This window comes from Myotis daubentonii, chromosome 4 (genome assembly GCF_963259705.1).
Source record: "Myotis daubentonii chromosome 4, mMyoDau2.1, whole genome shotgun sequence".
Taxonomy (NCBI): Eukaryota; Metazoa; Chordata; class Mammalia; order Chiroptera; family Vespertilionidae; genus Myotis; species Myotis daubentonii.
The window spans coordinates 34,474,180-34,530,276 of NC_081843.1; the positions used below are offsets into that span (position 1 = coordinate 34,474,180).

The 56,097-nt window shown below is 56.8% G+C and overlaps 2 protein-coding genes and 1 pseudogene across 4 annotated transcripts; all 3 read left to right on the top strand.

Annotated features, from left to right (window-relative positions):
• The first annotated feature begins 307 nt into the window (after window positions 1-307).
• Window positions 308-1,872, top strand: LOC132232596 (small nuclear ribonucleoprotein Sm D2-like; annotated as a pseudogene).
• A 3,375-nt stretch (window positions 1,873-5,247) lies between these two features.
• LOC132232366 (uroplakin-3b-like protein 1) lies at window positions 5,248-10,916 on the top strand. Its single transcript, XM_059691837.1, has 6 exons — window positions 5,248-6,084; window positions 7,556-7,708; window positions 8,001-8,220; window positions 8,728-8,804; window positions 9,047-9,167; window positions 10,683-10,916. Exons 1-6 carry the CDS (start codon window positions 5,811-5,813, stop codon window positions 10,789-10,791), a joined length of 954 nt encoding a protein of 317 aa, XP_059547820.1. The 5' UTR covers window positions 5,248-5,810; the 3' UTR covers window positions 10,792-10,916.
• A 16,492-nt stretch (window positions 10,917-27,408) lies between these two features.
• RASA4B (RAS p21 protein activator 4B) lies at window positions 27,409-52,023 on the top strand. Of its 3 annotated transcripts, none has more exons than XM_059693530.1 (21): window positions 27,409-27,579; window positions 32,409-32,465; window positions 34,078-34,191; window positions 34,656-34,717; window positions 35,567-35,696; window positions 37,507-37,588; window positions 38,172-38,303; window positions 38,538-38,629; window positions 39,844-39,961; window positions 40,214-40,364; window positions 40,671-40,735; window positions 41,062-41,174; window positions 41,428-41,620; window positions 41,857-41,994; window positions 42,547-42,691; window positions 42,925-43,094; window positions 45,246-45,383; window positions 46,477-46,612; window positions 47,564-47,684; window positions 51,145-51,209; window positions 51,362-52,023. In XM_059693530.1, the coding sequence occupies exons 1-21, from the start codon at window positions 27,515-27,517 to the stop codon at window positions 51,481-51,483; spliced, it is 2,409 nt and encodes an 802-aa protein (XP_059549513.1). In that variant the 5' UTR covers window positions 27,409-27,514; the 3' UTR covers window positions 51,484-52,023. The 3 variants fall into 3 exon arrangements, with proteins under 3 accessions (XP_059549513.1, XP_059549511.1, XP_059549512.1); XM_059693528.1 differs by having other exon boundaries at window positions 27,439-27,579; window positions 34,083-34,191; XM_059693529.1 differs by lacking the exons at window positions 27,409-27,579; window positions 32,409-32,465 and adding an exon at window positions 33,469-33,853.
• Window positions 52,024-56,097: the final 4,074 nt, after the last annotated feature.

Here is a 56,097-nt window from a genome sequence, read left to right on the forward strand (position 1 = left end):
AGCTGCCCAGCATCCAGAGGGGGAGATGCAGGCCCAGAACAGGAAGGATCCGGCTCCAGGCCCGGTGGATCAGGAACCAGCCAGGGTTGCCTGTTTCATGGCCCTGAAGTTGTGAGATTTCACCTATTAAGAGATTTTCTGATTCCATGTGTATGAGGCCTTAACTCGACTGGGAGGTGGTGAGCTGCCCGTCGAGAGGAGTGTACAAACACACTGGGAAGGGGCCAGACCACCAGGCAGGAGAAAGAGTCAGGCCCAGGGCAGAGTGGATGAACTGTGAGGTCTTTCCCCCTTGATATTAGCACAGATGGGTCTCTGTCAGGGTCTGGTGAGGGGCCCCAAGGCCAAGCTAGTGGAGGAGGAAGGGACTGGGTCACTGCAGTTCCCCTCTCCACCCAAAGTCCGAGGCCACTGGTCTGGGGCCTCTCTGTGCTGGGGAAGGGTGAGGAAGAGCCCGGCTCCGCCTCCCTGGGCGCCTCCTGAGGACAGGGCGTGACGGCTGTCAGGAGTCTGGGCCTTGTTTGGTGACACAGGGCCGGGTGGGCCTTCGGGAGCCTTTTGCCGGCTGCTCTATGTGAGGGGGTGAGTGGGAGCCCCACCCTGTCCCATGAGTCACCCTAAGTTACACAGCAAGGAAGGTCCTTAGAAATAGACTATATTCCCAGGGCTCGGCATGCTCCCACCACCTTGGCCTCTTTGAGCATCTGGGCCCACCCCCGGCACACTGGGACCCACTGGGCTGGGGACGTCAGGAGCAGGAAGAGGGGGCACGGCAGGGAATATGTATTAATATTATTACATACAAATATGTACTATAGCTCTGGCTGGTTTTCTCAGCGGTTAAGCAGCGGTTCTCAACCCGTGAGTCGCGACCCCTTTGGCGGTCGAACGACCCTTTCACAGGGGTCGCCTAAGACCATCCTGCATATCAGATATTTACATGACGATTCGTAACAGTAGCAACATTACAGTTATGAAGTAGCAACGAAAATAATTTTATGGCTGGGGGTCACAACATGAGGAACTGTATTTAAAGGGCCAGAAGGTTGAGAACCACTGGGTTAGAGCGTCAGCCCTTGGACCAAAGGATCACGGGTTCAATTTCTGGTCAAGGGCACATATCTCGGTTGCAGGTTCAATCCTTGGCAACCAATTGATGTGTCTCTCTCACGTCACATCGATGGTCCTCTCTCTCTCTCTCTCTCTCTCTCTCTCTCTCTCTCTCTCTCTCTCTCTCTCTCTCCTCTCTCTCTCTTCTGCTCCCCCCTCCCTTCCACTCTCTAAAAATCAATGGAAAAAATATCCTCACTCCGAGGTTGAGGATTTTTTAAAAAAAAGTAATATATAAAAACCTATTGTAGCTCTTCAGAGGCCGATGCAATGCGGAGGACAAGCCCAAGAGTGAGGTGACCCCGGAGGAGCTGCAGAGCAGGAGGAGGAAGAGTTTGCCACGGGCCCACTCTCCGTGCCCACGCAGGCAGTCAAAAACAGCACCAGCTGCTCATCAGCTGTCGCAACAAGAAGCAGCTCCGGCCAGGTGAAGGCCTTGGCAGGCACTGCAGCATGGCGCTGGGGAACGTGATGGGGACGTGGACCGAGGTCCCCAAGCGTGGCAAGGGCAAGAAGTCCCAGCCAGTCAGCAAGGACCGCTACATCCCAAGACGTCCCTGTGGGGATTCGGCCACTGGTCCTGCGGAACCCACTCGTCGCTGGCAAGTAGGGGCTGCTCCCGGCTGTCAAAACTCACTCCCCCGTCCTGCAAAGACCTGCCTTTGACATGGGAACAATACAATCCGGTGTTTTTTCTAAAACAAAACAACCAAAAAGCTATTCTGTAAGCATACAGACTACATGTAATGTTAACGTAAGAAACATTCAACCCTGTAAAGAATTTTTGTGAGTTTATTTGAGCCAAACTGTCGACAATGTCCGGGAAGCAGAATCTCAACAAATTAAGATACTGCTCCGGAGAATGGTGGTTTTTCACCTTGTTTTATACATTACAATCAAAAGAGGAGACGCTAGTGGGTTACATGAACTCCATTGGTGATAGATTAGGGAGGCGGGAGAAAGCAAAGTGGAGAAACCTCCGGGATTGGATAAAAGTAAAATGATAGACACGGACTTCTTTTACTCAGGTGGGTGCGGGATAGTTAACAGTCCACAATTAACTCGATAACAATGAGCGGATTTGTGGTCTCTGAAGAGCGGTGCCTGTGCTCTGAGGGGTCTGGAAAAAGGAAAATTACTGTGAAATTCCAACTGAAAGGTTCCGGGTTGGGCCAGGGTCACACAGGACGGACTCAAGGCTCCGTGTAATCAAAATGATAATTATTCCTGTCACCTGGGCGCAGGTGGCCTGGCTCAGAAAGAGCCATCGGCGAACTGGGGAGGGAGCAGGCTCTTCATGCTCAGGGAGAGCTGCAGACGGGGCTTCGGCTTGACACGCGTATCAGGACCTTAGTCGCCCTTTGTCCTGCTGGCGCCAGACGTCCTTTCTCCGGGGGCTGTGCAGGGGTTATGGTCTTCAGGGATTTCTGTAAAATAACCACCTAAGGGGAGCATGTTGTGCAAGGCTTAGGCCAGAATGAGCTTTCTTTTATTAGCCCCTGCTAAAGTAGAGCCCTGTATCTTGATTCACCCTTTCACCAACAGTATTGATGTTGTAGATGCAAAAAGACAATAGGCTCAGTTAAGGTAAAGACTGACCTTTGCCCTAGCCGGTTTTGCTCAGTGGATAGGCCGTCGGCCTGTGGACTGAAAGGTCCTGGGTTCGATTCCAGTCAAGGGCACCTGCCCAGGTTACCAGCTCAGTTCCCAGTTGGGGGCATGCAGGAGGCAGCCAATCAATAATTTTCTCTCATCATGGATGTTTCTATCTTTTTCTCCCTCTCCTTTCCTCTCTGAAATATATATACCAAAACAAAACAAAAACTGAAAAAAATAAAAATAAAGAAGATTAACCTTTGTCAGGGAAGATACTGGCCTAGGACATGACTACCCACCATAATTGCTTTTAGTTAAAGTTTAATTTCAGACCATCCTTTGTGGTTACTTTAGGTCTCTGAGTTTGCAAGACCGCCATGCAGGCCTTCCCTGAGTTAGTCAGGTAGCATGTGGCCTCTTTCCATACACAATACACGCCCGTGTGTATACAGACTGGTAGATGTTAGCAGCGAAACACAGGTGTTGCCTCTGTCCTTGAGAATTCAGAGCCAAGTCTCAAGTACAAGTGAAAATTGATTTAGATACAGGGGTCCTCAAACTACGGCCCGCGGGCCACATGCAAATACAAATATTATATTTGTTCCTGTTTTGGTTTTTTACTTCAAAATAAGATATGTGCAGTGTGCATAGGAATTTGTTCATAGTTCTTTTTTAAACTATAGTCCGGCCCTCCAACGGTCTGAGGGACAGTGAACTGGCCCCCTGCTTAAAAAGTTTGAGGACCCCTGATTTAGAAAGTCACAGAGGTATGCCCAGCTGGTGTGGCTCAGTGATTGAGCATCAACCATGAACCAGGAGCTCCCGGTTTGATTCCAGGTCAGGGCACATGCCCAGGTTTCGTGCTCCATCCCCAGTAGAGGGCGTGCAGGGGGCAGCTGATCAATGATTCTCTCTCATCATGGATGTTTCTATCTATCTCTCCCTCTGCCTTCCTGAAATCAATAAAAACATATTTAAGAAAAGAAAGTCCGGCAGAAGGAGCGAGCCATGAAAGAAGTGAGAGCTACGCTGTGTGAGCTCCGGATGCAAGTTACAGCGGCCAAAGGAGGGCTCTTGGAACTTAGGAGAAAGAAAAGCAGAGAAAGCACACCTGGAGAGAGGAGAAGGCGCGTGTGTGTGTGTGTGGGGGGGCAGCGGAGTCCTTCATCTTGCGGGCTCTTATCTGGAGGTCTCGGGGAGGACCACGATAGAATAGGGTCATCTCTCCAGGGTCGTGGTCTCCACTGATTGGCCGGCACCAGCGCACGGGGCTTTTCTGGGCCTGGAGCTGAAACACAACTGAGGCCTAGATGTTATCTCCAGTTTGCCCAAAACTCTGTCTCTGTGGTCAACAGACCCCAGGCTCTGCTTCCAAAACCTTTAGGTGGGGGTCAGAACCTCATTGTCCTGAGGGCTTAATGCTCACGGGCCTGGCTGCGCAAGGGACCGTGGAGGCCGTTCCCACCCCATGACTAGGACAGGCCGAGGGAGGAAAGGCCGGGGAGGGTCCCAACCGCAGGACCAGCAAAATGCCGGGGAGGAAACGTCCCCTGGGGCTTTCTCCCTGGTGACCTTCCGAACCTGGCTTATGGTTCCGACTCTGCTCACGCCTGTCTAACTGCCTCCCACACATGTACAGAGAGTAACACAGCATATATATATATATAATATCTGTCTGTCTGGGAGGGAGGGATCCAGAGCAAAGATAGCAAAACGTTAACACTCGTTGGATCTGGGTAGAGGTTATCTATTCCGGCATTGATTGTACGATGTGCTTCTGTACGACAGAGCTGTGGCCATTTCTACAGTGAAAAGCTGGGGGGTAAAGAAAGCCTTTGCAGGGCTGGGTCTGGCTGGGACTTGCTGGCTGGGCCCCAGTCGGACCCACTCGTGTCCCCCTCTCTTCTGCGTCTGGACAGAGCAGCTCTGGTCATGCTCTCTCTCCAAGGCCAACATGTTTGCTTACAATTCTGCCTGTGCCACCTCCGTGCCCTCTAAGCGCTGATTGCAGGACCACCTGCATCTGAAAGCCAGCAGTGTCACCGCCATTGTGCTGAGACGGCTGCTCTCGGGGGGGTGGGGGGGGGGCGTGTAAGACGCTGGGAGCCCACCCCACTCTGCTGCCCTCCGCCCTCCCGAGTGAGGGCCAGGTTCCGCCTTCGGGGAGCTTTCAGCAGGAGGAGGCACAGGCGGGCAAAGGGGTGTGCTTGATATAACAATGCAATGGTACACGGTTAGACAGTGCAGCCCAGCCCGCCTGGCTGAGTGGTTGAGCATCAGCCTAATGAACCAGGGGGTCACGGTTTAACTCCCAGTCAGGGCACATGTCTGGGTTGTGGGGGACATGCAGGAGGCAGCTGATCAATGATTCTCATCATTGATGTTTTTATCTCTCTTCCCCTCTCCCTTTCTCTCTGAAAACAATAAAAATAGAGTTAAAGAGAGTGTAAATGCATGATAATAGCTAGAAAATATTTATAATGGTTATTTTATTTATTTATTTATTTTACTATTCCTAAAAGGAGATTGCGTTTGGGGAGGGTACCTCTGGCCAGAAGCAGACACCCGGCTGAGAGGGGCTGGTGCCCGAGGCAGGAAACCCATGTGGGGCGGCCGCTCCTGTCCAGGTGAGATGGGGTCAGTCCATGCCCTTCCCACCCGCCCTGGGCCCTATTCAGTAATCTTCTGTGTTGTCCGGCCTGGGCAGTGGCCACAGCTGGAGAGAGGGCAGGTCATCGGGATGAGGAGGGAGCGAGGGTGATGTCAGGGAGCCCCCTGTGAGCTTGCCTCTGGGTGTGATCCTCCAGTTCGGGCTCTGCCTGGCTGGCTGGGTGATCTTGGCCACACCTCCTTCCCCTCTCTATGCTTCATGTAGAAAATGAGGGGACCCCTTTCTGCACAGGAGGCTGTGAGAGCTCTCGCTGCCGGTTGGGGGCTGTTAGGATGAGAAGACTTCACAGGGTGTGGCAGGACTGTCACGGCTGATGGACCCGGCTGCTCCTCACTCCACCGCCCCTCCCGGGCCCTCCTGGATTTGGGGTGAGGGTGTCCAGGCTTGTCTTGGCAGCAGCAGCTGATTGTTCTCTTCGGACCCCTCCCTGGCAATGCCAAGTCCATGGGGCCGGCAGATTCTGCCCCAAAACCTGTCCAACCAGTTGTTTGGGAGGAGGGGGCACCTGGGAGGGGCAGAGGAGGTGCCAGAAGCAGCCTCCCCAAGCCCAGCCCAGGAGCCCAGGAGCTCGGAGCTCTGGACGCTGCAGACAGACCCTCTGACAAACAGTTGGACTTGGCGGGCCATGGGGCTCAGCCGGGGACAGTCTGGGCTGCTGATGCCACCGTTGCTGCTGCTGATCTGCCTGCCGCTGGGGACAGGCCTGGGTGAGTGAGAGGGGAGGTGGGGCAGGGGTGCCCACTGTGCCTCAGGCTTCAGCACAGACCTCAGCTCCCATGCCTCACGGCTGGGGACTGGTCTTGGGTGGGTCAGGAGAGACAACCCACCAAAGAGGTCACAAGGCAGACCCTGTCCCCCACACCAACCTAGGGGAGTGAGCATGCTTCCTCTCTCTCTGGGTTTCACCTCTGTGCACCCTGAGCCTGCACCCCAATTCTCACCGAATGGTCCCCCTTCTCCCCTCCTCGCCCCCCTTCCTGTCCTGACCAAAGTTAAAAGAGGCCTCCAAGGACAGCCCCCAAGGAAGCTCTCGGAGGGGGGCTGCAGGCATTGGTCACTGTGAGCTCTTAAGCCAGAGGGGCTTAGAGACGCAGCCTCCCCGCCGCCGCTGTCCCCCGTTCCCTCATTAAAGGGAGCATGAGGTCCTTGCTGTGTGCACTGCGCACTGGCCTGAGACAGAGCTGGGCGCTCAGAGGAAGGAGGGTGCTAGCTCTGAACCCTGGGAGTGGACTGGAATGGAATGGAAATGAACTTAACTGACCTGCATTGAACCCAAAGCGGGCGAGAGGGCCCTGGAGACGTGCACAGAAGCTCACTCATTTCTCTGCGGCTCCCCGGGATTTGGGGCTGAAGAGGAGGAGCACTGCTCTCAGGGGGCCCGGGGAGAAGTTAGGGGCCCTGAGCTCCCCCAGCAGCAGGGCTGGGCATGGGCATGGAGCCCAGGCTTCTCGTCCTTCTCAGCCATCCCTGCTTTTCCCGGATGAGCTGTGAGGGGCCGAGAGGGGTCCAGTTCCAGAGGGGAGGTGCCTGAGGGCGAGGTGGGCGTGGCAGAGCACTGGGTGGGAGGAGAGGGTGTGCTAGGCTCTGAGCCAGGACACAGCCCCCTTCTTGGTGGCTCACATCCAGGCCTGAGGCCTTGGCGTGGAATTTCCTCTGTCACTGTCCCCTCCCCCTCCCCCCGCACCCCAGCCATTCATTTCTCTCATCAAGCAAAGCAATCTGGACCATGTGGGTGGAGCTGGAGGGAACTCGAGGTCACTGGGCAGCAGAGGGTTCAGGCTCCCTCCGATCTGAGTGTAACCCTAACAGAGCCTACGATCCCTTCCCCAGAAGAACTTCCTGTAGCCAGGAGCAGGGGCCTCCTGTCCCCTTCCCTGGACTCTGTCCGGCACACAGAGACCCGAGGTAGGGCAGGGCCAGACGGGCCTCCCCTGGCCGCCCAGAGCCCGTCCCTCCTAGGCTCCCAGGCAGGGCCAGGGCTGGACTTGTGGGCACAGACGAAAGCCTGAACAAAGCTCCCAGGGAAAGCCCTCAGTCTCCCTCGGACTAGGACCCCCAGGGCGGGGCCGTGCCTCTCCCCTCAGATCTGGGCTCCCTGGCTCCTGTCCTCCCCCTCAGTCTGGGCTGTGGGAGCCTGGTTTCCCGGCTGAGCCTCTTCTCTGACCCCACCGGCCCCAGAGCGCATCAGCTATGTGCCCCAGCTCTCAAGTGCCACTCTCGCGGGGACACGCACGCAGTCCACCTTCACGCTGGAGCAGCCGCGAGGCCAGTTCAGTCGCCTCAACATCTCCGACTTTGACCCCATCTGGCTGGTGGTGGCCCAGAGCAATGGTGGGTGCCGCTGGGGCGGGCCTGGCTTTCCCTCTGAGAGATGGACAGGGGCGTTGGAAGAGCAGCAGGGGTGGAAGGGGTGGAGGAGGTGCTGCCGGGGATGTGGCAGGGGCTGTCTGGCCTGGTGGGATGTGCTGCAGCCCTGCCCATGTGGCCCCCATGCCATATGGGGCCAGATGAGCAGGTCAAGCACGAGGCCTGGGGACCTGCAGGCTCCTGAGGCCTGGGGGTGGGCCAGCCCCTCCCGCCAGAGCCATCATTACCCACCGTCTGACCTGAATGCCAACCTCAGCCTCCCAGAGCTTCATCGCCCCGCAGAGGGTGGAGGACAGCCCAGTCCCTGCCGCCTTCCCCCAGAAGGGCTACTACCTCACGCTGATGGCCAACCGGGCGCTCTATCCGGGTAGCCAGCCTGGCAACCAGCTCCGGGTCCTCCGTGTGGGCAATGACACTGGCTGCTCCCCAACCACAAGGGGCTGCAACCACCCCCTGCCAGGCCCAGGGCCCTACCGGTGAGCAGCTCTGCCTGTGCCCAAACCTGAGCCGGGGCAGCTCCCAGCTGGTGCCTGGGTTCCCTGCCCTAGTTCTGCAGATGGGAGGAGGCCTGGGTGACTTCTGTCTTTCTTGAGCAGAGGACCCCTGACTTGAGCCCCTGTCCCTACCGGCAATTTGGATCCCACAGGTGGAGTCTCCCCATCCAGGAGGGACTGGTCCCTCAAGCCATCTCCCCTCACTCAGGGCTTGATTCACGGCTGCTCCGTGCTGGGGGATCTAGTCTACTCCACACACATTTCCCAAGTGTGGACACTGAGGCCCAGAGAGGGTGAGGGGGGCACACAAGGCCACACAGCTGGGAAATGTCACAGCTGGCACTGGAGTCCAAGGCTGTGCTTTAAGCCTTAGTCCCCCTCCCCCACCCACCAGGCCCTGGGAGTCAAGGGGGCAGACTGAGAGGCACCAAGGGCCCAAAAGCTCAGGACCCAGGGACCCTCACCCCCAATGCTGGGTCTTCCGTTCAGAGTGAAGTTCCTGGTGATGAGTGACAGAGGACCCGTGGCTGAGACAGACTGGTCCAGCGACACCCGTCTGCAGCAAGGTATGGGCCAGATGAGCAGCTCACACACCAGGGCGATCCCGTCCCGAGGACTGGGTGTGGGCCAGCCCGTCGGTCAGAGCCGCCTTTACCATTACGCTGTCGGCAGGCGGCCCTCCCCCAACCTGGGTGTGGGTGGTTGGTCTGGAGGCTGTTCCAGGCCCCCCTTCTCAGGTCAGATCATATCTCTTCCCTCCCTGCACGGCCTGCCCTGCCTGCCTGTGTGGTCCCCTCATGCCCCTCAGCCGAGGCACTCCAGGCTACCCCAGGGCTCCGGAGCGCGGGCACAGTGGTCATCATTGCCGTCCTGTCAGTGCTGCTGGCGGTCCTCCTCACGGCCCTCCTTGGCCTGCTCATCTACACCTGGTAAGTGGGCAGGGCCCCCGGGAGGGGTGAGGTCCCTGACCTGGACCACCCTCATCCCCTTCCCCTCCCTCGATTCTTCCGTAAAAGCCCCTGGCCCAGGCCCGCAGCCCAGCTCCCCCTCGCTAGGCTTGCTGGAGTGGCTTTCCCTGAAGGCCAGACATGGGTAGCAATCATTGAGCAAGGAATCCCCAAGATTCCAGAACCCCTTAACCTCTCCCTGCTACCTGCCCAAGGGGCTCACAATTTCCAAGTGGGCACCACTGCCCCCTGGTGGCAATAACTGGGATTGTGAATGGGGGCAGGCAGCAGACTCCAGCTGGGAGTCGCCCAGGTGAATTGCTTATAGGCCACATGCTGATCTTTGCCTCAAGCCTTCCATTCAGAGTTCAGGTGGGGGCCTGGTGGAGAGGGGGTGGCCACATGGCCCTAGAGCAGTGGTTCTCAGCCTCGCCTGCACATTAGAATCACCTGGGAATCTTTTTAAAATCCTGATTTCTGGGCCTCATCCTCCGGAAATTGTTTCTTTGTTACTAACGTTGTGGCCCCACCCCATAACAAAGAAACAGAATTTCCGGAGGATGAGGCCCAGAAATCAGGATTTTAAAAAGATTCCCGCCGAAACCGGTTTGGCTCAGTGGATAGAGCGTCGACTTGCGGACTGAAGGGTCCCAGGTTCGATTCCGGTCAAGGGCATGTACCTGAGTTGCGGGCACATCCCCAGTAGGAGATGTGCAGGAGGCAGCTGATCGATGTTTCTCTCTCATCGATGTTTCTAACTCTCTATCTCTCTCCCTTCCTCTCTGTAAAAAATCAATAAAATATATTAAAAAAAAAAAGAAAACACATAAAAAGATTCCCAGGTGATTCTAATGTGCAGCCGAGGTTGAGAACCACTGCCCTAGAGCCGTGGTCGGCAAACTGCGGCTCGCGAGCCACATGCGGCTCTTCGGCCCCTTGAGTGTGGCTCTTCCACAAAATACCACGTGTGGGCGCACGTACATTGCGATTGAAACTTCGTGGCCCGTGCACAGAAGTCGGTTTTCGGCTGGGGCGAGTCTATTTTGAAGAAGTATTGTTGATATTTGGCTCTGTTGACTAATGAGTTTGCCGACCACTGCCCTAGAGGAAAGGGGAAACCTATCCCTGAGTAGGCTTTGGGGAGGAGAGAGAGGGGGCAGTGCTGGGGCCAGGCAAGGGAATGGCTGTGTCCTGAAGGCCAGAGGAAGCCAGTGGTGGGTTTATATTAGGGGAGACAGGCATCCTGGGGCGTGGGGAGTGGAAGAGGAGGGCGTGGGGGCTGGGTGATGACAAAGGCCAGGGAGGGAGAGCTGGCTCTGTGACGTGTAGGGGAAGAGCCTGCTTTCCTTTGGTTAATCCAGCCTGGCCGGTGGAGCCTCGGTTTCTCCAGGGCTCCTATGCCTAGCACTCCAAGCTCTAGTCCAGGCAATGGTCAGGGGACCTCAGGCCCTGTGTCCATCATTCTCTCTCCTTCTCTCCTCTCTGCCCCCACCCAAGCTATGACACCTGTGGGAGCACCCCCATTTCGGGACCAGGGGAGTTGGCGTTCATGAGAAGATATAACCCCCACCACATGTTCAGCCGTCCAGCTGTGGGGGGCTCCTGAGCGGCTCCAGGGGGTTCCCATCTATCCCTCAACCTCCTCCCTGGTCCAGGCTGCAGAGCCCGGGCTGGGAGCATGCCCTGCAGCTTCTAGACCTCAGAAATAAATGTCCCTGGCACCCCCCTGTACAGCTGTGACATTGTGTACCTGGATGTTTCCCAACCCGCCGCCCCCAGATCCTTGGTGCTGGGGGTCTTAGGAGGATATAGTGCCAGGGCTGAGGCCCAGGGTCCTAGGCCAGCTAAGCCATCTAGGGCAGAGCAAGCCCCTCTTCCGGCCTCAGTGTCCCGATAGGGATCTGTAAAATGGGGATGATCACACTGCCCACTGGGCCGAGGTGAGTCCAAACCACGGAGGGGAACGGGCTGCCCCTGCTCTGCATGTTTGACACTTGCTCCCCTCGCGCCCAGCATCCTCTTGTGGCCCCTCTCTCCCACTGGTCTCGCCTCCTGGCTGGAGGACTGAGGGCCCTTCACCTCCCCTTTCTCCAATTCCTGTACAAGAGCTGCAGCGTCTAAGCATCGCCCAGCCCTGTGCATACTCTGGGCCTGGGGGCAGGAAGTACCTGTGAAACTCAGCTCCTAGAGAAGCCTGGGCTCAGCCCACAGCAGGCTCCAGCCCTGAACCCAATCCAGGCGCCCGGCGTTTCCATGGTCAGCTCCCCATGGATGGCCCTGAGGGCTGGGGGTGACTCGAGCAAGGTTCTGCCCTCCTTGCGAAGCAGGAGAGAGGGTTATTGCCGCGCACGAGGACGGAGGGAGCACAGGCACGGAGGCTCCCTAAGCAGGTGTGGCCTTGGGGAAGGGGCAGCACTGTCCCAGGTGGGCACGGTGCCCAGGCGAGAGCAACAGCATGTGCCAAGGCCTGGGAGCAGCTGGGGACTGCCGGGTGGGCAGGTTGGGGGCAGCTAGAGGGTGGGGTGGGGTGGGGAACATCAGGAGGCACCCATGCCAGGTGGAGGGCCTCACCCGTTGGGGCAGGGGATCGGGAAGAGGGCACTGGCTGGCTGGCAGCGGCCTATCTCTGGGAGGCGCACATGGCCCTAATTGGTTTATTAGCCGGTGCAGACACATCCTGCTCCTGCTGGGCAGGAAACGCTCACTTGGCCCTGGGGGCGCCAGGCTGGGAGAGGCAGGCAGGGGAGGAAGCAAACCGACTTCCAGCTTGTCCTGTCTTTCCACAGCCTTTCCAGAGCAACCATGAGCCCCACCCCGGGGGCTGGTGACCCTGGACAGATCACTCACCCTCTCTGGGCCTCAGTGCCCCTTGCTGCTAAAAGTGAAGGTTGAACTAGGTGACCCTAAGGCCTTGCATGCCACAAACCTGCCTTGTGTGGGTTGGCCCTGGCAGGAAACAGATGGCATGCCTCTAGCAGGGCAATTGAGAGAGTTTACAAAGGTGTGGGCAGCGTTGGGGAACCAACAGGAGAGGGTGGCCTCAGGCGCTGATGGGGCCCTAAGCCTGAACCCGAAGGCTGATGTGAGGGGAGGGGTGGTGTTTGCCAGCCCGTGACTAGGAGCCATGGGCAGGGTCCACCTGGCAGCAGCTGGGGCTGTAGGGTGGGGGCGCAGCCACTGGAGGAGCTGGTGCGTAAATAGCCTGCCTCTCTCCTGCCTTCTGATCACAAGCTGGTGCCTCCACTGACCGCACCTGACCAGAAGCAAGAGGGCAGAGGGGCCTGGGCGGTGGGGCCCATGGCCCAGCCTCCTGGGCCCATAGCAGGACAGAGAAGGGCCAACAGGAACTTAGAGGGCCCTGCAACCTGTTTTTACTCACAGCACTTGCGGCACCAAATGTGTGGGGTCTTTCACACCAACCAGTTCTCCAACTCTCCGGACACCAACCGAGTGTCCCACAATTAAACTCACTTCTGACACTAACTGCCTGGAGTTAGTGCAGACCCTGCAGTTAAAGGGCTCAGCCCCACGCGACCGCCCCCTCTTCAGACACCAGTGGCAAGCAGCGCGTGCCCGGGGAACGCCCACTTCCGTCCAAGTTGGTTGGAAATTGGGGATTCCCATGGCCACCTCCTCAGTTTTGGTAATTTGCTGGACCGCTCGCAGAACTCAGGAAAAACAGTTTACTGAGCATTACCGTTTATGACAGAGGATACAGCTTGGAATAGCATCATAGGAGAGATGCACGTGGCTGGGTGTGAAGGGGGTGAGCAGAGCTTCGTGCCCTCTTGGAGGGTGCCACCCTCCCAGCACCTCCCTGTTCTCCGGCCTAGAAGCTCGCTGAACCCCATTGTCTGTTTTTCTTATGGAGGTTCCGCTACCAGGCACGATTGATTAAAGCATTGGCCATTGGTGACTGAACTCATTCTCCAACCCCTCTCCCCTCCCTGGACATTATTGGGGTGAGGGCGAGGCTGAAAGTTCCAACCCCCTAATCCCATGGTTGGTTCCTCTGGTGACCAGCCTGCATCCTAAAGCCACCTAGGGCTCCCCCATTAACCTCAGGCAGGGCTCATTATCAACAACAGAAGGTGCTCCTCTCACCCCTACGGCTCAGCACTCCCCGGGCTGTAGGAGCTCTGTGCCAGGACCCAGCGACAAAGGCCAAATACATGGGTAGCCCCCCCCTTATCCACAGGGGATATGCTCCAAGACTCCTACCGGATGCCTGAAAACTCAGGTAGTACCGAATCCTAGGCACACTATGCTCCCTATACATACTTACTTATGATAAAATTTAATTTATAACCAGGCACAGTAAAAGATTAACAATGATGACTAATAACCAAATAGGACAGTCGCTCTGATAAGTGAGATGGCGAAGTGGTGAAGGAGTGAGGAGCAGAAGCAGGGAGGACACGCTGGACAAAGGATGAGTCATGTCCCAAGCAGGGACTTAATAATGCTACTCAGAACGAGGCACAATTTAAAACGTATAAGTTGTTTATTTCTGGAATTTTCCAATTCATACATTTGGGCCACGGTTGACTGCGGGTAATGAACCTGTGAATAAGGGGGGACTACGGTGTTTCTTATTGTATCACAGGGACCTGGGCTGTCTTTGTGCCGTTCCTGTGGCATCAGACCCTACCCCCCCAGACTGGAGAGGGGTAGACAGATGACCACACAGGCCTGTCCCGGACAGAGGGCTGCCCGAGGCCGGGGAGGGGACTCTGCAGGAGCTGATCCCAGAGTGTTAGAGGACAGGGATCCTGGCTGCCTCTGACCGGATATCCCAGAGACCCCTCAGGCCACCATCCTCCCACAGTCAAACCTAGAGCTGCCCCGGCCGGCACCTCCTGGTTCTGTGGTCCTCCAGCCCCCGGGCTGAGTGCTGGAGAAGACCTCCATGAACCTGTCTCCCTGACCACACGCTCCCACTGGGGACATGTGATAGACACAGCCTGCCCACAAAGACTTAAACCACTTTCTTGGGACCTGCCCGTGCTGAGTCCAGAACCCAACCTCAGGGGCTGAGGGAGGCCAGCATGGAATGGATGGGATTCTCCCCACCGCCGAATTCCCACAGGGACTCCAGCCACGCCTGGGCTTGCTTCTCTGGGCTCTGCTGGGGGCCTGGAGCATGAGCTGGTGAGTGACACTGACCACAAGGTGTGGCTGCAACAACCCACTCAGCCCTCCGGCTCTCAGGGGCACACACCCGGGAAAACAGGCTCAGTGACAATGATCTTGAGTCATGAAGGGACGTCCAGTGGGCACATGTCACCTGATATCTGCCTGATACATGGACACGTGCATGGGGGGCGGGGACCTGCTGCAACCCCCGCTGCCTCTTTCTGCCCCTCTCTGTCTTCCTGGCTGTGTCTCTCTGTGTCCCCTTCTCTTACGTTTCTTTGCCTGTTTCTCACTGTCTCCTGCCTCTATTTTTAACTTGGACAAGCCATGAGAACTCACTTCCGGGGGGGAAGCTGTCTGAGCTGGCCCAGAGCTGGGCACAGCCGTTTTCCAATAAACACAAAATGAAATCAGAAGGCTGGTTCCAGGTTTGGGCTCAGTAGGGAAAAGGGGCAAAAATAGAGCAGAAAGAAGAAGAAAGGAAGAGAATGTATGTCAGGGGCGGGACCATTCACAACCCATCACCCCAAACTGGTAGATACAGAGGGGGTCACCCCAGGCCCCTCTCTGGCTGGCCCGGCCCCCCAGTGCCCTTTGCAGCCTCCAGTCCTGCTGTGCTGTCTCCATGCCCTGGCCCCTTCCCCAGACACCCTGTGCCCCTACAGCAGGAGCCTACGTGGCCAAGGGAACTGTTGCAGGAAATTAGGCAGCTCTGCTCCCCACACATGTGTATTTGCACCCCTTCTTTGGCATGGGACCTGGGGCTCTCCTGGGAATGCTGGCTCACAGAGAGGGAGCCAGGCAGGCAGGAGGGGCTCTGAGGCCCCAGAGAGGAAGGAATCAGCTGGCCCTGGAGTCTGGGGGGTGGGCTGCTTCTGGGTCTGACCCCATCAGCTCCCTGGGAGATGTTGCTACCTCAGGGCACAAAGATGCAAGGGGCCTGACCCGAGAGAGCCACCCCGTTGGGAGGCACCTCCCTGGGGGACATTTCAGGCCAACATGCGGGATATTTCTGGGGCCCCCTAGGGACCTGCAGGATGCTGGGGACATGGTGTTACGGCGTCTGGAATTCCTGCTCGCTGGGAGGTTTGAGCTGCCCAGAGCCAGGCCCCGTGTCACTGGGGTGATGGCCCAAGGGCTCACACGTGTTCTTTTTGCCCCACATTCCATCCCTTTTCTGGAGCCCAAATCCTCCTGGTCCTTCACGCCCGGCTCATATGTCACCTCCTGCGGCCACCTGGGACCCCTTGCACTGCAACTTGTCCCCTGGGCGTCTCAAGGACCCCAAGACTATCTCCCATGCCATCCGCTCCTGGGGGCGGGGGTGTGTGTGAAGGAACTGAGAGAGACAGGCGGAGGAGAGCAGCAGAAACAGAGGCAGAGGACTCAGACCCCCTTGTCAGCCTCCCTGGTCACTCTCAACCCAACCCAGAGAAGGCCACACACAGAAGGACATGGCGACTCAGAGGAGGGGCTGACCCCTGTACATCGCTTACTGGACACCAGGCCCTGGCCTGGACAATTCATATGTGCGAACCCCCAAATCCGTGGGCAATCCCATGATTAGCCTCATTTACAGATGAAAAAATAGAGGCTTGATACATGCCAACAGGGCAGAAAACACGGGGTGGGAACCCAGCTTGGGGGTCAGGGAGGGGCCTCAGAGCTTGGCTGGAGGGGCAGGGCTGGAGGAGAGCGGGCTGCAGGGGTGCCCAGTTCTCTGACCCCTGCCCCTGATCTGGGCAGAAGCCAGGGTGGCCCCCTCACCATCCCCCACTCCCACCCCCAGCTTCCTCTGTGGGAGGATGAGGCAGGGCGTTTCCACTCCTTTCGGGAAGGTTCAGAAGGTTAATGAGGGCAACGCACGGAGCCCCATTCAGGGGGATGAACTTCTGGGAAGAGCGGAACCTGGGCCTGGGCTGAGGGCCAAGGGCGCGGTGGGCGAGAGCCCGATGGTCCCGGAGCTGACTGCCCACTGCCCCAGGGCCACAGACCCCACCCAGGTACGTGTCTGAGGATGCCCCCGACATTGAGAGGAGGGAGGCCTTCTCTGTATGATAGGGCAGGAGACCCCTTTCCTTCCCACGTGGACCGCGCCAGCCTGGGCTGTTTGGGGCGGTGTGGCCGAGGTGGCCTTGGTTGTCCCCAGGTGGCCTGCTTTGAGCGTAAGGCTCCGTTGGCCAGAGTGAGGGGAAGGACAGGTTCTGAGTCCCACATGGACCCTGAAGGGACACCAGGCCCGAGCTGAGGCCCTAAGAAGTCAAAAGCTGCCCCCGTGCTCAGAGACGACCTTGAGCAGACACCTCCAGGCTCAGTCCCCAGAGGGGGGCCTTTGTCTATGGGCCATTCCCCCCCTTTCTGTGGGTCCTGGCTGCTGTTGTCTTCCTGGGCTTTGAGCTGTCCCTGTCCCATGAGGGAAGGTGGCTAGGACAGTGGTCAGCAAACGCTTTAGTCAACAGAGCCAAATATCAACAGTACAACGATTGAAATTTCTTTTGAGAGCCAAATTTTTTAAACTTAAACTATACAGGTAGGAACATTGTTATTAACCTACCTATATAGTTTAAGCACTGTTGATATTTGGCGCCTCCCCCGCGCTGTGTCTCCTGGCGCCCGACCGACACCCCCCACTTCTTCTAACGCCACTTCTTCAAAATAGACTCGCCCAGGCCGAAAACCGGCTTCTGCGCATGGGCCCCGAAGTTTCAATCGCACTGTACGTGCGCCCGCACGTGGTATTTTGTGGAAGAGCCACACTCAAGGGGCCAAAGAGCCGCATGTGGCTGGTGAGCCACGGTTTGCCGACCACTGGGCTAGGACACCGGGACATACCCCAGGTGACAGTCCTGAAGGCCAGGAGAGCAGACCTCAGCCTCCAGGAAGAGAGTGCTGCGTCTCCTTGTCGACCACCCAGTTGGCCCTTCAGCTGGGAGAGGGGGCCTGGCCCACAGGAGCCGCAGGCGCGAGGTCAGGATGGCCGTCTTGCTCTGCCGAACGAGGCTGAGGAACCTGGAGTTTCCGCTCCTGGGCTCCTGGAGGGAAGTGGAGGCGACCTGGGGGGCCCACTGGTGAGACGGGGGCAGGTGTGAGACGCTGGGGGAGGGGGTAAGAATCGACCTGCTTAGGACTCAGCCACGGGCCCAGCAGTTCTGCTCATGGTTCCCCTGAGAGTGTCCCCCAGGCGACTCACACTCGAGAACGTCAGCAGCCTTATTCCCAACCTCCCCAAACTGGACACAGCGCAGATGCCCACTCAGGATGAAGGGACCAGCAAACGGGGGAGGGAACTGCATCCACACTGTGGAACACACTCAGCAATGAAGGCGGCTGGACCGTTGCTGCCTACAGTCACAGTCACGTGGGGATGTCCTGGCCGCCCTTATGCTGAGGAGAAGCCTGGCCCAGAGGAACACACGGGCCTAACCCGCTTTATTGCCCCTCAGCGACACTGCGTTGTTTACAACCTGAAGGTTTCTGGCCACCCTGCGCCAGGCAGGTCACCAGCACCATTTCCCCACAGGCTCGGAGGATGGTTGGCATCTTTCGCACCAGGAGCTGTGGGAGCCCTGCCAGGGGCGCTGTTGGATGTGAGGGGGGTACAGGAGCTGTCTGAGAGGAGTGAGGCTGGGGACCAGGAGCCACTTCCACCTCCTGTGCCCCCTCCCACCTCCTGTGGCTCCAACTTTCACCCCGAGGCTCTGGTTCCTGTCACCCCAGCCGGGTTCTGCCTGGAGCTGGAGCAGAGAGGCTGTGGCGCCAGAAGGCACGACAGGTTTATGTTCCAGCGGCAGCTGCCCTGGCCCCAGGCCCGGTCCCCTGTCTGGCACACGTACAGCCTCTCCCCTTCGAGCCGGAGAGGCTCGGCGTGTGCGTGCGCCTTCTGAGGTCTGGTGACGTCAGCATGCTCCATTCACAGCTCCTCGGGTCGGGGGTGATGCAGCCACCATCGCCCCACTTTACAGATGAAGCAAATGAGGCCCAGAGAGACTGAGTTACTTGCTTGCAGTCACACAGCAGGCTCTATTGTAATAGAGGAGTCAGGATTTGAACTCGGGGGGCTGGTTCAAGGGCTCCCCCTCTTCACTGTGGGCCTCGGTTTTAAAGCTGTATTCAATCCTATCTGTCTAAATGGGACAGGTAGGGGTGTCAGGATTGGCAGGGCGGGGGGCAGCTGGGCGCAGAATGCCTCTCAGCCTGCCCCCTCCAGGCGTCTCACAATTGCTGAGTCCAGACTTCTTGGCACACTGCTGTCACTCAGCCTGGAGCCTGCAGGGCTCCCTGTGGCATTGGGTTTAGTGCAGACTCCTGAGCCCAGCATTTGCAGGTCCATAGCTGGGCCCTCTGACCTTTGTGTGGGGGCTGCCATCGAGGCTTGGCACTGGCAGGACAGGCACGGGCAGCCACTGTCTGACAGGGAGGGGTGGGAGGATGGCATGAGGAGGCCTTTCCTCTGGGCAGGGACAGGTCCCCCCCGGAGGGCCCCTGGGCACGGGGCTTCCAGCTCAGTAAAATCCCTGAGGAGGGAAGCATTGGATCCAAAATATTAAAACCACAACATGTTTAAAAATAGTCGCTGTTTACTTAAATATCTCCTAAATGTAGCACCGTGTCGGCTTCCTCCACTGTGAGATTTAGTATTTTACAGCGTGTCACTGGGCATGAAAACAATTTGTAGGTCACATTTTCTCACTCGGTAAGAATCCCCAAGTTCCCAAGAATGCGTGATGTTTGCAGAGAAATCAAGGCCAGCAGTAAATCAAACTAGTTGCTTGTCCTCAACCAGCTTCAAAAGCTACGTTATAAAAATCTCTTCAAATATTTTTACAGCCAAAAAAAAAAACCCATATAAAGTTGGGATATATTTGTATTTTGGGGGATTAAAAAATACATAATATAAAATTTACCGTATTAACCATTTTCTTTTTTTAATATATTTTATTGATTTTTTACAGAGAGGAAGGGAGAGAGATAGAGAGTTAGAAACATCGATCAGCTGCCTCCTGCACATCTCCTACTGGGGATGTGCCCGCAACCAAGGTACATGCCCTTGACCGGAATCGAACCTGGGACCTTTCAGTCCGCAGGCCAACGCTCTATCCACTGAGCCAAACCGGCTTTGGCGTCTTAACCATTTTCAACTGTACAGTTGACACATGGTGCAATATACAGATCTTTTGTGCAACAGATCTCCAGAACTTTCTCATCTTGCAAAACCGAAACCCTCTGCCCATTAAATAACAATTCTCCATTCTCCCTCCCTCAGGCTAGAACCCTGGCAACCACCATTCTACTTCCTATTTCTCTGAGTTTTGTTACTCTAGGTATCACATAAGTGGAATCGGGCAGCATTTGTCTTTTTGTGAACAGCTTATTTCATCAGCATGATGTCCTCAAGGTTAATGTAGCGGGAACCGGATTTCCTTCTTTTTTAAAGCTGTAGCAGTCTATTATATATATGTGTGTTCTTTACCCATTCTACCTCTTGGCAACTGTGAAAAATGCAACAATGAACACGAGTGTGCAAATATCTCTTTGAGACCCTGTTTTGCATATATACTCAGAAATGGGATTTATAATTCTATTTTTAATCTGTTGAGGAACCTAATATGAGTGCATGTTTATTTATTTCTACTTCTATTGAGATATAATTAATACATAACATTGCATTAGTTTCAGGTGCACAACATAATTCAGTATATGCATATATTGTGAAATGATTACCGCAAGTTTAGTTAATGTCCATGACCTCATATTGTCACTTTCTTTTTCTTGTGATGAGAACTTTTAAGATCTACTCTCTTAGCAACTTTCAAATATACATTACAGTATTATTAACTATAGTCACCATGTTGTACATCACATCTCCAGGACTTAACTTATCTTTGAGCTGAAAGTTTATAACTTTTAAGCCTTTTTTAAAAAAAAAATTTTTTTAATTGATTTCAGAGAGGAAGGGAGAGGGAGAGAGAGAGGGAAACATCAATGATGACAGAGAATCATTGATTGGCCTCCTGCATGCTCCACACTGGGGATTGAGCCTGCAACCCAGGCATATGCCCCGACTGGGAATCAAACTGTGACCTCCTGGTTCATAGGTCAACGCTCAACCACTGAGCCAGCCAGGCTGGAAGTTTGTAACTTTTGACCCCCATCACCCATTTCACCCTCTCCCCACCACCCATGGTGCATCTTTAAATGTTTATTGGGGTGTGGAGTGGAGCTCAGGCTGATGGGCAAGGCCTACAGTGTACAAGTTAAGGAGTTCCCAGAGTAAAACTTTATTTTTCTATCATTCAATGTAATATTTATTTATTTATTTATTTATTTATTTATTTATTTAAAGTTATTGGTGTGACATTGATCAACATGAACATATAGGTTTCAGGTGCGGGTTCCTATGTTACAAGATCTGTATATTGCACCATGTGTCCACCATTCAAAGTCAAATCTTCTCCTGTCACCATATATGAGGGCCCCCTGCTTCCTCCACCCCCTTCCCTCTGGCAACCACCACACTGCTGTTTGTGTTCAGGAGTTTCAGTTTTACATCCCACATGAGTGAAATCATATGATTCTTAGCTTTTCCGGACTGACTTATTTCACTTAGCATAATGTTCTCAAGGTCCATCCATGTTGTTGCAAATGGGGCTATTTCAGCCTTTCTTATGGTGACTATAGTTAATCATACATACATTCCACTGTGTGTATGTACCACATCTTCTTTATCCAGTCCTCTATCGCAGGACACTTTGATTGTTTTCTGCACAGCCAGAGACGCTGACAGCAAAACAAAGAGACAGCCAACCAGATGGGAGATAATACTTGCAAGCAGTAGTTCTGACAAAGGTTTAATTTCCAAAAAATATAAAGAACTCATAGGTCCAGCCAAAGTGGCTCAGTGGTTCAGTGTTGACCTATGAACCAGGAGGTCACGATTCGATTCCCAGTTAGGGCATATGCCCGAGTTGAGGGCTCAATCCCCAGGGTGGGGCGTGCAGGAGGCAGCCAATCAATGATTCTCTCTCATCATTGATGTTTCTATCTCTCTCTCTCTGAAATCAATAAAAATATATATTTTTAAAAAGAATAGAGCTACCATATGACCCAGCAATTCCTCTCATGAGTATATACCAGAAAAACTAGAAACCATGTATTCCCAAAGACACATGCACCCCTATGTTCATTGCAGCATGATTCATGGTGGCCATGATTCATGGTGGGAACATTCAATGTAATCTTGATTGAATCTTCATTTCTCATCCCAGGCAATATGGCATCTGACCCCTTCCTGGGGTAGTACCTAGCGGACTCCCTCTTGTCTGAGGCTCTTCCCCGCCCCAGTGGAGGCTGGAGCGGTAGGTAACTGGTCCTTCCCAAGCTCCTTATGCTCAGAGACCCAGACTCTGCAACTCAAACACGACTTTCTTTCTGCGTCACTGACCTGCTGGGAAGTTCAGCACATGTTGCAACTCAAGACCTGCTCCTGTCCTGTGCCGGGAGCGTCACGATTTTCATGAGCCCCGGGCACTTTTGATTAGTGTGAATCAAAATACTAAATTTCTATTTTACAACTACTTCGATATAAAGATGAATACAATCCAGGATGGGCTCATTGTTACGTATTCATTACTATCATACTCATTTTTCTGTCTGATTCTAAAAGAAGTGAAAACATATTTGTGGGTCCCCAAAAATATCATACGGAAAGGGACATTCCATTCACCTGACCACATGGGTGAGGGGCACAGGATGTTCAGGGTGGGAAAGAGACCCATATGCTAACGCTTCAAAATGCCACGTCACTGCATTCCCAGCACCCACGTCCATCCATGTCACTCCGCTGTCCGAACCCTGTGCAGGAAAACATCCGAGCTCTTTCCTGGCAGTCAGGGTCCTTCATTGCGGCTTCCTGTCTGTTTTTACAGTCTCATGGTCCACAAGCTTCGACACCTCCCTCTTGGCGAGGGCCAAAGACACCTTCATCACACCTGCACACTTTGCCCAGGCTGCTCCCACCTCGACCACCTCGTGCACATGTGCCCCATCGTGCTCAAATGTCACTGGCTCTCTCTCTCCTTTACATTCCTCACTCTCTCCTCTATATTCCTCACTCATTTCTCTGCTCTGGCACTTAAACACCCTGCTACCTCCGTCTCTTCCCTTCAACTACGAACCCCTTGAGGGCAGGAACCATAGTGAGTTTTTCTCTGGATCCTCAGTGCCTGGCACACAGCAGGTACTCAATGAATGCAGAATACATAAGCAGATGACTGAATGAATGAGTGAGGAGATAGAAAAGTCTGCTGAGCAAAGGGATCCCTTCTGTTTACACTCCCCCTCCCGCCCCCAACAAATGGAGGGTCTAGGCCGATGGTGGAGCCAGGGCTGAGCTCCCCTCCAGGCCTGCCCTCTGACTCACCCCCTCCCCAGAGGCTGGTTTCTGGGAACGTGCTGGACGCTTGGCTCGCCTCCTGGCTGAATCCTCTGTGTTGACTATGTTCTGCCCCAGGAATCCCCGTGTTTAGAGGCTGTGCTTCCAGGCCACAGGGCCAGGGATGAGCAATGCGGAGGTAAGGACCTCAGGTGTCACGGGGATGAGGTGGGGCAGCAGCCTGAGACCCACCGGCAGCCTCCCTTCCTTCTAAAGTGGAGTTCGGTGCAGGACGCTGGGCACATCCCAGGACTCTCGGGGAAGTGGGGTGACAGCACCTGCCTCACAGGTTGTCATGAGAACCAACTGAGAAAACTATGTGGGCTCCTGGAGTCCAGGTGGCATCAGTGGGTGCTAAACAAATGTCAACAGGGGTGCAACGTGGTGAAATTCAAGACCCTGCAGTGAATACGGTCCCTTTGGAATGCCCAGCACCTGAACCCCTTTCCTCTGCAAGGTCTCCTCCCTTTCCTCCACCTGATCACCGAGGGAGACCCCCACAGAACTGGCAAGGCTGCCCCAGCCTCCCGTGATGAGGGTGTGCAGCAGCCAGCAGTTGTAGGCAGCACCTGGTGTCCAGTGCTGGTGTGAGGTGAGGGGTCTGTGGCCAGGGCTGGCACCGAGCCACTTCAGGCATATGATTTGGGGCATTGTTTGTGGCCGGGTGTGGCCTTTGGGCTGGCTCTTTGGCCTGACCAGAGAATCTCGATAGCCTTCTAATGAACCTCTTTCTGTTTAAATTAGTTGGAGCTGGTTTCTGTTTTTTAGAACCGGAAACAGGGAAGTGTGACCCAACAAAGCTAAGGGGATTGTGGGTATCACTGAAGGTCTAGTGCCCAGAAGAAGACAGGGTTTGATCTGTTCATATCTGCTCTGTACAGCACAGAGCACAGCAGGGAGGCCCAGCCCCCAACCACACTCTGGAAGCTACTACACTCCAGAAGGGAACATGACAAAATAGAGGCTCCCTAGGGGACGACGACCCGGTCAGTGTGGGGTCTAAACTCATGGCAAGGCAGGGGGAAGGGACATAGAGCTTGGAGCTGAGTAGGCTGGAGGCTTTGGAAGAACAGCCATGGTCCTTTGGTTTGGGCTCCAAGAGCCACTCTGGAAGTTCAGTGGGAGAGCGAACTTACCGGCAAAATGATGTGGGAGCCCAGGCCTTGGTCACAGCTGGGATAGTTAGGAGACAGAGTTGCCTTTGGAGGAGGTAAGCTCGCCAGCACAGGAGATAAGCAAGAACTGCATCCTGAAGCAGACAAAAGAAAGCCCGACTGGGCTTCCCTGGCTTGGCCGTGGCGGGCGTGTCTCCAGGCCAGGTGAAGGGATAAGCCTGCAGCAACACCTGAACACACTAGACTTTCGCAGGGGCCCTCCCTGCCCACCGCCAGCCTCATTATTAGTCCATAGTGGGCGGAGTGAGCTCTCAATCTACAGAAGCTAAAAAGTGTCTTAGTCCCCTGGCGGCCTGGCCCAAACCCAAAGGTGGGAGGTGAGAGAAGAACATACCTGAAGGACAACGAGGCAGAGAGGCAAATCTCAGTAACCCAGAATGACTGATAATGGCTCTGATGAAACACCTAAAAAATCACCCTAAGTCCCCTGAGCAGCCTTTATTTTCCCATTGCTTGGATGATGATCACAGATTGGTGAGGACATGGGGGGAGGGGGTGCTGGCACACGCCTGTATGTCGGTGGCTGTGTACAATCCTGCAGCAGGAAATTTGGCAAATTCTACAGAAGTCCCTCCCACACGTCTTCTGGCCCAGGGATTCCATTTCCTGGAATTTATCCTTCGCCTGCCCTCACTTACGTGCAAAATGTTGTGTGAGCTGTATTGTTTGGTGGAAGCAAATGATGACAACAACCTACTCATCCACTAACAGGGAACCCATCAAGAGATGATGGTACCGCTCTGGCTGGTGTGGCTCAGTTGGTTGGGTGTAGTCTCGTGCACTGAAAGGTTGCTGGCTGAATTCCCAGTCAGGGCACATGCCCAGGCTGCCATGATCCCTGGTAGGGGGTGTGCAGGAGGCAGCTGATCCATGTTTTGCTCTCACATCAATGTTTCTCTCTCACATCAATATTTCTCTCTCTCTCCCTCTCTCTCTAAAAATCAATTTAAAAATCTTAAAAAAAAAAAAAAAGAAAAGAAAGATGATGGTATGTCCACATGATGGAAAACTTGGCAAGTGGCAAAGAGCATGAAGGAATTATTTTAAATGTTTTTCTTTTTTTATTGATTTTTAGAGAGAGAAGAAGGGAGAATGAGAGAAAGATAGAAACATGGATGAAGGAGAAACCTCACCATTAATCAGCTGCCTCCTGCACACCCCCTGCTTGGGATTGAGCCCGCAACCTGGGCATGTGCCTTGACTGGGAATTGAACCAGTGACCTCTAGGTGCATGGGTCGATGCTCAATCACTGAGTCACACTGGATGGGAGAGGGTACTTTTTACGTATAGACATGCACCACTCTCTAAGATAAAATAAGTGAAACCGTAAGTGCAACCAGTAAGCTACTATCCTATACAGTAACCCTATATAATAAAAGGGTAATATGCAAATTGACCCTAATGGAGGAACTACCGGTCGCTATGACATGCACTGACTACCAGGGGGCAGACACTCAATGCAGGAGCTGTCCCCTGGTGGTCAGTGCACTTCCACAGTGGGAGTTCCGCTCAGCCACAAGCCGGGCTGAGGGCTGTGAGTGCAGCAGTGGTGGCGGGAGCCTCTCCAGCCTCCTTGGCAGCACTAAGGATGTCTGACTGCAGCTTAGGCCTGCTCCCCACTCCTAAGCTGGCTGGTGGACATCCCCCAAGGGGTCCCGGACTGCTAGAGGGCGCAGACTGGGCTGAGGGACCCCCCGAGTGCACGAATTTTCATGCATCGGGCCTCTAGTCCTATATAATAAAAGGCTGATATGCAAATCCACTGAATGGCTGAACGAATGGTTGATGACACACACTGACCACCAGGGGCAGATGCTCAATGCAGGAGCTGCCCCCTGGTGGTCAGTGCACTCCCATAGGGGGAGCGCCGCTCAGCCAGAAGCTGGCGAGTGCAGCAGTGGTGGCGGACATCCCTCGAGGGCTCCCAGACTGCAATAGGGTGCAAGAGGGGCTGAGGGACCCCCGTGAGTGCACGAATTTTGTGCACCGGGTCTCTAGTTTGTGTATAAAAGAAAAATATATATGTCTACTGAGGCCTTTGTAGACAGTCTGTCTCCGGAAGGCACAGGAACCAGGAATAGGGAATTTGTGTGGCTGGGAGAGAAGAAAAACTTGACTTCATTTTTCATTGTAAACCATTGAATTTGGTAAAGTGTGTAGAGTATAAATAACAAAATAGGAAGAGAAAGCTAAATGTAACAGAAAACAGGACTGTGCCAGCCATCAGCACCCCACCTCAGTGTCCCCTGGTACCTACCTTTACAGGTGCCAGTGCTCCCTCTCTGCAGGGGATGAGATGGAACCAGCTCCCTGAACTTCAGGAAGCCTTCCAGCATCACTCAGCAGGGGAGTGGCAGAGTGGGTCTGGGACTCAAGTGTGCAGTCATGCTTGGGGCAATGCCCTCCTGGGAAGCCCGCTGCCCAGCACCAGTTACCCCTAGGACTGTGATCTCTAGGTGTAGGAGGGAACAGCGAAAGAGGACAATTTTAGAAACTCAGCTCTGGACACAGTCTGGGAGAAGGATGTGCTCCCGTGAAAAGGCTGAGGTGGAGGTCATGGCGTACTGGGAAGGCCAAGCCTGGCCTGTCTGGGGCCAGCTGCGTGACCTCCCGCAGGTAATTTCCCCTTTGCACTGAGTGCCTCCTCCAGGTCCTCCCCTGGGGGATGGAGGAGGTGTAAATGAGATGGTACTGAGAAAGCCCCCACCTCTGAAGGAGGTTCTCAAAAACAATCCAGGTGCCCTAGCTGTCTTGGCTCAGTGGATAGAGCCTCAGCCTGTGGACTGAAGGGTCCCAGGTTCGATTCCGGCCAAGGGCACATGCCTGGGTTGCCGGCTCCATCCTCAGTAGGGGACGTGCAGGAGGCAGCCCATCAATGATTCCCTCTCATCATTGATGTTTCTCTCTCTCCCCTCTCCCTTCCTCTCTAAAATCAATAAAGAAATATATTTTTTAAAAAAATAATCCAGGTCTTTGAGGCTCAAATGGAGGCTCTAACGCAAACACGCATATTGTTTGCTAAACTGGTCAGACTGTTCCTTGGACTGACACCTATGCAGGGCCTGCCTCGGGTGGCCAGGGCGGTCCTCCTCGCACGCCACCGACCCGCGTGTCCCCACACATGCCCACACCTCCCAACACACACTAATCCCACAGCCCCCGCGCCCTGGGGCTGGCACTCGGGCCACGCCCGCCGCCCACACGTATCCGTGGCGCAGGCCACCGGGCGCAGATGATCGCCTGGAGGGGCACCCCTCGCCCCACCGCGCCCGCCGGGCGTCAATGCCTCCGCGGAGGCCCCTCCCTACCCCGCCCCAGGCGGCCAATAAGCGCCGAAGCCCGAACCAGCCCCAGCCGCCGATTGGCCCGCCTGTGTGCAGTGTCCCCCGCACGTGGGGCGGGGGCGGGGGTGAATGAAGTGGAAGCGATTCCTCCGCCCCCGGTAACAGCCCCCCCCGCCCCCCACGGTCCGACGCGGCCCGCCCCCTGGGCGCCCAGTCCAGCTCTTGCCCGCCCGCCGGCTGCGCGCTGCGCCGGACCCTGGAGTCCGACTCCCCCGGCCGGGACCCCGAGTCGCGGACCCACGATGGCCAAGCGCAGTTCGCTGTCCATCCGCATCGTGGAAGGGAAGAACCTGCCCGCCAAGGACATGTGAGCGCGGCCGGGGGTGGGAACCCCAACTTTCCGGGGAGGGGCGTTGCCCCTTATGCCTGACCTTTCCGGGGTCCACACGGCCCGCCCAGAAGTAGAGCAGAGGCGAGGGTGTGGCGAGCGGGTCCGCAGCGGGAGACTGGCCGGGAGATGGGGACAGTGAAGATTCGCCGAGCGGTCTTCAGGGGGCAGGGAAGGCCGTGGGTTGGGGAGGGAGCGGGGTCCGTACGGGCCTCAGTGAACCGGGAGCGAACGGCTCTAGAGGGGAAGGGGCTTTGATAGGACAGGAGCTGGGGCGACATCACGGGGGGGGGGGGGGGGCCGGTAGGGGAGGCATTTCGGTGGACTACCAAGGTCTCGGTCCACTGCCGGGGGTGTGGCCGGAGGGGATGAAAGTGCCCCCTAGAAATGAGTTTTCCTTAGTAGCTTCTGAACATTTAGTACCTGGGAGTGTGCACCTGAGATGCTCCTGGGCCCCAGGGGCTGTCCTGGGGCTCCCTGCTGTGCACTCGGGATGGGAGGTGCTGGCTTGGAGAGGTGACAGGTGGGCGGGAGGCCAGGACCCTTGCAGGATGGAGCGGCTGGGGAGTCGCTGTTGCTGGTGCCCTGTGCTTTACTTGGGCCATCACCTCTAATCCTCACAAGCCCCCGGCAAGGCAGTTCTCATCATAACATTTACAGACGAGGAAACGGGGCTCCGAGACAGGAAACGCTGGCTCCAAGCGCAGAGCAAGGTCTTGGGTCTGGGGCCCCGGACAGGCGCAGGCACCTAGGGCTTTTCCGGTCCCTGGCCAGGTCGGAGGAGATTTCAGGAGCCCCTTGTCCTATCTTTCTCAGTAGTTTGCAGAGTTGAGCTGCCCCATTTGATCCCTGGTCCTTGTATGCAGCCTTAGGCTGCTTCCTGTCCCCGGAGCCTCAGAGACACAAGCTGTGGAGAGCACAGAGACGTCTCTCAGATATAGCTGCGGAGAGCACAAAGCTCCGGGGCTCTGGAGGAGGGGGCGGAGGAAAGGGGGCCCCAATGCAGCATAGGGTCCAAAGTCTGCTGGGCTGGAGCCTCCCCACACCCAGGCTCTTCATCTGGCTCCTGGGTGCAGCCAGGTGGCAGGATGGGGAGGGGCGGGGGGGCAGCACAGGAGGAAGGGGCCAGGGCATCTCTCTGGCACGGACAGTGGCCCATAAGAGTTTCCCAGTACACTCAGCGCCAGGAGCAGTTCCAGTTCAAGGCCTCCTGGGCCTGATGAGGCCAGGCTCAGCAGTTGCCATGGCAATGGGTGAGGGAGGGTAGTGGGGGACCATCTCAAGGTGGGTTTCTGTTTTTCCGGGGAGGTGGGGTGGCAGCTGGGATTGTGGTTTCTGGGGTCAGACGGCAGATGTTCTCTGAGAAGGGTCTCAGCCTCCAGACCCAGCCACTAAGCACCCCCCACACTGGCGCCAGTAACTAGGTCAGCTTGGCCTCCTCTGGCTGGTGGCAGCTGGGAGGAGCAGCTGGGAGGAGTGGCCCCTCTGTCTGTTGCCTCCCTCCCCATCCCCGAAGCGCTTGCCTCGTGCCTGGCTCCAGGCTCTCACCAGCCCAGGGAGCCAAGGTGCCCGGTTTCCTGCACAGCCCTGCCTCTGCACAGCTGAGGGACTCTGGGCAAGGTGCCTTCATTCCCAGGGGTGGGGCCACCAAATCCTGTGGGTTCTGCCTTTGAAATCTTTTTCCTTGCCCCGCTTCCTGCCCTACTCACCTCCCCTCACCTCCTTTCCTCAGCCTTTCCTATAGTGGTTGGTGTACACCGTTCTAACCTGTCAACTATCTTTTAAACCCAGCTGTGACCCCCTCCCCCAGCCGCTCACCTTTGGGCTACTGCCCTTCACAGCCCTGCTTGTGCATGTATTTGGGGCCTTCTGCTTTCAAGCACTCCCCTTCAGAGTCCTCCAGAAAACTCCTGTTCACCCTTCAGGACACCTCTCAGCTTTCTCAAGGGCTTTTACTGGTGCCCTGGTGCAGGCTTCATCGTCCCTGTCCTGCACCCTTCAGGACTTCGGGTCATCTGGAGTTAGGGCAGAGCCCTTGCTAGCAATTGCTCTTTCCTGGGTTGTGTGTGTCACGTGACTGTGAGGATAGGAACCATGACTCATTTGACCTGACATTCTGGGTAGCCTGAGGGACACCTGGTCCCCAGTGGAGGGCAGTAAGAGGTGTTGAGGACCTTCTCATTAGCCCTATAATGTACCCAGTTTGAAGATGGGGAAACTGAGGCTCAGGATGTGGAAGTCGTTTGCCAAGGCCACGTCGGTAGGTAGAGAAGCCAAGATTCGAGGCCACTCTGCGGCTGACGGGCTGTGAGTCCCCGCAGGACGGACGTCGCAAGCTTGCTGTGGGCTCAGTGGGGAGAGCCTCACGAATGCCGTGCTCCAGGACGGCCGGCGCTTGGCAATCACAGGAAGCCTCCCTGAACGCTGGGGCAGGCGTGGTGGCGAGCCTACCTCACTGCGGGCCTCTCAGCCTCCGCCTGCCTCCTGAGCAGCCCCCTTCAGCCAGGGCTTACAGGTTTCTGAGGACGAGGAGCGCACCGCCTATCGTAGTGGCCATCTTCCCTGAGACAGTTCTGAGGAGGGAAGCCCTGCGGACAGAGCGGCTACCTGCCCCCTGCCACTTCACTCATGGGTGTTTAGTTCTCTTAAGGCTCCTCTCAGAGCCTGCCTGTTTCTGCCATGCTCCCCCCGCTGTCTCCCATCCTTGGGTGCCTGGGTCAGACAGACAGGAGCTGAGTCTCATGGTGACCAGTGACCCACTGGCTCCCACGCCCAGTGACCCTGGGGACAGGCCCGGGGCTATTTCAGGGTTTGCCCTGATCCTTCCTCTTCCACAGCCTGGAAACTGCCAAGGCCCTAAATATAGAGGCCCTGCAAGTAGCCAGGCTGGGCCAGAGCCGGCAAGTGGCTTGGGGAAGGAGAAGTCGTGGAGCCCAGGGGCCTCATCAGAGCAGAGGCCACTAGGCAGGGCACAGGTCCCAACGCGGTCCCTGCGCACAGGGTCTGTTCCTGCCTCTGGGTCTCTGCCCACCTCCGTGGCCCTGACTACAACTGCCCAAACCTCACTGTGCGTTCACGGTTCATCCATTGAGTGAGAGCTGAGCAGAGGGTAGTGCTGGGCTCGCAGGGGTACACAAGAGGTTCCCTGCCCCCAGGAAACCCCTGGGCAGAGAGGGGCCTGAGGTGGGGGGCAGCCACAGAGGTCTCAGCCCACACTGACCTGTCCCTGGCTTCTCCAAGCTTCTTGTTCAAACACTTGTGTAGCTCCTGGGCCCTGCTGCCCAGTCCAGCATTTGGGGAACACGGGGACCTGTTATGTAAGGCCTGGGGTCCCCTCGCCTTGGTGTGGCGGGATGCAACCTGGGGTGTTCCCCAGGGGCTGGGGGAGTGGGCTCTTAAATGCTGGGGGTGGGGGTTGCGGGTAGAGGAGCAAGGAGTCTAGGGCGGGGCTGACTTTGACTAAACACCTCCCATGGCCTGGCCCTCACCTGTGTCGGGGACCCTGGGCAACTACCGGGGAGCTGGGGGGAAGCTGAGTCTTGGCAGACATTTTCTGTTGGCGTCTGGGAGCCTTTGGAGACGTTTGTGTCGAGTGGTTTCCTCAAAAGAGGAGCCTCTTTTGAGAAGGGAAGCAGGGCTTGGAATTCCCCAGCCTCCAACACGAAAATACACTTCCTTTTCTTTTTAAAAATTATTGTTATTTTTAAAATCCTCACCTGAGGATTTGTTTTTATTGATTTTAGAGAGAGAGAGGAAGGGAGAGGGAGAGAGAGAGAAACATTGATGTGAGAGAGAAGCATCAGGCAGTTGCCTCATGTTCTGGCCCTGATCAGGGGATCCAACCCACCCCCCGGGTTATGTGCCCTGGCCGGGAACTGAACCAACGACCCTTCTGTGCACAGGGTGGCGCTCCAACCCACTGAGTCACACCAGCCAGGGCTACACTTCTGTTGTATGGATGCCAGGCCTGAAGGGCATTTCTGGAGACAGCCTTCACCCCCCTTCTCGCCCAGCACCAGCCCTGGACCTGGCTGGGGCTGCCCTCAACCCCATGAATCCCCGGCCAATGAGACAGGCGGGACTGGGCAGTCCCAGGTTTGCCTTCCTGGCCCTTTGTTCCCGGGTGGCTGGGAGCTTGAGGACAGATGGTTATATTTGTTCACTCGTTCCGCAAACACTCACAGGACCCTGTCTTATGGCAAGCCTTGTCCTGGGCCCTGGGGACACAGAATGGTCCCTACCCTCAGGTCACTCAGGTGGGGGAAGCAACTGATGGGACATCACAGCTTCCTGGGATGGAGGGAAACCTACTGAGGAGGGGCCGGCAGTGGGGTCACAGGGGAGACCTCACTCCCTGGCCCGGGACAGAGAGGGCTCTTAGAGGAGGGGCTGAGGCTGGGAGGATGGGAGGGCAGTCCAGGCAGGGGAACAACAAAAGCAAAGGCTCAGAGGAGAGACTACGGGACTGCCTGTGGTGTTGAGGGTAGGGGTGTCAGGGAGCTGGCTTGGGGCTGTTGTGACTTGTGACTGTTGAACCAACAACCCTTACCCTTCAGTGCACAGGACAGCACTGGCCTCTTGCTTCTGTCTTCCCTGAGGTGGGGCAGGGGTGGGGCGAGAGCCTTGGTACAGGTTCCTGCCTTCCCTAACCACCCCCAGCCCAGTACCCAGTGCCTCAGCCTTGACTGTAGTTTTCGCGGTCACTGAGGGCCCCTGGCAGAGGAATGGGAGCTGCCTGGGAGGCCCTGCCCTTGACCCCACTTGCAGCATCACCTGCCAGCCCCTCCACTCACCTGTTTGTCTTACAGCAACGGCAGCAGTGACCCCTACTGCATCGTGAAGGTGGACAATGAGCCCATCATCAGGTACCACCCCCAGCCCCAGACCCAGCCCATTTCAACACACATATCTCAGAGGGGTGTGGAATTGTGTGGAATCTCCTGGGCCCCCACCACACCCTGACACACCTACTAGGACAGTGGTTCTCAACCTTCTGGCCCTTTAAATACAGTTCCTCCTGTTGTGACCCAACCATAAAATTATTTTCGTTGCTACTTCATAACTGTCATGTTGCTACTGTTATGAATCGTCATGTAAATATCTGATATGCAGGATGGTCTTAGGCGACCCCTGTGAAAGGGTCGTTCGACGGCCAAAGGGGTCGCGACCCACAGGTTGAGAACCGCTGTACTAGGAGGTGGGAAAGATCCTCTTGCTAATTACTGACCTTGACACCAGCATCTGCTGCGGGCCAGGCGCTTGGCCAGAGGCCCCTCTCACCGATGGTTCTGTAGTCTTTACAGCCCCCAGGAGTGACACGATGATGATTTGTAACAAGACGGTCACTTATGGGAGTGCTGTCTCCACCATACTAAGTGAGGTTAGCCCATTTAATACTTACGATGAGCTACATCTGATATCATTAAACCCCATTTTATGGATAAAAAAAAACACCCCGAGACTCTGAGAGATTAAGTAACTTGCCTAAAATCTCACCCCAGAGCCTGAGCTCCTTCTCCCCTCCCTGGCCCTGGCTCTGACCTGGGGATCCCTCTCCCCTAGAGAGCCCCACAGCGGTTATTCCCCAGAAAAACTGCTCCCCTCCAGGCTGAGGGTCCCCAGTCTGCACCCAAAGGCCCAGTTCCCCTGGGCCTCCCTTTCTCCACGGGCTTCACGATTCTGGGCAGGACCTCTGCTGTCCAGTCCCCTCCCTCACCCAAGCCTCTGCCTCAAACTTCACGGCCAGAGCTGCTCTGCGGTTCCGTCCAGCGGAGTGCCCGAGGCTGACTGCTGGCCCAGGTGCCTGACTCACAGTTCGTCCCCCAGCGAGCAGGGCCCATTTTTTCCAGACTCTCTCCCAACCACAGACAGCAAGTGAAGAGAGGGCGTGATGGCCCCGATTGTCTCCGTGACAGACAGGGAAACTGAGTCCCAGAGTTCAGTAACCTCTCTGAGAAGCGGTTGGGTGAAGGTGGTTCCCTGAGCCTTAACCTGTGTCCTTGGCGGCTTCGGCTTCCCCCGTGCACATCCCCGCTGAGTCCCATGTGTTGAGGGCTCTGCTCCAGGGGGGTTTGGCCAGAGCTGGGTGAGGCCCTGGACCGTGGCTCCCAGACTCCCCAGGAGGCCGGTCTGGCTCCAGCGTCAGCTTGGCCATCACCCGGCCTCCAGCCAGCAAGTCCGTTCAGCATCAGGAGCCCGGGAGTCCTGCTGTGTGACCTGAGTGCTGCCAACTGTGCCCTCAGTTTCCCCAAATGTAAAGTGGCCTGACAGAGGCGGCCCTGTGGCCACCCCGGCAGAGAGGGAGGTCAGGAGGGAGTGACTGATGGTGGACAGGGGGCCTGGGATGTCATCAAACAGCAGGGCATTGTTTGTGGGAGTGGAAGGGGATGTGGGGAAGGTAGGCTCAGTCACCCAGCCCCACCTTCCTCCGCCTGGGGCCTGCAGGTGCTGGGCAGGTCTGAGGGTCCTCTCCTACAGGACAGCCACCGTGTGGAAAACCCTGTGCCCCTTCTGGGGTGAGGAGTATCAGGTGCACCTGCCGCCCACCTTCCATGCGGTGGCCTTCTATGTCATGGACGAGGATGCCCTCAGGTAACGTGAGCCCCGCTCTTCAGCTGGGGCCTGGACCCCACCACCTGCCCCTCCCTGGTCCGTCTCACTGCGGGGACTGCTGGTCACTCTGCATCCTCTATAGCCTGGAGGGCGGGGGGCCCAGAGGGGTCTCAAAGGGTGTGAGGGTGTGTGCTGTGTGGATTCACCGTGCTTGTGCCATGTCATATGTGTGCATGTGTGGGAATACAGGCATAGGTGCGCTATGCGAGTGTAAGGATGTGAGGTAGGAAATGGGCACCCAGAGAGCATCTTGGCATATACGTGGGCACACGGGTCGGTCCACGTGCAGAAATACATCATGTGCAGGAAGGTCATGGGTCCTACTCGGAGAGGCCCCTGAAGTGACCTCCCTGTTCCTCACAGGGGCCCTAAACTGGGTGGGAGGAGGGTCCCGGGCTCCCCGCAGAGCACTGCCCAGCTCTGGCTCCCTCTCCATCCTCCAGCCGGGACGATGTTATCGGGAAGGTCTGCCTTACCAAGGACACCCTGGCTGCTCACCCGAAAGGTAAGGTCCCCAGGAGGGAGCCCACAGCCCACTCCTGCTCCCGCCTCTGGCCTTCCCCCTCTCTCTCCTCACTGGTCTCCCCAGTCCCAGCCTTCCCCCGACTCAGAGACCCTTGCTCTAGGCTCCTTCAGGCCCGATGCTCAGGGACAGCCATGTCTACCCTCCCCAGAAGGGCCTGTACACCCACCTCTGTGCCCTGGGCCCCATTCTGCCTCCAGGTTGAACCGCATCCCCCAGAGCAAAAGGGCTGCCTTCTCTGGGCTGAGTCCCCATCTGCCCATGAGGGTTCAGACCAGAAGCTCTTAGATGCTTCGGCTTTGCCAGCCCGAGCCCCTGCAACTAACTCTCAGGGGCCGCCCAGGCACACACCTGCTCCTGTCTGTGTGGTTGGGGCCCGCATGTGGGGGCGCGGGCCGGGGGGGGGATCTGCTGACTCATGGAGCCTCTCGGCCCCTGCAGGCCAGAGGCCTCTCCTGCCGGAGGCCCCAGCCAGCCCCTCGGGGTTCAGTGGCCCCAACGATGGGATTCTCTGGTCGTTTCCCCATCTGGGCCCTCCTTCCAGCATCCCTGGGCAGGAGCCATTCTCCCCCTGTTTTAAGACGGGGAAACTGAGGACAGAGGGCAGTGCCATGATGACTTTGGGTCAGGGCCACCCTGACACAATAGTGAGGATCCAGGGGTCACAAGTCTGAGCCTCAGTTTCCCCATCTATCACTGGGGACAACAGCCCCTGCCTCACAGGAGCTTGAGAGGATTCCAAGAGGATTAAGGAGGGGGCAGGTGGTGCCTGGAGGGTGAAGGGCGTGGGATGGAAAGAGCCAGGACGCTGGCTCACCGGCAGCCTCACAGGTTTTAGTGGATGGGCCCACCTGACGGAGGTCGACCCTGATGAGGAGGTGCAGGGCGAGATCCACCTGCGGCTGGAGCTGGTGCCGGGGACCCGTGCCGGCCGGCTGCGCTGCTCCGTGCTGGAGGCCAGGTGAGATGTGGCGGGTGGGGCGCAGGGCGTGGGCCCCAAGAAGCTAGAGGAACCCACTGTGGATGCTCGGCCTCCTCTCCCCCATCCACCTCCCGGCCCCGGCCTCCTCCCATCTGAGCCTGCTCTCAGGCTGACGGGAGAGGTTCCCGGGATGACCCCACTCAGGAGGGCATGACTCTTAGGGGAAGAGGTGATGTTCTAATGGTGGAACTTCGGGCATCATAGACAGTTGTGGGGTGAGGGGGTACCCTGAACCATGATCATACAGCCCCAGTGCCAAGACGGGCCTTCCCCTGGATTTCACATCAATAGCAGGTGCTTGGTGTGGCGGTTGGCGGGTGTGGTGGCTGGCGGGTGTGTGTGTGAGGAGGTTGCTGAAAATCTCCAGTGGGAAGCGGGGGATTATGCTCCGAAGGGGAAGGTGAGCCTGAGTCCCCTGTGACAGGGAATCCCCACCCTGCGTATTTTTAGCTGCGGCCTGAGTGTGAGTCACTCCAGGAGAATCGCCTTCCTTTCTGGCTCCAGCCCACCTCCACCGGGGCCTTGCCTGCCTCTGGGCAGGAGGGCAGCCCTGGCCTATGGGAGCCCCCACTGCGGAGCTGTGGGCCTCTCTGGGAGGAAGACCTCTCTCTCCTGGAAATGAGAACTGTGGCTTCCCTGGCTTTATTTTCTGTCCTGGGCTGGAATGTGGAAGAGGCACAGCCAAAAGCGATGGTGATGGGCAGTCACAGTCCCGCCCCTCACGCTCAGTCATTCTCTCACACTTCCTTCTTCCTCAGCCTCACGGGCACCAGGCTCTCTGTGGCGCGCGTGTGTGTGTGCGCGCACACACACACACACACACACGCTCACACACACACACACACACACACACACTCACACACACGCACACTCACACGCTGCCCAGACTGCTGGGGACCTGGTGGCTGGGCCAGCCTGGCCTCCCCTCAGCAGGTCCCCCGATGGGGGAGTGGTCTGTCCGGGTCTCCTTTAGAGTGTGGGGGACTTGTCCCCCTTGTGCTCAGCTCAGGCCCTGCTGGACTTTGGGGGCAGCACAAGAGGCTGCCTTTGCCGCAGAGGCAGAAAGAACATTTTTCTCCTCTTTCTGGGCAGATTCTCAAGGCCAACCTCTGGAATTCCAGCGGATGATTCTGATGTAGAAAGAAAAGCAGGCACGGGTGGCCTCAAACTTCACTATGGAAAGGGCAGGAAATAATATTTACAGCAAAAGGAAGAGGGGTGGGCGTTGTTCTTCCACAAAGTTGCCATGCGGGGGTGCCTGGGCCAGGTTTGGCCTTTGGAAGGGACCATCTGTGGAGAGAGGACGATCGATTGAGCTGCTTACCAAGACCCGCTCATGTAGGGGTGTGTAGGGCAAGCCTTCTACAAGCTCAATACCTCAGCTACGGGGTTTGTCCTGTCTTTTTACTGGTGAGGAAACTGCAGCTCAGAGAGGCAGCGCCTGCTCAGGGCTGCCCTGGGAACAGAGGTGGGGGGACCACGGCCTGGCTGCTTCACTGCTGCCCCTGCCTCCTCCTCCGCCCCAGTAGGTGCAGCTGCCTAGTCAGGAGCTGTGGCTCCAACCGGGGGCGGGGGGGGGGGGCGCGGCGGGGGCGGGGTCCTGAGCCTGGTGTGGGGGCCCATGTGGTGATTGCTGTGGGAATTCGGGTCCAGAAAAGGGAGGGGGTGCTGCTCACAGTCACCCAGCTGGCCGGGGGCAGGGTGAGCTCAGGCCTTCCCAGCCTGGTGCTGTTACCCCACAGCCAGGGCAGCTGAGTGACAGTGGACGCTTCGCTCCCCCTCTCCCCAGGGACCTAGCCCCCAAGGACCGGAATGGTGCATCTGACCCCTTTGTCCGTGTGCGCTACAATGGCCGGACACAGGAGACCTCGGTGAGGAGGCCTGTGGGCTGGGGAGGGGCCAGGGAGGCTGAGGGCCCCACCCATGCCCCTCGCTGCCTCACCTGCTCACCGTCACCTGGGAGGTGAGGCTAGGGCTGCCCTCTTACAGAGGAGGTTCAGAAAAGCGGGGTGACCTCTCTGAGGACACATAACGGGTCCCGGCCTTTCTGGCACCAACCCCTGTGGCCTCAGCCGTGTTTCACTCCTGGCCAGGCCGGACCCAGACAAGCGGCAAAGCCAACAGCTGCCTCCAGTGCCGTCCTCACCTCCGGGAACCGCCAGGGGGTGGGCTCAGCCCTGCGGGGGAGGATGTGAAGACCTGGCTTTTCCATGCAATCTCGTACTTTTTTGTTGAGTGGCCTTGGACAAGTGCCTAATTCCAGGCCTCGGTTTCCCCACTTGAGAAATGGGTGGAGGCTTGGACAGGAAGTGTTTACCGCTGCTATTGCAGGGCCTCTGCCTGGACCCTGCTGCAAAAGGGTACCTGCAGGGAACCCAGGGGAGCTGTTTGGGGTGGCTCTGCCTTTGGCTGGTCTGGGGAGCCCATGGAGTCAGCCCCCTACTTTCTGGGCAGATTGTGAAGAAATCATGCTACCCACGCTGGAACGAGACATTCGAGTTTGAGTTGGAGGAGGGGGCCGCAGAGGCACTGTGCGTGGAGGCCTGGGACTGGGACCTTGTCAGCCGCAATGACTTCCTGGGCAAGGTGAGCACCCTGCCCCTCCAGGCTGTACCTGCCACCTTCAGCACCTGTCCTCCCAGCCACCCATCCCTCCAGCCTCCCAGAGAGGGCCCTCGGGGGACCTGGGACGCCCACAACCAGCAGCTACCTGTCCCCAACTCTCCCTGGTGCTCAGGGACCCTCCGAAAGTACAGTAGTTGGCGAGAGAGACTTGCCTGGCCCCAGTGTGGCCCCGCCCTATCTCTGCCCTGCCCCCAGGTTGTGGTCAACGTCCAGAGACTGTGGGCGGCCCAGCAGGAGGAGGGCTGGTTCCAGCTGCAGCCCGACCTGCCCAAGAGGCGGAGGGAAGAGTGAGTTTCTGGGACTTGGTGGCTGGGATGGGGGCCCTGGGTCTGGGGGCGGCTGAGCGTGGGCTCCTGCAGGCGGGCAGGTGGGCTGGTCCGGGGTAGGCGATGCAGCCCCAGGTTTCTTTCAGCTCGTACCCACCCCATCCTTCCCTCAGTCCTGGGCTCAGTCCTCTGAGCTCCGAGGCAGGACAGGTCTCCTGCTTTCTGCCGTCTGGAAGTTTCGGGAACAATCCCTCAGACCCTTTCCCTTTAAGAGTTTCTCTGCAGACCTCAGACTAGTGTTCAGGTCTTCAGAGCCTGAGTCAGTGTCCCTGCACCAGGGCTCTGACTTGCCCCAAAATTCTCTGGGAATAAGGTGGCCAGCTAAAACACAAGATGATACAAGACGTCCAGTTAGAACCAAGCTTCAGATAAGCAGTGAATAATTTTTTAGTGGAAGTATGTCCATGAACTATTTGAAACAAACTTATACTAATTTTTCAGATTGAACTGAGTGTCTTGTGTTTTTATTTTGCTAAATCTGGCAGCCCTATCTAGGGAGCCCCTGGGCTCCTTGCCCACCCCTCAACCCAGAAACGGAAGCTCAGCAGCGCCCCCCACCTTGGATGGTGCGGCCTCGTCTCTCTGCTGAAGGCCCCAGACCCCATCCTCACCCTCAACAGGGCAGGGCAGAGCGGACGGCTGTACCCAGCGCCCACGCAGCTCTGTCTTCCGCGCCGAGCAGCACCACTGTGAACGGTGCTGCGGGCAGTGGGGCCTCAGAGACGTGAAGCTCTGGTCGGCGCCCTCAGGGGGAGGGGAGCTTGGCGGTCAGATCTAAGTGGCGAGGTGCTCCCCTGCTGGAGCCTCAGGCCCCCGGCAGGTTGTTGTGCAGATTGGGGATTGGCTCCCGGTGTGAAGTGTGTACATGAAGGAGCTGTTCTCCTGGAGTTTACTGCGGAGCCCAACACGTCCTGTGGGTCAAGCCAGAGTCCACGGGGGTCTAGAGGTGGCAGGGAGCCAGGCCTTGGGGACAGATGGCGTTCCCATGAGCACAGAGGCAGGCAGGGCTTTCCAAACAGAGCAAACCACTTGGGCAGAGAATGGAAGGTGGGGCCGTGCGGGGAACAAAGGTGGAGGGGTCAGTAGAAAGACTGGGAGGCTGGCCCCAAGCAGGGAAGGTGGAGGCAGTGGGGCCCAGGGTCCCTGGTGGAGAGGTCACATGCTGCCCATTCCAGGGGCAACCTGGGCTCCTTGCAGCTGGAGGTGCGGCTGCGGGACGAGACGGTGCTGCCCTCTGGCTGCTACCAGCCCCTGGTGCAGCTGCTGTGCCGAGAGGTGAAGCTGGGCACCCAGGTGAGGGGGGCCTCCAGGGAAGGAGGGAGGGTCCAGGGATGGTAGGCCTGGCCTTCCTGTCCATCTAAACCCACTCTGAGGGGCAAGAGCCAGTTCTCAGGATGGTAAGGAACTAGCTGGTGTCCAGGGGCCCTTGCCATCTCTTGGGAAAACTCCCTCACCCTCCCTGTGTCCCTCTGAGGTCCTCAGAGCGAAGGGTTTGGGTTCCCTGGTGCACCCTGCAGCCCCGCCTCTCCTTGCTGCCTCCCGCAGGGCCCAGCACAGCTGATCCCACTCATCGAGGAGATGACCAGCACTGAGTGCCGCCAGGAAGTAGCCACCAACCTGCTCAAGCTCTTCCTGGGGCAGGGACTAGCCAAAGGCTTTCTGGACCTGCTCTTCCAGCTGGAGCTGAGTCGCACCAGTGAGGCCCGGTGGGAGTGGCCTGTCTGAGGGTGTTGTGGAGAGTGGAGCAGGGAGCCAAGGGCTCTAGAGATGCTGGGATGGGAGAAATCTCGGAGGTCCTCCTGTAGGAGGTAGATGGACTTGATTAGGAGGGAAAGGGTCCGGTTAGGAAGCAAGGGAAAAAGCAAAAGGCAGAGGTGAGGCAATGGGTTGAGACATGGCAAGGAGGCTCTCTACTGAAGGGCCCTCTTAGAAGCCCAGGGTCCTCTTCGCCAAAGCGTTGTTCCTCTCCCAGCCCTCTACCCCCTGGAATTTCTAATTATAGATGAGGCCAACACCCTGTTCCGGAGCAACTCTCTGGCCACAAAGTCCATGGAGTCTTTTCTGAAGGTGAGGTTGCGTGGTATCTTGTTTTTGTTTTATAGATGAGGAGACTAAGGTCAGAGAGGCCAAGAGACATAACTTAAATTCAAGGCTTCTGTTAGTGGCTCCTTCCTTCATTGATTCACTCATTCATTCTCATTCATTCATTCATTCATTCATTCATTCATTCATTCATTCATGTAGCAACAGTTTGAGCTGCATTCCTTATGTGCCTGGCCAGTCCTGAGTAGATACAACAGGCAGATGGTGCACAGGGTGGCTGGGAGGCCAGCAAGGGGGGGGGGGGGTGCTAGCCAGGAGACGGGACCAATGCTGCTCTCGGTGGCCCCCAGGTGGCTGGGATGCGGTATCTGCACAGCATCCTGGGCCCCATCATCGACAGGGTGTTTGAGGAGAAGAAGTACGTGGAGCTGGACCCCAGTAAAGTGGAGGTCAAGGATGTAGGGTGAGATGGGGAGGTTCTTGGGAGGGGGAGGAGGGGAGGGGGTTGGAGATGGAGGTCAGCTGTGTCTGCAAGTATATGTTTATGACTCTTTTTGCCTGGATCTACCTTTCGTCTACCTGCTCGCCCATGTGTTGTCTCTGTGTCCTTATCTCCGCTGATGGCCTTTTTGCGCCTGTATCTGGGAGTCCCTGCCTGTTACGTGTGCAGACGCGGACTGCGACCCTCTCTGACGGTCCGCATTCGGCCCACGCAGGTGCTCTGGGCTGCACCGCCCACAGACTGAGGCCGAGGTGCTGCAGCAGAGCGCAAAGACGCTGAGCGCCCACCTGGGGGCGCTGCTGAGTGCGCTCTGTCGCTCCGTTCGAGCTTGCCCGGCCGTGGTCCGCGCCACCTTCCGCCAGCTGTTCCTGCGCGTGCGGGAGCGCTTCCCCAGCGCCCAGCACGAGGTGCGCCCTCTGCAGGCAGGGCTGGGAGGGAGAAGAAGGCGGTAGGGAACGGGGAGCAGTGGGGCCCCAAGGCCCAGTGGAGAGGGGTGGCGGCGGTGGCGGTGGTGGAGTTAGTAGCCAAGGGCAGGAAGAGGGGCAGGGTCATGGGGAGAGACAGCACGGAAGGGAAAGGGGCTACCGGAGCTCAGGCTTGGGGGAGTCCAGCCCACGGCTCTTCCTCTTCCGCACCCCTCCAGAACGTGCCGTTCATCGCTGTCACCAGCTTCCTGTGCCTGCGCTTCGTCTCTCCCGCCATCATGGCACCCAAGCTCTTCCACCTGCGGGAGCGACACGCGGACGCCCGCACCAGCCGCACTCTGCTGCTGCTGGCCAAGGTGAGACTGCAGGCGGGACGCCCAGCTGGGTGCTGAGCGGGGTCCTCGCCCGGACTGCACTGTGTTCCCAACTGGCTCCAGGGAGTCCTTGTGCCTGGGCCACTGATCCTCTCACGTGGCACAGTTTACAGAGCTTTTCCACGGTCACCCAGTCTCATGGGTAAGGAAACAGGCCTGCGAGGGGAAGGAGGTTGCCCAGGGCCACTCAGCCTGTTGGTGGTGAATCCTGGGCCTTTCAACCCCATATCTGCTTACTCTCAGGCTATCTGTCCAGCCCTGGGCTGCGGCCGGCATACCCCGTGGGGCAGAGTCTGATATAAGACGTGCAAAGGAAGGGCAATAGGTTGGGCATAGGTAGTATCAACTGTCAGGCCCTAAATGTCTCAAACGTAGTGATCTGTTTACCCTTGATCCCCGGGGGGGTTGGGGTGGGCCTGTGAGCAGAGCCTATGCTGACTCTGCCTCATTTCTATTGTGGGAGTAGCACAGACTTGGGGTGTGGGTGTGGGGGGGTGTCAGTGGTTTGGCCCCTGACCCTGCTGTCATCTCCAGGCCATCCAGAATGTGGGCAACATGGACACGCCGGCTTCCAGGGCCAAGGAGGCTTGGATGGAGCCGCTGCAGCCCACTGTGCGCCAGGGCGTGGCCCAGCTGAAGGACTTCATCACCAAGCTGGTGGACATCGAGGAGAAGGAAGGTGAGCCCTTCTCGGAGGCCCCGCCCACAGTACCCTGTTTGCATCTGACCTGCCACCAGTCCTGTGGCCCCATCTCCCTCTGTGCCTCTGGCTGCAGCCACAGCCGCTAATCACGCTAATCACGGTTGCTCTGCCTGCCCCTGCCTGTGCCTCTGGAAGCTCCACCCGCAGCCTGCTGTTGTTGCTACCCACCCCACTGAGTCACTTTTTGCCCTACGCACCCGGCCTGGCAGAACTGGACCTGCAGAGGGCGCTAAGCCTGCAGATGCCGCCAGTGAAGGAGGGGCCACTCTTCATCCACAGGACCAAGGGAAAGGGCCCCCTCATGTCCTCCTCTTTCAAGAAGCTCTACTTCTCCCTCACCACGGAGGCCCTCAGCTTTGCCAAGACGCCTAGCTCTAAGGTGGGTGAGGAGAGAGGCAGGCAAGTGGGGCTCTGAGGGGTTGTATCACCCTGGAGCACCTGTCCGTTCCTCAGAGCCCATCCCAGGGTGCACTAGGATCAGAGAAGAAAGCCAGGCAGGACTAGCCTTCTGATGGCAGCTACAAAATCACCTAAGACCTAGGAGAGCCCAGCCGGTGTGGCATCAGCCCGTGAACCAAGAGGTCGCTGGTTCGAGTCCCAGTCAGAGCACAGGCCCTGGTGGTGGGCTTGATCCCCAGTAGGGGGCATGCAGGAGGCAGCCGATCAATGGCGGAGATGTTTCTGTCTCTCTATCCTTCTCCTTTCCCCTCTCTCTAAAATCAAAAACATATTGGGGGGTGGGGAGAGACACATGAGAAAGAAGCTCCTTGGTGAAGGGGAATGGGGCAGGTAGCTGATATGGTGTCCAGTTCTGGCTTCTTGGTCTGGTGCATCAGTGGGGTGGGAGGCTGAGAGGTGCATCAGTGGGAGAGCAGGGAAGCAGAGAGGGGCTAAGGGGAGTCCTGGGTTTCAGCCCTGTGTACCTAGGGGAAGTGTCTCAGCTTCTCGGGGCCTTGGTGTCTTGGCTGTAATTGGAGATAGTGGTCCCTCCTTAACAGGTTTCTAAGGATCAAATGAGATAATCTTTCTCCTGGCTCCGAGCAGGACCTAGACCAGTGGTCGGCAAACTGCGGCTTGGCAAACCGCGGCTCGCGAGCCACATGCGGCTCTTTAGCCCCATGAGTGTGGCTCTTCCACAAAATACCGACTTCTGCGCATGGGCCACGAAGTTTCAATCGCACTGTACGTGCGCGCCCACATGTGGTATTTTGTGGAAGAGCCACACTCAAGGGGCCAAAGAGCCGCATGTGGCTCGCGAGCCGCGGTTTGCCGACCGTGGACTTAGACCAATGGTACTGCTAAAGACACTGTGTCCCCTGGGCTGGCCTCCTTTGAGCACTTTTCTCCCAAGAAGGGCTTAGTGTACACTTTCTGGGTGGGCCTGTTGACCCCTGCTGGGCTGACCTGACCCCCAGTCAGCCAGGCTCTGGGGATGGCCAGCCAGGGGTGCCCAACCAGCCCTGAGCAGCCAGGGAATACTGAGGGGGTGAAGGAGCTCCCTGGGGTGACCCCTCAGCTTAGGCCTCCCACTTTCTAGATTTTTTACTCTGGGCAACTGCCCAGCCCTGCCCCCCCCCCCCCCTAAACATTTTCTGTAGCCTCAGCAAAGCCTGGCTACCCAGCAGGGCCCTCCCTCATCCTATTCTGGCCCCTTTCTGTTCTTGGAGATGCCTTTCTGTGGGCAAATCCTGTGTATCCCCCCTGTGCAGTGCCACCCTCCACTACCTCCTTCTGCCTCCTCTCTAGCAGGCCTGGGCACCACACCCCCTGGGCTGTCCTTTCTGTCCTTTCAGTGGCCCCAACCTGAGACGGCTCAGACATGTGCCCCCAGGGCTCCCCACGTCCTCCCGCTCCTCCAAGGGATGGCACTGCCCTCTCTGCTTGTCACTGAAGCCAGTGGGGGTGGTGGGCTTAGACGCAGGCTGGGAGTGTGGGCATTGCCCCAAGGACCATGGGGCTGGCCATGCGGGTGATGTGGGGCCTGGTGATTTCTGATGGGAGGGTATGCCAGAGGCAAGGAGAGCAGGGTCTGGGACTGGTAGCATAGATTCAGCTTGAGCCAATTGGAGTTGTCTCAGGGAGTGGATATTCTACACCCAGAGCTTTTCTCTGCCCCATTTGTATCTCATTAGATTCTGTGATGGTGGGAGGGGTGTTAGGAGGTGGAATGTGACTCTTAGAGCTTGGGAAAATAAAGGTGAGCTGGGAAATTAATAACTGCAAAGGCACGTGGCCTGGTCCATGGCAGGCATTACCTTTCAACCCCAGGGAATGCTGGGTGTCTAGAAACATTCCAAAATTCACACCTCTCCGGACTGCAGGGAGCCTCTGGGAGGCTGGGCACGTGGACCCCATCTGTCTGTGTTCTGTCCCGGCTGAGGACACTCACAGAGCAGGCTCCTGGAGAGAGAGGCACTCTGGGTCCCCCACACCAACCCCTGGTGCTGCAGAAGGGGAAACTGAGGCCCAAAGATAGGAACTGGAAGGCCTCAACTAAGACCCTGAGCCTCCCTCCCTGTCCCCTTCCCAGAAAAGTGCCCTGATCAAGCTAGCCAACATCCGGGCAGCAGAAAAGGTGGAGGAGAAGAGCTTTGGCAGCTCACACGTCATGCAGGTCATCTACACGGACGACACAGGCAGGCCTCAGACCGCCTATCTGCAATGCAAGGTGTGGCCATGGGGTTGGGGTGCCCTGGGGGAAGGGTGCTGTGGGTGGCCCCTGGGTGGGCTGGAATGAATGAATCTCCCAGCCACATCAGGCACAGCAAGGTATGTGAGATGTGATGTGAGTGCAGTGTGTGTCTCTCCGTGGGCCTGCCCAGGCACCCCCATGTAGGTCCGGTTGCACAGGGCACACATCTGTGGGAAACTGTACTTCCAAGTATCTGAGTTGGTGGGTGCCTCTGTGTTTCTGTGTATGTGCATATCGACACATAACAACCATGTCTATGCATGTGTGTGGCTCTGGGTGCATGCTCTCACATCCCCTTCTCTGTTCGTGTGTTTTCTGTTCATGGATTAACTCATCCATTCATCCTTATTGAGCACCTGCTAGGTTCCAGGCTCTGTTCTAGGCGGTGGGCATAGGGCAGCAGACAAAACAGAGCCCTTGCCCTAATGGACCTTACATTCCAGGGAAGAAGATAGGCTGATAAAGAGTAAATATTTACAATGGCAAGTGGCAAATAGTGCCTTGAAGGGAACCAGTGGAGACTAAGAGAGATAGGGAAGGGCCAAGGGGGTGCGGCAGGGAGGGGTGCTGCTTCATAAAGGGTGGTCAGGAGGGCCTCTGGTTGGCATTTGAGAAGGGACAGGTGAAGGAGGAGCCCTAGGGGAAGAACTCAAGCAGGAAGCTGGAGGGGCCTGGCTTTCCCCGGGAGTGACAGTCCTGCAGGTGTTAGGAGACCTGTCCCATAGGGCCCCGCCCACTATGGGTCCCTGTTGGGTCAGAGTGCAGAGCCTCAGGGGAAAAGTGGTGGCAACAGGGCCACCGCATATGGTTGTCAGGTTGTGGACTGCCCAAGTGCACGGCCATGGGGGCCAGTGGCAGCCGAACTCCAGCCCATGCTCTTCATCAAGCCAGGCGCCCGGGCGTGGGCTGGGCCCCTGGGAGAGGGCAGTCTTTCCTCACTCACTCCAGGCTGCTGAGTGTGCTAGCGGGAGCATGCTGTCCTGAGTGGCACAGCAGCTCCAGCGGGGAGGGCTGCCCGGAGGGGGCGACCTCTGATCAGCCCCCTGCCCCCCACTTCCGGTCCCTGCAGTGTGTGAACGAGCTGAACCAGTGGCTGTCTGCGCTGCGGAAGGTGAGCATCAACAACACCGGCCTGCTGGGCTCCTACCACCCTGGCGTCTTCCGCGGGGACAAGTGGAGCTGCTGCCACCAGAAGGACAAGACAGGTGGGAGTGGAGGCCGGGGCCCTGCGGGGCTGCATCTCTCCACAGCGGGCAGCCCGGCCCTGGAGCTGGTGGTGGGGACCCTGGGCCTTGGGCACGAGAGGGATGGCACCGAGGAGCTTCTACTAGAATTGTCTGTGATGACGGAAATGGTGTGTATCTGCCTCAAGCACAAGGGGCTATTGAGCACTTGAACTGTGGTCAGTGCAGCCAACGAACTGAATTTTAAGTACTTTTAAATTTTCTTTAATTTTAATTAAATGTGAACAGCTTTACTTTAGCGTGGCTAGAGGCCGTTGGAACCTGACCCACCTGCACAAGCCCAGTCCTGGACTTGAGGTTGCGCAGGGGGTGGAAACTGGCAGCTCTTTGCAAGGGTGTCTCTTGCTGGTTGGCCTCGCCTGCAGCCTCTGACTGTACCCATCCCGGTGATAACCCTGGTCGGCGGTGAAGCGGGGCTCCCCAGGGCACTATGAGGCAGAGCCCGGAAGCCCCATTTTATGGAGGAGGAAACCGAGGCGTAGCGAGGGCAGATGCCTCTGCCAAGGTGGCTAGGCCAGCAAGTGGCCGGGCAGCTCATCCCAAGGCACACCCCCTGCTGGTTCCCTCACCATATCACCTCCCAGGATGCTCTCTGCTTGCTTCCCGGCAGGCACTTCTAGAAAGTGGTCCGGCTCCCTAAGTGGCATCCTGGGCAACTCCCACGCTCTGCAGTCAGGTCCCCATGGCTCAGGAGTGAACCGGAGAGAGGAGCTACTGCCCTGGGAGTGTGGGGAGCCCTGGGTAGGCCCTGGGCCAGACTTTCCAGACGGTGCTCCCAGCCCGGCCTGCCCTGGGGCCCCCTGAGTCCATCCCTGTCCCTCTCTAGGCCTAGTTTTCCCATCTGAACTGCCAGGAAGTTGGACAGGACACTCACAATGCCGGCCTGAAACTCTGCCTTCTCTCCGCCCCCAGATCTGGGCTGTGATAGGACCCGGTCACGGGTGACCCTGCAGGAATGGAATGACCCTCTCGACCATGACCTGGAGGCCCAACTCATCTACCGGCACCTGCTGGGCATGGAGGCTGCACTGCGGTGAGGACGCCTGTGCAGGGGCAGTGAGCCCCAGATGCGAGAGCTCGTGCCACCCCGAAATGTGCCGGGGCGGGGGCAGAGCTGGGGTTCAGGCTTAGGACTGCTCCACGGTGGCAGTTACCTCCCTTCTAATCATGCCCAGCACCTTTTGGCTTTGGCAGCCACACCTGGGGAGGGGCCCTACAGCATGAGGCCAGCTCACGTTAGGGTGAGGCGCCAAGGGCAGGTCGACCAGACTCCCCATCTGTCCAGCCTTCCCGTGGTGCCCTCAGAGCACAGCATTGTCCTCGGCCAGCTCCCCGAGTTCCGTGGCCATCTCGGTTAATTCAGTGGTTCTCCACCCTGGCTCCAGTGGAGAAAAAACAGGATGCTTTTCAAAAACAACTTGAAAACAGGATGCCCTGGCCCTACGCCATGACTCAGAATCTCTGGGGGTCCGGCACGGAGGTGTTTTAAAGAGGTGCAGTGCTTCCTGGTGTCACTGCTTCCCTGGGCAGGTCTGCCCCCTGCACTCCCACACCTGGGCCTGGAGGGGGTGGCTGTCCATGTTCCTCCTCTATCTTCCAGGATTTACCTCTTCAAAGTCCTTCAGAGCCCATGCTGGCAGGCTAGCCCCACTCAATTCCCTGTGAAATGCAGTCCCCAGTGGCCTCCAGGTCACTCGGCAGCCACCTCCCTTCTGACCCGGCTTTCTCTCCTCCCCTGATCTGGCCCCCTTGCTCCCCGACTTCATCCTCCACCCAGAGGACGCAGCCACCACCCTGTCGCTCTGTTTCTGAGCTCCACACTCCAGAGACCTAACGCTTTCACCCACCTGGACCCTCACTCCTGTGACTATACCCTACAACCTCTCATCCTTCCTCCTCCTCCTCCTCCTCCCCCTCCCCCTCCCCCCCCCCTCCTCCTCCTCCTCCTCCTCCTCCTCCTCCTCCTCTTCCTCTTCCTCTTCCTCGTCCTCCTCATCATCATCGTTGTGGTCTAGGCTCCACTTGAATTTCACTTTATGTCTAAACATTTAACATTCACAACCACTGAACCAAGCCACCTTGGGTTCAGGTGGGTCCCACCGTAGGGCCAGCGCCCATGGTTCTAACCACCACCCTCTGCCGTAGGGGCCTCTCCACCTGTGGGACCACTCAGCCACCCCTCTTCTCATTCCAACTCACTTTCTCTGGCGTCCTTCCGCCCACCAGGACCTCAGACCCACTGACCCAGCCACCTGCTGTATTAGTTTCCTGTGGCTGCTATAACAAATTACCACACACTTGGTGGCTTAAAACAACTCAGATTTAGTCGCTTATAGTTCTAGAGATCAGAAGGCAGAAATCAGTCTCAATGGGCTAAAGGTCAAAGGGGCCCTGGCCCCTTCCTCCGTCATCAAAGTGCATCATTCTAGTCTCTGCTTCCATCATTACATCACCACCTTGCCCTTTGACCTTCTTGCCTCCCTCTGATTACAGTGGGCCCACTTTCCTCACTTCCCCTCACTGCCCCCAGCCCCACACCCAGCCCTTCAGCAAGTCCCGCCCCTTGGCTTCACTTTCAAAATAAGCCCAGATCCGCCCCTTCTTGAGTCTACATGTGACTCTCCCTGTCCGAGCTTCGCACATCTTCCATTGTAGGGATGACGTAGAGCCTCCTCACTGGCCATTCTGCCTTTGCTCCTGCCTTGCTAGGATCCCTTCTCCACACGGCTCCCAGAGTGATCCTCTCAAACGTAAAACAGATCACACCACTCCCCTGCTTACAACCCCACTGGCTTTCCACATCCTGACAATCCAGTCCTGGTCCTGGCTGCAGTGCCCCAGTGCCCTGCTGACCTGCTTCTGAGCCTCATCCACCATCAGGCCCTCTGTGCTAAGCTTGCTGACGCTGTCCTTGCCATCTTGCTGTCTCTGGGCCTCTGCACTTGCTGTGTCCTTTGCCTGAAGGCTCTTCCCCAGGTATTCACGTGGCTTATTCCAGTGATGGCGAACCTATGACACGCGTGTCAGAGGTGACACGCGAACTCATTTTTTCGGTTGATTTTTCTTTGTTAAATGGCATTTAAATATATAAAATAAATATCAAAAATATAAATCTTTGTTTTACTATGGTTGCAAATATCAAAAAATTTCTATATGTGACATGGCACCAGAGTTAAGTTAGGGTTTTTCAAAATGCTGACACGCCGAGCTCAAAAGGTTTTCCATCACTGGCTTATTCCCTCACCTGATCCAGGCCTCTGCTCAAAGGCCAGCTGTCGGAGATGCCTTCCCTGACCACTGTGACTCTAGAGCAGTGGTTCTCAACCTTCCTAATGCCGCGACCCTTTAATACAGTTCCTCATGTTGTGGTGACCCCCAACCATAAAATTATTTTCGTTGCTACTTCATAACTGTAATGTTGCTACTGTTATGAATCGTCATGTAAATATCTGATATGCAGGATGTATTTTCATTGTTACAAATTGAACATCATTAAAGCATAGTGATTCATCACAAAAACAATATGTAATTATATATGTGTTTTCCGATGGTCTTAGGCGACCCCTGTGAAAGGGTCGTTCGACCCCTAAAGGGGTCGCGACCCACAGGTTGAGAACCGCTGACCTAGAACCTTATGAAGCTCATGCGTATGTGGTGTTTACTCGTGTCTTGCCTGTCTCGGTTACACTGAGCTTGCTGAGGGCAGGCCTGTGGCATTCGCTGCTCTAATGCCAGTACTGAGAACAGTGCCTTTCACGTTTCAGCCCCGCCGTAAATCTGAGTAAGAACATGAGAGGAGGAGCGAGGGAGTGACGGTTGAGCCGGTCTGTGAGGCTTGCGGGATCTCGTAGAGAGGGAAGCAGGGAAGCGCATTCTGGGCAGTGGGGGCCACGTGGGACAAGGCCAAGGAGACTGCCCCGAGAGCAGCAGGAGCGCAGGTGTCTGCGGAGGAGGCAGAGCCTGTTAGACCTTGGCCGAGGGAAACATCTCTCCCAAAATAGACCGCGGAGACCGTCGTAGGGCCGAGCCAGGGGTTCCCAAATGAGGAACGTCCAAGTAGGGGGTCCAGGCGGCCGCTCGCCCTCCCTCCACGTAGGTGCACAGAGGACCGGACCTGACCGGACTGGGGACAGCCGGTTCGGAACGTGCTTACGATGTCACTGTCTCCGTGCCAGTTAGCTCGTTCCGTGGCCAGTTAATACTGCAGGAATTTCAGGCCCCAGCGGGCCCTTTCCCCAGGGGCCCTCCAAAACAGGAGCGCGTGGTCGAACTTGGTTTCCCAGGTGCCTTCTGCCGAGGCGCAGTGGGGAGGGTGGGGAGAACCAGGGGAGGAGGCTGGAAGAGGGAAGGCAGGAGGTGACCAGGGGCCAAGACCTGGGCCCAGGTTTCTTCCCCAGAGATTGAAAGAGTCAGCCCCAGCGGCTCAGAGGCCCACCCTGGGCCACCCAGCCTTCCCAGCAAGGGCAACAAGAGCCCTCTCTGTCCTCCCGCAGGGAGAAGCACCAGGGGCTGAGTGCGGGCGCAGGGGCCGGCTCCCCGCTCACAGGCCCGGGCGAAGGTAGGTCCTTTCCATCTGGACTCTCTCGGCGGTTTGAGCCCCGCTCAGGATGCTGTAGGTGGGGCTCCTGCGGTCCCTTCCTCTGACCTTTGGGACAAGCCCTGGGAGGCGAGGCCCAGCCTGCTCTGCCCTCAAACTGCACCTGCCTTCAGCACCAGAAGACCCGCTGGCCCAGCTGCTGCAGGTGCTGCAGGACCTCCGGGAGGCGCACAGCTGCAGCCCCGCCAGCTCCCCGGCCTCCGAGAACAACTGCCTCCTGGAGCTGCAGACGTGAGGCCTGGCCTGCACTCCTCACCCAGCCCCCTGCCGGCGCCTGGACACCCCTGGTGCACTCTCAGCCCTTTACCCCAGTCCCTCTCCTTGGGGTGCAGGGCCTAGGTCTCTCCTGGGCTGGTGAGTTTGGTAGCCAGGGACCAGGGGATCCAGGAGTCCAAAGCTCACGGCTTTGGCCCATCATCACCCACATGAAGTCTCTAGGGGAACCGGGGGCTCCTGCTCCTCTGAGAGGCCTGGGTGCTCCCTGCAGTCCCTGCAGCTCTCACCGCCGCTAGCCCAGACTCTCCAAGGACCTTCCACTCCTGCCCAGGGCAGACCCAGCCAGAAACCACTCCTAAGATGGTCCACACCCAAGGGGACTGGCACTTCCTTACGCAGAGATGTGGGCGGGAACACGGAGCCCAGGAGAGCAGGCCTTGACCTCAACACCCACTTGGCTCTTGCCCACCACTGCACCTGCTCTCGCACAGCCGCTGGCCGCGCCCCCGGGAGAGCGTCGCAGTGCTCTGTCGCCAACAATAAACCTGCTGTGACTGTGGCTCTGGGTCTCATGTGGGGGGCAGAGGAAGGAGTGGGCCTCAGGACCCAAACAGCTGCTCCGGGAGGTGGCCAAGGACTGGAGCCCCAATAGCCTCTGCTGCCCCATCCCTTCTTCCTTGCTTCCCTCCCTCCCAGGGGAGCTCCTTGTCCTCCCAGCTGCTGTCCCCACCATGCCCCTGGGTTCCACTCCTCCATCCCCCACACCCACATAGCTGCCCTGGCTCCGCCGTCCTCTCCCTGCAGCCCCCACAGGCTCCAAGTGTCCTGAAGACTCATAATGCCGACTCCCGTGGCCTGGCCCTGCCAGCGTTCCTCCAGCCAGCCCTTCCTTCAAAGCAAGGCTCCCTCTGGTCATCACCTCCCTGCCCTCCTCCCGACCCAGCTCTAGGTCCACAGTAACCTCCAACATAATTAACAGATGGGGAAGGGGGAGGAGCTTCCAATACATTCTCTAAAACTCTCATCCAGCCAAGCTCAGAGCCTTGCCCGTGGGTCCTAGGCTGGGGCAGTCCACAGTGACAGCAGGTCCTGGGACAGGCCATCGGGCAGGCTGCATACTGGGATCTTCGAGGGCGGGTAGAGGAAGCAAGGGGGACATGAAGGGACAGGGGCTGCCTCCTTCCCTCTGCCCTGTGGCTTTTGGGGCCATGTTGACCTTTTCTCCAGGCCACAGCCTTGATGGGGACAGTGGACCCTCCAAGAAGCCCACCAACCCACCCCCTTGCATGGTCAGGAAATATGGACCCCAGGGTCTCCTAAGCCCTAGGGCAGGGGATGAAGGGGAGAGGTGTGCACTGGTTGGGGCTACAACAAGTAGAATTCTGGATTTTAAATGCACACATACAGCCAACTCCCGGCAACACCCACCACCCTCTCCTTTAGTGGATCCTGGTATGGACATGGCCACCACAGCCAGAAGGGGAGTTAAAATGAATAAATGCCTGGCACTGTCCCCACCGTTCATGTACCCCCACCCCTAGGGTCTCCTCTCAGCTCTGAGCAGAGCTGCCTACAGTACCATGGTCTTTTTTGAAGCCACTTGAGTGCTGGGGTCCAGCCTCAGCAGGTCCAGGGGTCCCCAAAGGTGTGGACGAGTTGGCGAAGAAGGAATGACACGGAGACAGCGTTCAGTTGATCAACAGCCTAGCCAGGATCTCTAGCCAAGTTCTGGTCAGGATCTCCAGCGAAGTTCTGGTTAGGATCTCCAGCCAGGTTCTGTGTCCATGTTCTCTTGCTAGGTTCTCCAGCCAGGTTCTCCAGGTTCTCCAGCCAGGTTCTGTAGCCATGTTCCCTCGCTAGGTTCTGTCCAGGTTCTCCAGCCAGGTTCTGTAGCCATGTTCCCTCACCAGGTTCTAGTCAGGTTCTCTTGCCATGTTCTATGTCCTATCCAGATTCTGTAGCCAGGTTCTGTTTCTAGGTTCTTCAGCCAGGTTCTCTTGCTAGGTTCTGTCTCTAGGTTCTGTGGCCAGTTTCTGTCCAGGATCTTTTGCCATGTTCTCTTGCTAGGTTCTGTCTCTAGGTTCTGTCTCCAGTTTCTGTCCAGGATCTTTTGCCATGTTCTCTCCAGCGAAGTTCTTCTGTCTCTCGGTTCTGTGTAGGTTCTGTGTCTAGGTTCTGTGTCCTGTTGTCTTGTTACATCTGTATTTATACCAGTTGATTCCAATCCTGTCAACCTCTGTTCCAAAGGTTAGGGCATTTCTTATCTCCATTCCAGGGAGTAAAGATTATGTAGCTTAAGCATGATTGTTCGTAGTTAAAGTGATTGATTACCCGCCTGGCACTTAGTTAAGGGGTTTTATTCCCTCCCTAACTTCAGGGGAAAATCCCTACCTGGGGATTCAACCTTTCTCAGAGAGGTGACCTTGGTTAAAACACATAGTGCCAAGAAGGTGAGCAAACATATTAAGAACAGTATGCCATATATGCCAGGTCGCTTGAAACAGCAAGGATGGACCGGCTCCCGGCACTTGAGAAAAAGGAGAGGCACAGAAGAGACTCCTGTCGGCCCTTGACACAGGAAAATGCCAGCGGTCACACTTTACCCTGCCCAGGGAACCTACACCAACACCACGCCCCATCAGGATTGCCAGGCCTGTTATTTGCCCAGGGCTTGGGGCAGGTCCCCCAGATGTCTTGAGGCCTGCAGCCCAGGGAGCTGGCAGTTAGCACAGGGCAGGCACCCTGGGAAGCCCTGAGTGGGTCCAGCAAACACAGAACATGCATCTTTTCATCCCCTGGGCCTGTACTGTAGGAAATCTGGGCAAATTCTCACCACCTTCCTTTTGGAAATTCCTGTCAAAGTATAGTCTTCACGTATATTTAAAAAATGACTCACACAAATACAGCACAAACATGTATCAAAGATTTATTACATGAGGAAATGAGTGTTCGGCAAAGCTGGCTCATAGAGCATTTTGAGAAGTTAGGTACATATTAGTAAGTGTTCTGAGAAAAGAATGCTAGAATAAAATCGTGATGTTCTCTGTGGGATAGAAACATGTAAGTTCATAAATAACTTCAGTGTCTGGGTCCTAACAGAATAATATCAAAGTCAAAACCAAGTCCATTCCCCAAGATTAGGGATTGGCCAACTTTCTGAAAAGACCCAGGCATGCAAGTTTTGGTCGCAATTACTCTCAGAGCACAAAAGTAGCCACAGACAATGAGTAAACAAATGGGCTTAGCTTAGTCCAATAAAACTTTACTTACAAAAACAGGTGGCAGGCTTGATTTGGTCTGCAAGCCCTCACAGGTTCTCTGCCCTAGATATTAACCCTTGGTCAGGCCTGTTCAACAATGCTTCAGTATGACCCTGACAGAACACGCCCCCTTCGCGTATTTCTGAGGTTGGATAAAGTTTCCTAACACCCCTTGTCCCGGCAGCCTCTTTCACAATTGTGCCGGGCAGGCCTATCTTATCAGAAGATAAGGATGGTCACTTGGCCTCCTCTTGGGTCACACCAACATTGAGCCTCTGAAGACTGGGGGCTGACAGCTTCTGGAGCCCAGGATCTCGTTTGATTTGGGAATCAAAGGTCAAGTGTGAGCAGAACTCCCCTTCCACAGTGGCAAGGAGGGTGAAGCCCCTGCTGGGTGGCACTCCTCCCCCAACCCTCACTCAGTTAAAGGCAGCAAAGTCTTTTTGTTTTTTTAAAATATATTTTATTGATTTTTTACAGAGAGGAAGGGAGAGGGGTAGAGAGTTAGAAACATCGATGAGAGAAACATCGATCAGCTGCCTTCTGCACACCCCCTACTGGGGATGTGCCCGCAACCAAGGTACATACCCTTGACTAGAATCGAACCTGGGACCCTTCAGTCCGCAGGCCGACGCTCTATTCACTGAGCCAAACTGGCTAGGGCAGCCGTGGGCAAACTATGGCCCGCGGGCCGGATCCGGCCCGTTTGAAATGAATAAAACTAAAAAAAAAAAAAAAGACCGTACCCTTTTATGTAATGATGTTTACTTTGAATTTATATTAGTTCACACAAACACTCCATCCATGCTTTTGTTCCGGCCCTCCGGTCCAGTTTAAGAACCCATTGTGGCCCTCGAGTCAAAAAGTTTGCCCACCCCTGGGCTAGGGCAAGGGCAGCCAGTCTTGACACATCCAGGCCCCTGCAACCCTGGCAAAGGTAGCATCCTTGGCTCAAACTTTGCCAGGATGCCTCAGAGGAGAGGGTGACAACCTCAGGGCATCATTACCTTAATTGCTTTCTATTCCTCAGCAGGTAAAGAGGTGCCCACCAGTTTGAGCTGGAGAATCCAGGTGTGTGTGTGTGTGGGGGGGGGTGGGGGGGGCCTTGCCCCAGGGCCGGAGGCTCAAGTAGGAAATGACCCTTCACAACAAATGGCCGTGGAAGCTCAGATTTCCTTTGGGACTTCTTGGCTGCTGCCCAGACCTAGAGAAACAGCTGGGAAGCTGTTAGGGCTCTGGTAGCTAACCTGAGACTCCAGTCCTGGTTGCTTCAAACAGCTCAGGTGGGGCCTTTAGACTAAGCTGTAGTCTGCAGAATATCAACCAATCAAAACAGGGACAGATGCACCTATCCCTCCCAGAGCCTCTCTCAC

What these genes read in the sequence shown, in the direction of transcription:
- RASA4B (XM_059693530.1), top strand. Translation starts at nt 27,515, where the DNA reads ATGGCCAAGCGCAGTTCGCTGTCCATCCGCATCGTGGAAGGGAAGAAC. An exon ending in AACCTGCCCGCCAAGGACAT is followed by an intron (nt 27,580 to 32,408) that starts GTGAGCGCGGCC and finishes TTTGTCTTACAG; the next exon opens with CAACGGCAGCAGTGACCCCT. An exon ending in GTGGAGGTCAAGGATGTAGG is followed by an intron (nt 41,175 to 41,427) that starts GTGAGATGGGGA and finishes CGGCCCACGCAG; the next exon opens with GTGCTCTGGGCTGCACCGCC.
- LOC132232366 (XM_059691837.1), top strand. Translation starts at nt 5,811, where the DNA reads ATGCCAAGTCCATGGGGCCGGCAGATTCTGCCCCAAAACCTGTCCAAC. An exon ending in GGTGGTGGCCCAGAGCAATG is followed by an intron (nt 7,709 to 8,000) that starts GTGGGTGCCGCT and finishes TGCCAACCTCAG; the next exon opens with CCTCCCAGAGCTTCATCGCC. An exon ending in GGCCTGCTCATCTACACCTG is followed by an intron (nt 9,168 to 10,682) that starts GTAAGTGGGCAG and finishes CCCCCACCCAAG; the next exon opens with CTATGACACCTGTGGGAGCA.